At 39.1% G+C, this 50,820-nt stretch overlaps 1 protein-coding gene across 2 annotated transcripts; it reads left to right on the forward strand.

Moving 5' to 3' along the window:
- The first annotated feature begins 18,051 nt into the window (after window positions 1-18,051).
- On the forward strand, window positions 18,052-19,871 carry LOC104086713 (transcription factor MYB7-like). Of its 2 annotated transcripts, none has more exons than XM_009591034.3 (2): window positions 18,052-18,345; window positions 18,900-19,871. In XM_009591034.3, exons 1-2 carry the CDS (start codon window positions 18,216-18,218, stop codon window positions 19,814-19,816), a joined length of 1,047 nt encoding a protein of 348 aa, XP_009589329.1. In that variant the 5' UTR covers window positions 18,052-18,215; the 3' UTR covers window positions 19,817-19,871. The 2 variants fall into 2 exon arrangements, with proteins under 2 accessions (XP_009589329.1, XP_009589330.1); XM_009591035.4 differs by lacking the exon at window positions 18,052-18,345 and adding an exon at window positions 18,354-18,637.
- Window positions 19,872-50,820: the final 30,949 nt, after the last annotated feature.

Genomic DNA, 50,820 nt, shown 5'->3' on the forward strand with positions numbered 1-50,820 from the left:
TAAAGCTAGGCCGACAAGGCCGTCATAGCTACTACAGCTGACAAACCACCAATTTATACAAACCCAACATAATGCACTAACCAACAGGATATGCCTACAAGCCTCTACTGATAGATGTACTGTGATCGGAACAGGGCCCCGACCTACCCATAACATATATACAGATATACATAAGATGTACACAAAACTCTAGTCCTGGCAACTCCGAAAGACGTGGAGCTTACCAATCAGGCGGAACTCGGAAAACACCTACTGAGGAGGTCTACCCGTCTGTCTGTCTGAACCTGCACGCATGAAATGCAGCGCCCCCAAAAAGGGACGTCAGTACGAAATAATGTACCGAGTATGTAAGGCAATAAAATAACTGAAATCTGAAACTGAACTGATAATATGATAACTGAAATTAACTGGGAGTCAAAGATGATCTGGAGATATACTTACCTGCTGATACTGACTCAACTCCTTCAATATAGTAAGTAAAATAATTGTACGGCCTTATAAGGCTCGGTATATATAACTGCTCTGCCATAGTAGGCTCGCTTATAGGCGCTCGGCCATACTAGGCTATGTATCTCGACCATGCTGGGCTCGCTCATAGGTGCTCGGCCACAGTAGGCTCGGTATATAACTTTCCATCTGATCAGAGGTTGCCCAATAGGGGCCTGCCCATCGATTATAGCTCGATGGTAATGAAAATATTGTAATACTGTATATATAGGCTTGCTGCTCTCTTGACTGAAAGAAGACAATACTAAAATTAAATATAGAGTCTCGATAAGGAATAATATTGTAACTTATGAGACTAGAATAGTGTGAATAAATTCATGAATATGAACTTCTCTTTTTGTCTCATTACTAACACATGTAGCTACGAGATCATGCCAAAATGAAGGAAGGCTTAGCCTTAACATACCTTATTACAATCTTTTCAATCACCAAGTTGAACTCACCTCTTCGCACCTTAATCTACAAGAATGATAATAATACTATCGTTAAGTTACGAAAGGTACAACTATCGCACAACGAACGACACACCTATTTTGTATTAAAACGGGCAGCATCTCCCCTATAATATGCCCTTCCTCCAACTTCAAGATAACACCAACAATACAAGGACAGAACAATAACAACATATATACATCATTTTCCAGCCCTATATACACCATCAAATACTACAAAACAGCCCAACACACCCCAATCTCTTCGTACACAAAACGACCACCGTAGTAGTGTCAAACGACCCGAAAATGTTATGACGAACGACCAGCCAACCACCCTACATTTATATGGTGTTTATAAACCCCCTTCCTCCTTCAAAACTCCACAAAATAGTAATAAAACACGCAGCCCAACAGCAACACAAAACAGTCCACAAAACAGTCCGCTACAAGTGAATAACTCGAACTCACGGCTTCCGATCACCATCCCGTGAGTTCTTACAAGTATAGAACGACTTACCATGAATTTACAGAAGAAACAATGGATGAAAGAGAGCAGTAAACTCACCTTATTTGTTGGATAACTCAGCTCCTATCTTGGTTCTTCAAACTCTAAGTTTTACCTCCAATTGGAACTTGAAAGGGAGAGAAAATCAATTAGGGTTTGTGGAAAATTTTTGGGAGGATTCTTTGCAGAGCTTATGTCTGGTTATTATGCTCTATTTTAAGTCTAATATATGAAGAAAATAGGCCCTTAAAAGGCCTCTTTGGACGACCCGAAATGGCCCATTTTTGGGCTTTCATTTAAGCAAGTAGGTGACACACCTACTTGTCACCTAGCAGCTTGCGCAGTATCGCAAAAATACACATATCTCTCTACTCCGATGTCGTATTGACAAATGGTTTAATGCGTTGGAAAATAGACTCATAGATCTTTAATTTGATGTGTGGAACACACCATAACTCTAAGTATATTGGGAGAAAATTGCAGTTACATTTGACCCAAAGTTTCAGTAAAACTTATGAATGTAACTTGTGATGACTTTCATCGACTTTTGTTCCACAACTCGCTTGACTTAAAAACATAACACACGGATGTAATACGACTAATATAAATCATAACATAATCTCTTTATCATGTTAATCACCCTAGTCTCACCCCAAAGGTACATGTTATAACATTCCCAACTTGTCGACTTTCGATGAAACATTGTTTTATTTAATTGCTTTAGCTTCTGAACTGTCCAACCCTCTTTGTACTTGTTGTTCATGATCTTTAATATTTGTAACCTCAGAGGTAACATGATTAACTTACTTTATATACTTTTAAATATTATCTCATTTTTTTGTCCTACATTAGTTTGCTTACGACGCATTTTTACATACGAAAATATAGGGTGTAACAACAAGACTATACAAAGCATTATGGATATGTACATTATCTGCATATCACCATTTTGTATTAAAAAAAGAGTATTCACAAGCTATTGCTTATCTCATAGAGCCGTTTCACCTTATAATGCGTCCTTCTTTCCCCCGGCATCCTCGTTATCTTCACTCTGGAATAGGTAAGGGTATTTAGACTTCATCTCCTCTTCTGCTTCCCATGTCATTTCTTCTATATTCTTGTTCCTCCATAATACTTTCACGGAAGCTACATCCTTTGTTCTCAGCTTGCGGACTTGTCGATCTAATATAGCCACTGGCACTTCATCATATGATAGATCCTTTGTAACTTGTACATCTTTGATAGGGACGACCCGAGAAGGGTCTCCAATACATTTCCTCAACATAGATACATGGAATACCGGGTGGACAAATTCCAATTCAGATGGCAATTCTAACTCGTAAGCAACCTGTCCAATTCGTCGAAGAATTTTGTACGGCCCAATATACCGCGGACTCAACTTACCCTTCTTCCCAAAACGCATAACACCCTTCATCGGCGAGATCTTCAGGAAAACCCAATCACCAACCTCAAATTCCAGATCACGACGTCGGACGTCGGAATAAGACTTTTGCCTGCTTTGTGCCGTCCTCAGTCTCGCTCTTGTATCACTTTCACCTTCTCAATGGCTTGGTGAATCAAATCTGGCCCATATAATTCTGTCTCACCGACTTCGAACCATCCAACTGGTGATCTACATCTCCTCCCGTACAGTGCCTCATACGGGGCCATTTTAATACTGGAATGGTAGCTATTATTGTAGGCAAATTCTATAAGTGCCAGATGGTCATCCCAATTCCCCTTAAAATCTAGAACACATGCTCGTAGCATATCTTCCAGCGTCTGGATGGTACGTTCAGCCTGTCCGTCAGTCTGCGGATGGAATGCAGTGCTGAGATTTACTTGTGTGCCTAAACCCTTCTGAAAAGACCTCCAAAAGTTAGCCGTAAATTGAGCTCCTCGGTCTGATATAATAGATACCGGCACACCATGAAGCCTAACAATCTCCTTGATATACAACTTCGCATAATCTTCAGCCGTGTAAGTTGTCTTAACTGGTAGAAAATGGGCAGATTTTGTAAGTCGATCAACTATCACCCAAATGGAGTCAAACTTATGATAAGAGCGAGGTAATCCAATAATGAAGTCCATATTAATCACCTCCCATTTCCAGGTCGGAATCTCTATATTCTGAATCAATCCACTGGGTTTCTGATGCTCGATCTTTACTTGTTGACAATTAGGACACTGGGCTACAAATTCTGCAATAGACTTCTTCATGTTATCCCACCAATACTGCTCCTTAACGTCATGATACATCTTTGTCGAGCCAGGATGGATAGAATATCGGGACTGGTGAATCTCAATCATAATCTTCTCTCGCAACCCTGCCACACTAGGTACACATAATCGGCCCTGGTATCTCAGTGTCCCATCTCCTCCGATCTTGAAAGCTGTAATCTTACACTGCTGAATTCCCTCTCTCAATCTTACTAAGGTAGGATCTTCATATTGCCGTGCTTTTACCTCGGCTACCAAAGATGATTCTGCTGTATTCTGTACAGTAACACCTCCGTCATCAGAGTCCAACAATCTGATTCTCATATTGGCCAGCTGGTGAAGCTCTTTGGTCAACCCTTGTCTACCTGCCTCAATATGTATTAAGCTTCCCATTGACTTACGGCTGAGAGCGTCTGCCACAACATTGGCTTTACCAGGATGGTACAATATCTCGACGTCATAGTCTTTCAGTAATTCAAGACACCTACGCTGCCTCAAATTCAACTCCTTCTGCTTGAAGATGTATTGTAAACTCTTGTGATCTGTGTAGATGTCAACATGGACGCCGTATAAGTAGTGTCATCATATCTTCAAAGCATATATTACTGCAGCCAATTCCAAATCATGAGTCGGGTAATTCTTTTCATGCTTCTTTAATTGTCTTGATGCATAAGCAATCACCTTCCCACGTTGCATCAATACGCACCCCAAACCTATACCTGAGGCATCACAATATACCACATAACCTTCTGTTCCTTCTGGGAGAGTGAGCATTGGCGCGGATGTCAATCGATTCTTTAGCTCCTGAAAACTATGTTCACAAGCATCAGACCACTGGAACTTGGTAGTTTTCTATGTTAACTTAGTCAATGGTGCTGATATAGAGGAAAACCCTTCTACAAACCGCCTATAATATCCTGTTAGCCCCAGGAAGCTGCGGACTTCTGACGGTGTTGTAGGTCTCGGCCAATTCTTCACTGCATCGATCTTCTGAGTGTCGACACTAATACCCTCATCAGATATCACATGGCCAAGGAATGCTACTGAGTTCAGCAAGAATTCACATTTAGAGAGCTTAGCATATAACTTATGATCCTGAAGGGTCTGGGCATAAGCCTGAATACGGGAAATATCCATGCCCTCTACCAAGGAGGCTGTTGTGCACTCATTTATCAGATGTGGTCACCCTATCACTCATCTCGGCCACCATATGGGGAGTATACCTTGATAAAGAATCAAACTATATACTATACTCTCATGCACTCATATTACCCTGTCGAAGGTTCAAGAACTTATCAGCTCTAGCTCATCGTATCTCAGCTGGTAAGTAGTGATGAAGAAAGGCCTCAGAAAATTCCTTCCACACGGCTGGAGGAGCGTTCGGACCCCTAGATCTCTCCCAACTATCATACCAGAAAACCGCTAAATCCCGTAACCGATAAGAAGCCAACTCTACTGCCTCCGTATCACTAGCATGCATAACCCGCAATGTACGATGAACCTGATCAATAAATGTTTGCGGGTCCTCCTTGGGGTTTGATCCGGTAAACACTGGAGGGTCTAGATTAATAAAATCACGAACTCCTGCACTAACCGGTTTATCAGCAGCACCGGTATTCTGCCTCTGAGCCTGAGCAGCTACTAAGCTACTCAACAACTGCACTGCACTGCGCATATCGTGGTCTGTAGTGCCAGACGGAGGAACTGGATGAACTGGGTGCCTCCTAATATCCTCTGGAGGAGACAGAGAGGTATGAGACGGCATCTCACTCTGAGGCTCACTTTGGCCTGCTATGGCTGGAGGTACCTGAATGTTACCCTCTCCTACAGCTGTATCAAGCCGTTTACTAATCGCTTGCTTCCTAGTCGAAGGCATCGCTAAAAGAAAACAAGGTGAATATTAGATATGAACACTTACGACTCAACTCTACGCACGATCTAGATTCAGGAAGAAGGTAACAACCCTAGATGTCACGTAGCCTCCTGATTATAAATGTGGCGCGCTACACATCCATAATCAAAACTCTACTAGACACGGCTCATAGACAACCCCTAGGACAGACTTGCTCTGATACCAAGTTTGTCACGACCCAACTGGAGGGTCATGACTAGCACCCGGGCCATACTTGCCGAGCACCAACGTACATTTTATCTAACCTTCCTTATTATCTTTAAGGGCCGACAAGATCAATATAAATGGTAGACATGGATCATGAACATCCAACAATGAAAGATAATGTCATGAACATACATAACATGGGACGACAAGACTGTCAAGAAACTATATATAAGGTACGAGCTACCATGAGTCGACACCTGTCTATGAGCCTCTAAAAGAACATAAGTGCTACAACATTGCCGGAACAGGGCCCCGACATACCCATAATGTCTATAACAAAAATGCATACCAAGACCACGGCAAGTCCGGAGAAAGGATCTTGCCAATAACGCTGAACCGGATAGCCTACTGTGATGGGGGAGCGACGTCTACCTGTCTATCAGGACCTGCAGCACGACATGCAGCGTCCACAAATAAAAAGGACGTCAGTACGAATAAAGTACTGAGTATGTAAGGCAGAATAGCATAAGTAAGAACAATAATGTAAACAGTGATAAGGAATATACAACCTGTGACATCTGGGTACCTCTGAGGGCTACTGACATGAAATACATGATACATACATATATATATACATAAACGTTTAAAACATATGCCTTTGTGGGCATCATCATCATCATATCGTACCCGGCCATAATAGGCTCGGTAAAACGTACCCGGCCATCATAGGGCTCGGTAGAATCGTACCCGGCCACGTGGAGCTCGGTAAAACCCAACTGATCAGTGGTTGCACAATAGGTGCCGTACCCGGCCGACTATAGCGCGGCTCGGTAGAGTAAAATAGATACATATATATGATGCATGCTGGACTCGTTGGAATCATATTTTGAACCTTTCGGAGTGACGTAAGGTCGGTATCCTTCGTACACGTTATTAGGATTAACTCTTCATCAAGAAACTTATAAGAATCAGGAACTACCAACAACATTGATAATATAAGAATAAGAGAAGTAACATCAATACCAATCGTTTCATAAGAAGGGCAGCAATGTAAGTACTGCTAGCTTCTAAGAGTAGAGTATCTTTGGGAGCTCGTTCATTACATTATGTACAATTGGAGTCGTGCAAAAGAATGAAGGGGATAGCCTCACATACCTTGTATATACTGCCCAACCTCAAGCTATGCAAATATCACGACTCCTTAGTCTACAATAAGATAAATGACACTATCATTATCGTTTAAGCGTCGTAACTATTATGTATCGACCACAACCTATTTTACGATGAAACGGACAGCACCTCCCCTATTTATATGACTTCCCACAAGTCAATACAATCACCAAACAGCCCAAACAACATCATTAATAATCATATTGAGCCTCCAAAACAGTCCACCAACCAACAACATTACTACCAAGCTTTTCGATATATATTTCACAAGTTCTAGCTTCAACGACTTAGCTGCAACTTGGATAATCTTAAATATATATAGAGTAAGAGGTTCATTACCTTTAAACAGAAAGAACAACTCCAATTTGACCTTAATTTTCCACGAAATATCCCTTCAATTCTGCCACAAGAACAAGGAAGCGAAACTAGCAATTAATTCGGGTTTTTCGGCACTAGAATTACTTTAGAAGACTTGAAATCACCTAGGGTTGATATTAAAAACTTGAAGGTGTATTTACAGAACATAAAGCACTTAAAACAACCTCCCACACGAGCTGGAACAACACAAAAATCAGCAACAACAAGAAAAACAAGAAACTTACTAGCACCACGGGATTCCCGACATTTGATTTGTGTTGTTTGCCCTTTGTTTGGGTCTTGGATCATGAGAGAACCTTGAGAGAATATTTTTAGGGTTATAAGGTCTGAATATACTGAAAAATAATGACTTAAAACGGGGTTGAGTTATCTTATATATGTCCAAATGTCTTAAACCGCCTTTGTGGGCCCCATAGAGAGCAGCTTGGCGCACTCTCGCGAAAATGCGAATATCTCTCTATTCCGAGATCGTATCGACGAACGGTTTAATGCGTTGGAAACTAGACTCATAGATCTTCAATTTGATAGGTAGATCACCCCATAATTCCAAGCACATTGGGAGTAAAATGCAGTAACATTTGACCTAAAGTTTAAGTAAAATTATAAACCTAAGTTGCGACAACTTTTATCGACTTTTATTTCATAACTCGCTTGACTTCAAAACTTATGATACGGATATTATATGATTCAAATACATTAAAACAAGACCTCTTGGGACAATTAATCACCTCTAGTGTTATCCGAAAATACGGGTTACAACATCCTTGATTAGCTTAACTTCAAATACTTGTTAACCACTCTTATACACCCTTGTATCGTTTAAGACCAATAGGATTAACTTATTATCATCTCAAAGATAATCTCTTCTTGGATTTACGTCGACTACCTTACGGCGTGATCTATGATATGCGAATTTGGGTTGTAACACTCTTCATCATGTCAATGAACTTTTTGAATTGATTCTCACCATTTTTTCTTAGCGAGCCTTTGAGGATATGGAAGAGGTGGCTTAGGCAATGGTGCCTTATCCTTTTGCACTACCGATTCTGGTATGTCAATAACATGATCCCTAGATGGGTTCACTTCCTCTTGAGTCTCTTCCACAGTGTCATTAATATCAATCTGCACTTCATCATTTGCTTGCACCACATTGTTCGGGATCTCCTCTTCTTCGACCACTTGCTCATCATCCACAAGTTGCCTCTGACTTGAGGTGGGTGTATTTCCACCTCTTCCACTTATTGTAGTAACGGCCACGGCATGCCCCATATTGTTCCCACCCTTTGGGTTCACCACTGTGTCACTTGGTAGTGCCCCCTTTAAGACAAGAATTTAAAGCTTGAGAGATTTGCCCCATTTGCACTTCTAAGTTGCGGATCGATGTGTTGTGTGAAGCAAGTTGGGCATCGGAATCGGCATTCTTCTCCATCATTTGCTTGAACATGTTCTCAATATGGCCTATATCATTGTTGGAAGAGCTAGGACCATGGGAAGGGTAAGGAGAGGGTTGCTCGGTTGTTGATACATCAGGGGCCTTTGAAAACCCGACCCACAATTTCCTTGATTGTTATTCCACCCGCCTTGATTGTTTGCTCCGCAATTGCCTTGGTTATTATTGTTATGCCAATTCCCTTAATTATTGTTTCCACTCCAATTGCCTTGGCTGTTGTTGTTATTCCAATTGCCTTGATTATTTTGAGGTCTCCATTGTTGCTAGCTAGGGCCTTGGTAGTTGTTTCTTTGCCCTTGAAAGTTGTTCACATATTGGACCTCCTCTTCTTGGTCATTGTAAGATTCATATTGATCAAATCCACTATCATCTTACACAAAATTATCCACACTTTATTGCACTTGTGGACTTCTTGTTCTTCGCTTGTTCACCATCATACCTACTCCCTCCATTGCATTGACTTGCCTCTCGTTTTGCACTTGTTGAAGTTGAGCCTTTGCCAATTGGTTCATGGTGGTAGTCAACTCGGCTATGTCTTGTCCATGATCATGCAACTCTTTGTGAAGGAGAATCACATTGGGGTCACCTTGTGGAATATTAGCCCGAGATTGCCACGTCGAAGAAGTATTCGCCATCTCATCCAAGATATCACACGCCTCCACATAAGGCGTAGTCATGAAGTTCTCACCGGCAAGTTGATTCACTACACATTGGTTGGTAATATTGATCCCCCGATAAAAAGTCTGTTGAATCATGTTTTCCGTCATATCATTATTGGGGCACTCTTTCACCATTGTTATATACCTCTCCCATATCTCATGTAGTGGTTCATTGGGCTCTTGCTTGAATGCTAGAATTTTATCCCGAAGAATAGCCATGTGCCCGGGAGAGAAGTACTTAGAAATAAATTTCTCCGCTAATTCATCCCAAGTATGAATGGAATGATTTGGAAAATATTCCAACCAATCTAAAGCTTTCCCCCATAGAGAGAAGGGAAATATCCTTAGTCTCAAATCATCCTCGAAGACATTTGTTTGTTTACTCCCCCAACACGTATCTACGAACCCCTTCAAGTGTTTGTATGCATTTTGACCCAGTGCACTAGTGAAGAACCCTCGTTGCTCGAGAAAAGTGAGCATCACATTGCGTATTTAAAAGTTACTCGTCCTAATACGGGGAGGGACTATAGCACTTGCATACCCTTCATTCGGCAACACCCAGTGTGGAGCCGCTCGTGGTGGAGGTTGGGGAGGAGCGGGTACATTGTCATGAGGCGCTCGGCCTTGTCTATTGGCTTGAGGTACAATAGGGACCTCATCCATTTGATCATCCTCAATGTCCACATCCCCCAAAGGTAAGTTTCCAAGCTCATTGTTTGCCATGATTGCACCTACAATTTCTCGACACGTTAGTAACAAGGAAGGAAAAGAAGATATTCCCAAAAACACACCTAAATATATAACTAACACCATTTTTAGCTGCCCGGAAACGGCGCCAAAAATTGATCTCGTCCAATTTCACACCTCAATTCAAGGTTATGAAATGGTCGAATAAAATGATAGTACCGAACAAGAGTCGGGGTCGATTTTCGCAGGGAGCTATATATGGGATTTAGGAGTATATATTGTAGTATGTGAATTTGACTATCTCAATTTACACTTTCACAAATTGGAGTTGTTTTTAAGTCTAATTTAAAACTAAGAGTGCAAGTTGAGAAATAAAACTAAGAAATTGTTTTTATTGTTTTTCAAGTTTTGTAAAAAACCTAGGGTTATGACCATCGCCTAGGTGTTTGCCTAATGGGATATAAACCTTAATGCTTTTTTTATTGATCGGGGTATATTATAGCTATCAACACTCAATTACCCACTCAATACCTCTCGGTCAGAGAGTGATTTTGCCCAATTTGGTTTTCCCAAGTTCAAATGGGTATTGCACAAAACGGTTGATAAAATCTCAAGTCGGGTTATTACTATCTCTAGGTTGAACCCTTTAATTGGGATAATCAATTTCTCGATTGACCCAATTTCTTGTTAGCCAAGTTTTTCTAGACTAAGTATCTCTTTCTCAAATAGAGACCAAGTCAAATAGGCATGAACTAATGTTTGCAACAATTAATTTCACAAATTAAAGCATGAACAAGGCTAAATAATAAACACCCAACCATAAAGCAGCATTAAATTAAACACCCATAAGGTTTACACACTACGGTTGGGTCACAACTCAAGTGAAAACCTCATGCTTGAAGTTGAAGAAAAAGAAGAAGAAATGATAATTAAACTCATATTGCAAGATTAAAATGATAAAATCTATGTTAAAATAGCTCAAAATATGAAAACCTACTAAAAGAAGTAAAGAGAAACAGCTACTTTATCCGTTGATGTCAAAACAAATTGACCTAAAATTGTGAATCTCGTCTTTTTATACAAGGCTGGAAATTTCGGACAAAAATACCCTTCGGGAGGTTCTGTGGCCGCACAATTCCATGTGCGGTCCGTAGATTTCTTCAACTTGTAGGAGCTGGAGATCTGCGGCCACATAATTCTGATATGCGTCCGCGAGGCCTTCTTTCTGCGGTCCGCAGAATTGTAACTGAGGTCGCATCTTGCTCTTCTGTGGTCCGCACAATTACATTTGTGGTCGCATAGCACTTTTTATGCGGTCACACAATTCTTGTGCGGACCTCACTTCTAGGAGATTTGGAATGCACATTCTCTGAACTTTTGTTCCTAGCCATCTTCTGTGGCCGCACAATTCATGTGCGGGCCTCACTTTGCACAAAGATTCGCTGCCCTTTTCTTGATCATCTGCGGCCGCAGATGATATTCTGCGGTCTGCACTTCTGAGCTTTTGTGTATTTTATGGCCTTGAGTTTAGATTACTCCTTTTTGAGTTGAATTTTATCTCGGGAGTCCATCTTCCAATATTCCTGCAATTTAACAAATTTTATTAGTTTTCGGGAACACAATTAAATGCTTTTGGACTAAAATAAAAGCTAAAAGGCGCTAATAAGTAGTCAAAATCTCCACTTATCGCATACTCGATGATAACATAGAATATTCCAAGTTTTTTTCGTAATCCACTGTGAAAACATGATCCTTAACCACACAACGGTCCCAAAATCCTTAGACACTGCCCTTTAATTCTTGAACCCACTAGGACCGTGGTTGAGAGTCACCCACTCTGACATGGTCCCGAATATAACCAAACTCCAACACTCTGCTAGCACATGAACACCCTCTCAAAGAAGCAGCCGGCTGAATTATTTTCCTTGTACGTCACATCCACAAGAAGTTGAACCCTGAGGCTTCCCAAAAACCTGAACATGAATCGATAAAGCCAAATATAGCACATATCCATCAAGTTCTTTTCCCGAATTACCCCTAATTTTTTTATTTTCTTAGTCATAATAACCCCACTAATGCACCGATAACCAGAAACCGCACCAGCAGACAACCACGCGATCCAATTGTAGACGGTGGGGCTCCCCCACTTAGATTTAAGCTACAATTATATAAACCTAAAACCCACAAAGATTTCTCTTTCTCAATTACCATGATCCCGCACCGTCAACCCGCCAAATGTCTTGTAGTTTCTTATTAAACTTTTCATGAACATTGTGAATTATCAGCCATAATCGTATACTTGACTTTCCGATTTGTAGTAAGTAGAACTCTTCATAGAAACTTCATCAAAATTACACAACCGCTGACTTGTCCGCAAGAGATAGCCCACCTGCGAAATTCCATACCGACATCTCCCAACGACGTTGCACTGGGTACAACTACCACGAAATCAGTAAACCCTCCTGAGCTCGTGCTCATCCACCAGTTGAACAAGTCCGTTCATTTCCCATTGACATCAACTGAAAGTCCTACAATACATTCCAAACTCGAAGTCATGTTGCATCCCAATGATAATCAAGTTTTCACACCCCTATTCATTTCAAGCAAACTCCTTTCTACCATATTCAATGTTCCTCAGTATAGTAACCACCATCCCAAATAAAATCCGTATACCTAGTCACTTTTTGCACCATGATTCCCAAACGACTCTAAACTTTCTCAAGGCACGCGGCTATCCTACCAAAGAATTCATATGTAATCGGCCACTCTTAGTTTGGTTAAACCATCTCCTTTAAGCAACTTCTCGACCTCTGTTTTTCATACTTGACCTGCTTGTAATTCAACCACTGCGAGACACCTCCCGCCTTGCCCTTCCTCATACTTCACTGCCCAAATGTTGCCCCATATCAAATCCATACCTGTAGCACCTGAACTAATGAATTGCTACCAACTCTAAACCTCCTAGAAGATCATGTTTCTTGAGCCATCAGCTTTCGAAGCACCAGTTCGATGCCGAAATCGCTACACATCGCCATCTCTGACAACTGCTTCTTAGACACTATTTCACCACACTCTGCCCTAAGGCAAATCGAAGAAGACCATAACATTGGCGAACCTTAATACGTTCAAACAAGGATGACGACACCAAATCACAAATGAGAATTCCACCACGCTCGAACATCTCAAGTCTCGTTACTTCATCAACCAAGGCCTGAACATCCATAGTCCGATTGTCTTTCCTCCGCTGGAATTAAATACCGACCCCTAAACCATGTGCTAAAAAATCCCCCTTTCGGGTCATTCACTGCCTCGACACATAGACAAACACCCTATCATTACACCAACACTACGCGATAACAATGCATGAACCTCATAGCAATCTGTGCGTAGCCTCAAAACCATAGGCAATACTGATACAGGGCATGGAATGACATAACCCCCTTTCACAAGACGACGATAATAACTCTCTCGAGTACGTAGGGGAAAATATCATGCACCACATCTGCAGTACCATTACAAGTCATATTAATGACCAATTAATAACAAGTGCCCCCACGTCGCATAAGGTTGAGTAGGAAGGAAATAAAGGCATAAGCCTCAAAGGAATCAAATCGCACGATGAGGAATCAAGAAGGGAAGTGCTCCTAACAACCCTGTAGCCTCTCAAAGATAAGTACAGACATTTCCGTACTGATCCGCAAGACTCTACTAGAATTGCTCATGAGTCGTGAGATCTAAGTGAACCTAAGGCTCTGATACCAAGCTATCACGAACCAAAATCTACTATACGTCGTGATGGCGCCTAACGCCGCCATCAGGCAAGCCAACGGTGATTTACCAATTTGATTACTCATTTTATTACTTTCGAAATCACAATTTTAATAAGAAAGGAGATTTACACTTCTAAATCCATAGGAACATACAACCTTTGTAGTTTATAAAAGAAATGAAAGGCGATAATAATATACAAAACCATAAGCATCAACTAGTATAACCACAAGACCCGGTATCACAAGTGCATGAGTATTTCTAATGAGTACAATAATAATACAACATCGGGCTCGCAGATGCAGAAATATCCTCGCATCTGCGGCCATCTCAGCTCAGTCCAAATGTCGCTTCTGCGACCACAAGGCCGCACCTACATGCTCGCACCTGCGTCCCTTTCCACGCATGTGCGATTGCACTAGCTGCCTCATAACTTCTCCCAAACCCAAACTCGATCCGTTTTCTATCCTATCCGCACTCGGGGCCATCGGGACCCCGTCCAAACATACCAACACATCCCAAAATACGGCACGGACTTAGTCGAAGTCTCAAACCACGTCAAACAATATCAAAATTATGAATCAATGATCGAAACCTTTCTTTAAACTTTCAAACTTCGTCGAACGCGTCCGAATCACTCTTAAACATTCCGGAATGACGCCAAACTTTACGCACAAATCATAAATCACAATACGAACCTATTTCAAGGCTCAGAATCTCAAACGGACATCGATAACACCAAAGCCTACTTCAAATCAAACTTGGAAAATCCTTAAACCTTTGAAATGCTAACCTTCCATAATAAGCGCTGAAATGCTCCCGGACCACCCGATACTCAATCTGAACATACATCCAAGTCCGAAATCATCATACGAACCTATTGAAACTTTCAAATCCCGATTCCGAGGTCGTTTACTCAAAAGTCAAACCTTATTCAATTCTTCCAACTTAAAGCTTCCGAAATTAGAATTTTCCATCCGAATTAACTCTGAACTTCACAAAATTCAATTCCGACCACACATACAAGTCCTAATACCTGAAGTGAAGCTACTCAAGGTCTCAAACCATCGAATGACATGCTAGAGCTCAAAATGACCGGTCATGTCGTTACATAGACTACATATAATGGTTTCTATTTTATTCTGTTTTATTTTGGCAAACAAAATTAGCAAATAAAAAAATTTAGATAGGGATTCAAACCCACTAACAATACCTCACTTTAAACACCCTAGACCGCTGAATTACCCCACTCAACTGTGTTAAGAGTATTCGAAATATAATATATATATATATATATATATATATATATATATATATATATATAGAGCCATATAAAGCAATATCTGACCTATATACACAGTATAATTATCCGGCAAAGGGTGTTCGCTTGACCACCCTTGACATAGTGTGGCTACTATATATATATATATATATATTGAACTTGGAGAGGGAAAAGCCAATTTCAGCATAAAAGAAACAGTGATCAATAAAGAAAAAACAAAGGTGTTTGAACTTTACAAATACTGCATGTGCCCTCTCATTCTAGCTTTGCTTTTTAACGTGATTTTCTCCACAGGAACAATACAGACAAGAATGGAAGAAAAAGAAGATGATGGAAACTCTGTGTGAAAATTGTTAAAAGAAAAAGAAACAAGGAAAGGGAAGGATGGGTGAAAAATCATGAAAGAAACAGACCAATCATCACCATTTTCGTTGACACCAAGAAATTGACTCTCCCAAGCAACGGTTAAGTGAAGAAAAGAAAACAAGTTTCACTCATTTTGTACATGTCGTGCTTCTTAATTAGCTCATGTTAATTCTCTTCATTTTTACTGTTCTCTTTCTTTTTTTACTGTGCTCATTTTTTCCCCATAGCACACAAGATCTCAGCTATGTGGATTTAAGCATCTAACGGTGTGGTCTAATAGTCAATAAAGTTGGTTGAGAATTATGAAGTCTTAAGTTCAAATCCCTGCTAATAAAGGCAAACACAATACATGTAAGTGATTTTGGAGACGGAGTTATCTGGCACCTGTGATACTGGCGCAATTAGCAGGTAGCAGGTCCCAGTAAAATTAGTCGACATGCACACAAGCTAATTCGAACACCATAATTAAAAACAATTATATACACTAACAATATACAGTTTCTAAGTATCAATACAATTTAAGCAATGCCAGTTATGCCTCTATTTTTAAAGTTACCGTGTAAAACTTGTTATTAAAAGTTACCTGTTACATATATATATGTAAACGTATATTATAGCATAAAAAACTTATACACTTTCAGTGCACAGTCTTGAATATTTTTTAGTTCTTTCCCTCTCTATTTAGTTCATTTTTCTTTAGTCTTGGGAGAGAGAAGATGCCAGAAACACAAAGTGATTTTTTTCCATATGTTCAAACTTTGAATGATAGAATTATTCGATACTTATGCTGATGGAAGATAATAATTAATACCATGTAAAATTAATCGATATACGTACAAGTTGATCCGAACATCATTATTTAATTAAATGAAAAAAGAGAGATACTTAAAGAAGATTCTTGTTTGTGTTGAAATTGGATGCTAAGAAATATATGATGAGGTCGATCTTATTCAAAATCATTAGGTCTTCCCCTAAATGGACATACTATCACTCATTCCCCAACAATAATGACTTGTCTTTTGTTCAACAGGGTAATAACTGTTGTATAATGATCTAAAGTAAGAATATCATACCATTACATAAAGTAAGATTTCTGTACACAGTTTCGTTAAATAACATCATAACTTGTCATTTTTTTAAGAATTATTTGGACGCATTTTCAAAAAAATAACATCATAACACTAGAAATCTGACATTATAGTATACATTGTCGTGTCCGTCGGCAGGCTTTAATTGGTAAATTTGTTGCCTATGTTAAAAACATGTCTAAAATAAAAAGTCAATCTCATCAATGGCACATTAAAAGTGAAATTGTGTCTTTACATATTTGACTCATAATTGTACTCTTCTTTTCTTTATTTGTTTTCCTATTACGCAATTATTTAAGTATACATGTAACACTTATGACTAAGCCAGCTGCGTTAGTTATTTGAGACAAATACATAAATATAAGTGTTTGGGAAAAGCCGTTGATGTAGGTCGAAAATAATTGTATCATTAAAAATGTGGTTTTCATTAGTCGTTTATTATATATTTCCTTTCACCTTTTAAATGGTAATTAAGACCTTTCTTGTATTAGGGTTCATATTTTTCAACGTCATTTTGCCCTTTAGGAGTATATACATGCTTTATTGGTCCACAAAAGCAAAACAAATTAACAAACTATTTTTGCATAAGGAATTAACTTATGTACAAAAGGTTCCCACTATTAGTGTAATTTAACATGTCCTTGGTTACTTTATTTAATTTCAATGTTACTAACTGCTGTTATTATTTTAAATTATATTAGTTACTCCTATCTTTTAAGTGATCCAATAATATAATTTTTTTGAATATTATTAGTTTATATAAGTTAGTTAACTCTTTGCAAAATACTTTTCGTTTTGTTCCCTTAAAAGGGGAAGCTAATAGAAAATTTATACGATTTTCTACGTGTCGGTAAATATATCAAAATATTATTTTTAAACTATAAAAAGTACCATCTTATTTCGGATTTCACTTTAGAAATTGTTAAATTGATACAGATTGATGAAAGAAAATACAATATCAATCATTTCACTTAGAAATTATATTGTTAAATTGATACAGAAAGATGAAAGAAAATATAATATTGAAAATGAGATTAACAAATCTATTCTTGTATGAGAGACGATCTCCCAATATAAAATAATAGTACTACTATTAAGAAATGCTAAAACATATTGTAGAAGCTATTGACCTAATGTTTTTATCATATATACACGAGTATATACTAACTACTAGTGCAAAAACATATATCGAATTTTGAGTAAATTAGGAAGAGTGAAAATCAAGTTAAAAGAAATAAAATGTCTAAAAGACAAGGTTTAGAGAAGCTGCTAAATCACTCAATATGAGTACCTAAGGTGGTCCTCTCACGAGTACACTCCAAGTTAAAGTCTCTCTCTCTCTCTCTCTCTCTCTCTCTCTCTCTCTCTCTCTCTCTCTCTCTATATATATATATATATATATATATATTATGGACATTGAGAAGATGTCTACTTCATCTTTGTCTCACACGTATAGCAATTGCAAATTTTTGGAGAAAGAAAACACCACTCTCTCTGGGTATAGTGTAGTGAAGAAAGACAATAGTATATTATACCATTTTTCATTAGAGAAATTATGAAATAAAATTCTGAGCAGCCACCATATATATAGACATAGAGATAAAGACTTGTGCAGTTAGGGTGAGAAGGACAAATTAAAGGCATGGGCCATCACTGCTGCAGCAAACAGAAAGTAAAAAGAGGTCTTTGGTCTCCAGAAGAAGATGAAAAACTCATCAGACATATTACCTCTCATGGCCATGGCTGCTGGAGTTCTGTTCCTAAATTAGCAGGTCTATATATATTATATACATCTCCCTTTTTGTTCTTTATTGGAAAATTCTTTTTTCTTATTGTTATTTTGTGTTGAATTGTGTGACCATCTCATTCAAAATATTAAGCACATATTTTTATTTACTAAATTATGTCTTCAATAATACGTGTCTCACGTGCAGTCTATTCTTTTTTCATAAATCACGGAGATGTAATTTTTTCTATTACACTATGGTGAAATTACTGAAAATGAGAGAGATGTGAGTGTCAATCATTCTATCAGCATGCTCAAAGAGTACTCTCCAGAACATGGTAAGGAGAGAATGCACTTACCACTTCTCTTTCATACCTGAAAAACTTACTCATCCTTTCTATGATAATAAGGTAGCTTTAAGCTATACAAGTGTCGATAGATTTTTTTCTTGTAACGGTTGGCGGTGAGACTTGAATCCAGAACCGTTTCTTGATATGATACCTACCATCTTGAATAGTATGACTATCTTATCTAAATGTTTAAGTTGTTTAAAAGAGTACATTTTTATTTACTTAATTATCGGTTTCTAACATTTTGTAGGGTTACAAAGGTGTGGAAAGAGTTGTAGATTGAGATGGATAAATTACTTGAGGCCAGATGTAAGAAGGGGTTCTTTTACTGAGCAGGAAGAAAGAACCATCATTGATGTTCATAGAATCTTGGGAAATAGATGGGCACAAATAGCCAAACATTTACCTGGTAGGACTGATAATGAAGTGAAGAATTTCTGGAATTCTTGCATTAAAAAAAAGCTTATAGCACAAGGGTTAGATCCAAATACTCACAATCTCCTGAAGAACAAAACCAACAATTCAACCAAAGCCAAAACTAATTATCATCAAGATTCCACCTCAGTTTTCACCATTGATACTTCAACAAATAAAGAAGTAATTTCAATGGACATAAAAGCAGCTCTTGCATCCTTCTCTCCTTTCCCTCATGGTAGTAATACTACTACTTGTAATACATACAATTACACTCCTATTGTTCCCAACATTGAATACCAAAACCCTACTTTCACATGGAGTGGTCAAAGAAACCAGACTGCAACAACTACGTCTCAGTCCCAATCAAGTGACAGAAATCACATCATTACTCAAAATTCCATGTTGGATTTCGCGAGCTCTTCTTTAATGGAAAGCTCTACGAATATACGACAAGGAGAAACGGAGTATATAAATGAGAATAGCATGTGGCATGGAACTGGAATTGAACCAACAACCTTAAATCCTGCCAACGGACCTGAAGAATTAATGCAAGTACAACAAGGGGAACAATTTCCAATTCAGACAAAATTTTGTGATCAAGAGGATGTTTACAAGGTTAACCATGATCAAACGGTGGAGAATACGTTTGATAGCTCTAACTTTGATTTTGATTTTGTGGATTCTACATTAATGCCTTGTGGATTGTATACTAATGTCAATTCTATGGATCAACTTTCATGGGATTGTTAGTTAAGTTTTACAGAATTTAATTTCTAGCTGTCAGTATATATTTCTTGCATGCTAATTCTGTTGCATTACGTTGTTGGAACAGCTAGCTAGGTATGCAAACCAGCAAACAGAAAATGGTACTTGTCATATTTGGGCACTATCAATTTGTCGAAACATGATTAATTGAGAAGATTTTTTAACTTGTGAAAATAAAAATGTGCTATATGTCAAAAAGCATGATTAATTGAAAAGATTGATTAACTTGTGGGGAATAAAAAATTGCAATTTGTCTATTGTAACTATCGTCATGATTCCTCCTACTAGTGGTGATGTCCATTCGAAGCATTCACAAATTCTAGAAGCTGCTTATATACTAGACATTGACTTAGTCTAGCTTATCATTTACTTTCGTTTTTATATACTAATGATATTATGAATCGACGTCAAGACCACCCATGAAGTAGAAATATAGCGAAATGTTTTATTTTCCTACCTAGAGAAATGAGAGGTATTTTCCTTCTTTTATTTCTGCATATTTATCTTTGTTTCTCTTTGGGGCGTTGGTCAATTTTCTTACATTTTGCTTTCCCTCTTAAAGATCATGAACGGACACGACAAACTAGTAAAAACTTGACGTGGTTTGGGGGGAGAGGAGATAAAAATAAAAGTGCACTACTTTAATTATAGTTGTTAGGTTAGAAGCTTGTTAGCTATGGCGGAATTGAAAGAAAAAAATTCTAGAAGGGTTGAGAGAAGAAGAGAGAGACGAGTGAGTCGGTCTAATGTAATTGACCAAAACTGATTTTATTATTGTGTAAAACTATTTATATTTACAAGGGTAAAGGAGAAAAATAATTGTAAAAATATTTACATTACTAAACTACCACATATGTTATAAAAGGGCCTTCCGCTTCCCTTTATCCGGTTAAGCATGTGTCAACTGGGCCTGAGATGTAGCTGGGCTAACACCGCCCCCTCCCCCCCCCCCCCAGGTTTGAGAGTGAGAACACACCAAGCTTGCAAAGTAATTCTTGATGAACCTGACCAGGAAGAGCCTTGGTCATGATGTCTGCCAACTGGTTGGTGCTGGAGATAAAATGCAAAGAAATCAGACCAGTCTGTAAGCAAGTGCACACATAATGACAGTCAATCTCAGTATGTTTGGTGCGCTCGTGAAAAACTGGGTCCTTGGCTGCCTGGTTGTCACAATAGATTGGAACTGGACTGGAGATAGACAAACCAAGGTCATGCAGCAGCCTGAGTAGCCAAGAAACTTCAGCTGAAACTTTGCGAAGTGCTCTGTATTCAGCTTCAGCTGAAGACAAGGAGATAGTGGGCTGCCTTTTGCTTTTCCAAAAAATGGGGCTGCCACCATATGTAATATAATAGCTAGTGACAGATTTGCGAGAAATGGTACATGCAGCCCAATCAGAGTCGGAGTAAGCTGTGAGGGACAAATCAGATAAGTTGGAGAGGAGCACCCCTTTAGCTGGATCGTTAAGCAAATACCTAAGAACATGTAAGGCTAGAAACATGTGGGGCACTTGAGGTTTTGGAAGAAACTGACTTAAATATTGAACTGAGAAAGAGATATCAGGCCTAGTATGTTGCAAAAATTTGAGCTTCACAATCAATCTCCTATACAAGCTAGGATCTGAAACAAGCTCCCCCATGTCTAAAACCAGTTTCACAGAAGGGTCCAAAGGGGTCATGACAAGAGAGAAATGTTGACAGTTAAATTCAGACAAGAGGTCAGAAGTGTACTTGTATTGGCTCATCACATAACCTTGAGGAAGAAGAGATATCTCTAAATCCAGAAAGTAGTGAACTAAGCTCAGGTCCTTGATTTTAAATTGAGCATCCAAGAAGGACTTCAAAGAGTTCATCTCAAGAACATCATTACCAGTAAGCAGTATGTCATCAACATACACAGCCAATACAATGAGAGAAGCAGAAGAGACCTTGGTGAATAAAGAATAATCATTCATGTTGGAAATATAGCCTCTAGATTGCAAAGCTTCAGACAGTTTTGAAAACCACTGTCTAGAAGCTTGCCTAAGGCCATAGAGTGACTTTTTGAGTCTGCAAACTAGGGGAGAAGAAGAACAGGGGGCAGACACATCAAGACCAGGTGGAACCTTCATATAAACCTCTTCATGGAGATCCCCATGACGGAAGGCATTGTTCACATCAAGTTAAAAAATAGTCCAGCCCCACTTGGCAGCTAAAGTGAGCAAGCACTTGATGGTGGTTAACTTGACAACAGGGAAAAAAGTTTCAGTGAAATCAATGCCCTCCTTTTGAGTGTCACCCCTAATAACTAACCTGGCCTTATACCTTTCAATAGAACCATCAGCTCTTTGTTTGATTTTGTAAACCTACTTACAAGGAATAAATTTATTGTGAGGAGGTAGAGGGATAATATCTCAAGTCTGGTTTGCCTCAAGGACTTGGAATTCCTTTAGCATGGCCTCCTGCCAAGCAGGATGTGAGGCTGCCTACTGGTAGAACTGGGGCTCATACATGTGTATGTCAACAGAAGATACCTTGGAAGAGTTAGGAAGAGAATTAGAGGAAAAGACAGAAAAACATACATAGTCTTTGAGATAGGAAGGTTGTTGGACTATTCTGGTAGATTTCCTTAAAGGTGGAGGAGAAGGGATGACAGAAGGAGACACAGATAGAGGGGTAGGAGAAGCAAATGAGGGAACGAGAGAGTCTTGGGATGCAGAAACAGCAGGAGTAGGAGAAGGGGAAGAAAATGAGGTTGCAAAATCTACAAAATCTGATGTGGAATAAGAGGGAAAAACAAAAGGATGATCAGATCTATAGGGAAAGATATGTTCATGGAAAACCATATCCTAGAAAATAAAATGGAATGAGTAGTGAGATTAAGAAGTTTGTAATATTTTTTGTCAAAGGGGTACCCCAAGAAAATAGAAGGAATTGCTCTTGCCTGAAATTTGTCTCTGCCAAACTTAGGTGAAGTAGCAAAGCATAAACATCCAAAATATTTCAGGTGATCATAAAGTGGAGGGATGCCATGAAGTTTCTCATAAGGGGAAAGATTCTTCAAAACAACAGAAGGAAGTATATTTATAAGATAAGCGGCAGTTAGAACACAGTCACGCCAATATTAAAGGGGAAGGTTAGATTGAAAAAGAAGAGCCATAGATACTTCCAATAAATATTTGTGTTTCCTTTCAACCACCCAATTTTGTTGAGGAGTGTGTGGGATAGTGGTCTGATGTAGAATGCCTTGGCTTGAGAAGAACTTGGTGGCTTCAAAACTGCCACCAAGTTCAAAGGCATTGTCTGACCTAAAAGTTTGAACAGATGATTGAAAGTGAACTTTGACTATGACAGTAAAAGCTTTAAGGACAAAATGAGCATTGTTCTTGCAAGAAATAAGGTGAGTCCATGTGGCTCTAGTATAATCATCAACCAAAGTTAGAAAATATCTGAAGCCATTATAAGTTCTAGTGCTATAAGGACCCCAAATGTCAATATGTACTAATTGAAAAGGAGAAGAATAGTATATAACACTTTCAAGAAAAGGCAATCTATGTTGTCTTGCTAGTGGACAAACAGGGCACATAAAATTTTGCTTGGAAGATACTTTATCAGACAAGAATGGAATAGCTTTCATTTTATGATAAGGCATGTGTCCTAAACTTTGATGCTAAAACAAGTCCAATTTATTAAGGCAATGTGACTGATTACAAGATTGAGTATCATTAACATGTGTAACAACATGGTTGGACTTATCAGATACAATTGAAACAGAATTTAGTAAAGTACTAGAAGAAGAAACATTCATAGAACTAGATTGAACAGGGAAGAGGTCAGCATCTAGATGGAGATAGTACAGCCTGTCTGTAGCTTAACCAATTTCTAATGGCCTCTTCAGAGAAGAGCCCTGTAAAGAACAAATTATTTTGGTAGAAAGTGCTGAACAATCTAGCTGACAGATAAGCTGATGAACTGATATTAAATTGAAGTAAAAGGATGGCACAAGAAGAACATGAAGTAAAATTATACCATGTCTAAGATACAAAGATCCTGTTGATATAACTTTAGCTTTATATCCATTAGGTAAAGTGACAAGAAAAGGCTTGATTAATGGTTGAACATTTAAAAGAAGATGTTTGTGTGGAGTCATGTGATTAGTAGCACATGTATCTAAGATCCAAGTATTGACACCTAATTGAGAGGATGCACACACATGAGAACCCTCAGAATCTACAGCATAGTTACTGAACAAACATGCAAAGTGTGCAAAAGCAGAATGGTTCACATTGGAGGCATCAGGTGTGGAAGTATTAGACATCTGAGCTTGTTGGAACAAGGTCAACAAGTATTGATACTGCTCCTTAGTGAATCCATGGGCTGAGGTATCAGCATGCTGAGAAGTGGAAGTGACAGCAATAGTGGGTGGACTTTCAGTCTGGACACAAGAAGCATACTTCTTACTCCTCGTGAATTTGAAATCATCAGGGAACCCATGAAGTCTGTAGCATTTGTCTACAGTGTGGCCAGGCTTCTTGCAGTACTTGCAAGAGACATTTGGAGCAGTTTTACTGACCTCAAAATTTACCTTTTGACTGAAATTCCTATTTGTGGTAGAGGTACCAGGAGATACCAAGAAAGAGGTGGCATCACCAGAGAAGTTTGGAGCAGCAGAATGAGCTTCTCTTTGACTCTCATCTTGCTGTAGGAGGCTATAAGCTTTGCTGATTGGTAGAAGGGGATTCATCAACATAATGCCACTCTTAACAGTTGTACAGGACTCATTAAGACCATTAAGAAATTGAAACAACTGTTGATCATCTATGAACTTAGGCAGTGCACTACATGAACAAACAGGACCTACATATGATGAATTCAGCTCATCCCACAAACTCCTTATTTTGGGAAAGTAAGAAGTTATATCAGAGGAGCCTTGAGTAGTAGAGTTGATCTCCCTTTGTATTTGGATATAGTTAGATCTATTTGATTGACCAAACCTTTCATTTACATCTTTCCAGACTTCCTTAGTAGTTTTAAAACACATGACACTAGCAGTTATTTCTCTAGATACTGAATTAGTTATCCATGCTTTAACCATATCATTGCACCTTTCCCAATATGGATAATAAGGGGAGTCAGGAGTAGGTTGGTTGACTCTGTCATCTAATAAACTGAGCTTGTTCTTTGCAGAGAGGGAAGTAAGCATATTGTTAAACCATAACACAAACCTACAGCCACTGAGTAGTACAAATACTAGTTGACTCCCAGGATTATCCGAGAGATGAATATAAATGGGATGTGAGGGATCCAAGGAAAACGAAGCAAATCCGTTGGAAGGTGAAGTAGAGTTAACATCACCTATAACACTACCCATTTTCAGCAGTAACTAAAGCTAACACTAAGAAACTATAGCAGTATGCTGAGTAATCAAAGATGGATCCAAATCAAGTACATGCAATGAACATCAAACAATGAAAAATATCAAGGCTTGTGATTAGAAGTAACAACAATATTGTCCTTCTTCTGAACACCCGAAGAAGTAAGGTCTTGTTCAGCCATGAACCCTAGGTAGAGAAATCCAGCAGAAACTCTCGAGCAACTTGAAGATTAATGAAGATCCAAGCACGGAAAGTCGATTAAACTCGAAGATTAAAAATATTCCCAAATTTCACGAACATAATCCGAACGTCGATTATCAGAATCATACTCTGACGATTTCAAACAAGGTTACCCTCGAAAGAAAGCTTGCGACAAGAGGAATCTATATTCCTGCTCTGATAGCATATTAGGTTAGAAGCTTGTTAGCTATGGCAGAATTGAAAGAAGAAAACCCTAGAAGGGTTGAGAGAAGAAGAGAGAGACGAGTGAGTCGGTCAAATGTAATTGACCAAAATTCATTTTATTATTGTATAAAAACTATTTATATTTACAAGTGTAAAGGAGAAGAATAATTGTAAAAATATTTACATTACTAAACTACAACAGATGTTATTAAAGGGCCTTCTGCTTCCCTACACGAGGTGGGCCTGTGTCAACTGGGCCTGAGACATAGCCGGGCTAACAATAGTTAAATGAAAATGCAATCTTGTCCTACATGAAGTGGGGTGAAAGGGTTCGGTGTTCGAGGGTCGGGGAGGTCAGGGGTCAGGGAGAGTGGATCCAGGTTTGAGTTCGAGATTCGGGGTCAGAGTTTGGAACTCGGGATTCTGGCACAGAGGTTTGAGGGAAGGTTTGGCTGACCAGGATCGGGGTCAGGGTCGAGGTCCAAGTCCCAGATTCGGAGTCGAGGGTCGGAATTAAGGGTCAATGTTGAGATTAGGGTTCGTGTTAGTGGATCACGATTGGAGAATGGGGCCTGCAAGCGGTAGGAGGGAGGGGTGGCAGGATTTAGTGGGTCCGAGTTGGAGAGTCGGGCATGGGGGAGGTAGATCGGGCGGCAGGGGGTGCCGGGGTGAGGGGAGATTGGGCCGATGTGTGGGAGTGTTAATGACAATAGATGCAGGGTCACGGAACGGCCTGAGGGATGGAGGCAATAGGGCCTGTGTAGGTAGAGGTGAAGGGTTGCCAGGTGGATTAGGGGGTGGAGTGGGAGTAAGAGTGGTGTGGGGAGTGTTGAAAGAGCATTTAGGAAGAAAAAAACTCCTTCCGAGAAAAAATGAATTCATAAGAAAAATATTTTTCAAACATTAAATTCAACTAAATATGAAAAAATTATAAAACATTAAAATATGCTCCTCCATAAAAAACACACCCTTTAGGGGTCATTTGGTTGGTAGGAATAGAGATAATAATCTCGGGATTAGATGTGTGATTATCTTATCCCGCGTTTGGATAAGTTTTTGAATCCTAGATTAATTTATATCACAATTGGAGTATTATTCTATCCCACATTGAAAGTGAAATAATAATTCCGAGATTAACGGAATAATGATCATGGGATTACTTAATCCCGGGATAAAATACTACAATGACAAAGTTACCCTTTTCAAAGGCTCTTCCTCCAAAGTCATTTGAAAAATTCAAGGTTAAACATTGAAATAAAGTTTATTCCAACTTATCTAGTTTACACCAAATATATGTTTTATATTATATCACGTATAATCCTTTTTTGTCCAATTGGAAATTAACCAAACGTCTCCAAATAAAAATATATTCACTAAACTCGTTGCTATTTAATTCATGTATTATAATCTCTTCAATATAATTACGGGATATATTATTTCTCAACTAAACGACCCCGGGAGAATAAACATTTAGGTAGAAAAACTTCAAAGCAGCCACTATATCATTCTCGATAAGAACTAAAAGAGATCTTCCCTTTTTCACTGAGTTAATGCATATATGCACTTTGAATTAACTTAATAATATCATTTGAATTACCTTAATAATATCATTTACTTATGATTGGTACAATGTTTTTCTTTTTTTTTGGGGGACGGGGGAGGGGTAATTATGATTGGTACTATTTGTAAGGTGTGATAATTTTTGCTATTAAGAAATGTAGTTCAAAATAACAATATAAAATGAGAAGTAGGAATAAAAAATGAGGCGATGCATGCGGGTATGGGGCAGTGCGGGTTTAAGCTTACGCGGGGGCGGGTTGGGTTTAAGCCTCCGCGGTGCAGGGCGGGTTCAAGAATGTTTTAAAATTTGCGGGGCAGTTGCGGGGTATTGCGGGTTAAGCAGTATTGACTTTTGAGTAATACATGTATTGTACATTACTTCTCTTCGTCAAAAAACAAATCAATTGTTTTGTACTTTTATGTTCAAGTAAATTTCTGATAAGACTTTCTTAGTTGGTATTTAGCATTTATAATTTTTCCCTTGCTTATCTTTAACATTTTTTAAGAAAGAATTTGTTAGTTCATTTGTCTCCTCTTTTTCTTGCTCCTTAAAGCTTAAATTTGCAGGTCATATTCTAGCTATGCTCTGAACGTAGATATTACAAATCATTCAAGCTCTTTTTCTTCTTTTTTATTTTCTTTAAATTTCTTTAATTGTTCTATAAGGACCCATAGCATGACCAACACTTTTTGACAAGCTTATCTTTGTGCAAACTTCATAGTTCTCAAAAAAAAGATATTTATGAGATTTAGTGTCTTATTATTCATCATAAGAATATCGATGCCAGCTTCTAGCAGGTAGGAGTGTTAGCAGTTTTAAAAAGATATATTTTAAAAATTACTACTTTCATGGAGTATTATGCTAAAAAATATTTTCTAACAATATAATTAGTAGTAGACCATGATCCAGCAGCACAACAGGAACGGCCAAGAAAAAGAGAAAAGAAGCTCTAGGCCATTGGTAATTTTTTCTTTTTTAAAAAAATGAAAAAGGGAAACTTTTGCTTCGCGGGGCGGGGTGGGTTTATGCGGGTTGGCGCGGGGCGGGTTGGAAACAGAAAACTTATGTGGGGCGAGTTGAAGTCTTTGTGGGTTAAGGCTAAACCTGCACCGCAATCGCCCCGCCCCATTGCCATCTCTATAAGGAGATAAGTAATAGAATAAGAGAAGTGATAACTTTCTTATTTTATCAAAGTGTTCAAGTGTGTCCCATATCACATTTCATGCATCTATTTATTCTATTACATAGAAGGTTACAAAATAATTGTCTTAAACATGACATTGACAATTGAGATCATGGGGGAAGATCATGGGGAGGGGTTATGGAGGTGTGAGAGTTACAATTATAATAGTGATGAGTAGTGGGAGGTTATTTACATGGGTAAAAGTAGTGGGAGTAGGGGACATCCACTTTTACTAATAGTTTTACAACACTCTCCCTTAGATGTCCAAAAATAGAAAATATGCCTCGTTAAAACCTTATTAATAAAAAACCTTGTGGGAAAAAATCTTAGTGAAGGAAAAAGAGTACACATATCTGTAATACACTTTATTTGCTACCTCGTTAAAAACCTTATCAGGAAAATTCAGTGGGACGAAACCTAGGCTAAGGGAAAAAGAGTACAGCACGTATCTTACTCCCCTTCATGTCACGATCCAAAATCATAACCTGTCGTGATGGCGCCTATCTCGATACTAGGCAAGCCGACAACCTCAATAAATCACAATTTCGTTTTTAAGTTTGAAAATATAATATTTAAATACAATCCACAAATCTCGCAAATACCGATACAAACACTGCCAAAAACCTAGTGTCACTGAGTACATGATCATCTATACATTACAAGTCTGGAAAACATGGTCTATAATAATCTGAGACCAAATACAATAAACAAAAGGATAGGGAAGGAGAGATAAGGTTAGCGAAACATGGCAGCTACATCTGAATCTCCGAAAAATTGACTATATGAAAGAATCAACACCTTCTGTGTCCGGAATCACCTGGATCTGCACATGAAGTGCAGGGTGTAGTATGAGTACAACCAACTCAGTAAGTAACAATAATAAATAAAGAACTGAAAGTAGTGACGATCTTCTCAGCTAAGTCCAAATGCAGTACTTTCCAATATAAAAAGGTAGGCATGCTTTCACATTTAACATTTGAAACTCCACAGCAATTTTATAACAACTTCGAATGAAAAAGAACATGATGTCTTTTAGAAATTTTCCAAAACAGTGATATATGACAGCTAAAATGCAGCAAAAATGAAATCAGTGCATCCTCTTAGAGAAACAGTCACTCAGTCCTCCCATTCACTCCAACCTTACAGTCATTTTTTCCTCACAGTCACTCTTTCCTCACAGTCACTCATTCCTCACAGTCACTCAATACTCGGTACTCAGCACTCGCACTCAGTAGGTACCTGCGCTCACTGGGGGAGGGTGTACAGACTCCGGAGGGGCTCCTTCAGCCCAAGCGCTATATCAAGCCAATCATGGCATATAACAATGAAACATGTTGTGGCGCGCAGCTTGATCCCATAAATATCCTCACAATTAGGCCTTCGGCCTCACTCAGTCATCAACCTCTCCAGTCTCTCGGGCTCAAGATGTCATGAAAATCAGCCCAAAAATGATAATATGATGTATCAATAAATAGCAACAGAGACTGAGATATGATACTAAATGAATGAACATGACTGAGTATGAAATTACAATTTGAGCAAATAATTCAACCACATAAATGACCCCAGTTGGTACCAATTATAACAGCATATGTCAAAGCATGATTTATAATACGAGTCTCAACTCAGTTTTCTCTAACACATAGAGAATGTACTAGTATCAACAGATTATACAACTATACAGTTCCATGGAATTTGACCAAGTCATAATTCCTACAGTGCACACCCACACGCCCGTCACCTAGCATGTGCGTCACCTCAAAACTAATCACATAACACATAACACATAATCCGAGGTTTCATACCCTCAGGACCAAATTTAGAACTGTTACTTACCTCAAGCCGTGAAATTCTTTATTCCGCTAGGTCTTTGCCTCGTGAATTGGCCTCCAAATACCTCGAATCTAGCCACAAATAATTCGATTCACTCAATAAAATTTATTGGAATTAATTCCATAAGAAAATACTAATTTCCCATAAATATCCGAAATTTAGCTCAAAATTCGCTCGTGGGGCCCACAACTCAGAACCCGAAAGTTACAAAATTCGAAAGCTCATTCAACCACGAGTCTAACCATACCAATTTTATCAAAATCCGACCTCAACTCGACCTCCAAATCTTCAAATCTTATTTTCAAATCCCTAAGTTCAATCCCCGATTTACACCTCAAAAACATGTAATCAAATCAGATTATTCAATGATAATTCAATATTATGGAGTAGAAATGATCATAAGGGACTTACCTCAAGTTTTCCCGTGAAAACCTCGCTCAAACATTGCCCAACCCGAGCTTGAAATTCCCAAAAATGGCAAAAGCTCGGAACCCCTCTGTTTTTGTATTGTCCAGGGGTTTTCGCACCTGCGGCAACTTGGTCGCTTCTTCGGTCTCGCAGGTGCGCCTCCCATAGCCCGCTTCTGCGCCAAAATCCGCACTTGCACCCCTTTGAGCGCTTCTGCAAAAGCCGCACCTGCGCCCCTATGTGCGCTTCTGCGCAGCTGCATCTGCGCACACATTTGCGCTTCTGCGCATCCCGCATCTGCGGTCCCTTACCTCGCTTCTGCGAGCTCGCATCTGTGGTCCCCAATCCGCAGATGCGAATACACGAGCAGTTGCAAACCTTCAGCAATTCTTCAACTTCGAACCTTGATCCGTTAACCACCCGAGACCTCAACCAACCATACCAACAAGTTCTAAAACATCATATGAACTTAGTCGAGTCTTCAAATCACATCCAACAACACTAAAAATACGAATCACACATAGATTCAAGCCTAATGAACTTTGAAACTTCCAATTTCTACAAGCGACGCCGGAACCTATCAAATCACGTCTGATTGACCTCAAATTTTGCACACAAGTCATAAATGACATAACGGAGGTATTTTAATTTTCAGAATCGGATTCCGATACCGATATCAAAAAGTCAACCCTCCGGTCAAACTTTCCAAAAATTCGACTTTCGCCATTTCAAGCCTAATTCCACTACGGACCTCCGAATAATTTTTCGGACACGCTCCTAAGTCCAAAATCACCATACGGAGCTATTGGAATCATTAGAATTTGAATCTGAGATCGTTTACACATAAGTCAATATCTGGTCAACTTTTCCAACTTAAGTTTTCAATTATGAGACTAAGTGTCTCATTTCACTCCGAAATCCTTCCGGACCTGAACCAACTAACCGGGTAAGTCATAAAATAACTGTAAGGAATAACTTGATTAGTAAATAGGGGAACGGGGTTATATTACTCAAAATGACCGGTCGAGTCGTTACATTCTCCCCCTCTTAAATAAAAGTTCATCCTCGAACAGGTTTAGAATCATACCTGGAGTCTCAAATAGGTGTGGATATTTGCTCCGCATCTCCTGCTCAATATCCCAAGTAGCTTCTCCGACTGGCTCGCCTCTCCATTGTACCTTCACTGATGTTATGTTCTTTGACCTTATCTTTCAAACCTGCCGGTCTAAAATGGCCACCGGCTCCACATCATACGTCAAATTACCGTCCAGCTACACTGTACTGAAATCTAGAATATGAGACGGATCCCCGACATACTTTCGGAGCATGGATACATGGAACACTGGATGAACACCTGATAGACTAGGTGGAAATGCAAGTTCATAGACCACCTCTCCAATCTTCTTAAGTATCTCAAAAGGCTTAATATATTGAGCTCTCAACTTGCCCTCCTTCCCGAACCTCAACACACCCTTCATAGGTGAAATATTGAGCAGAACCTTCTCCCCAACCATGTAAGCAACATCACGGACCTTTCGGTCAGCATAACTCTTCTATCTAGAATACGTTGTGTGAAGCCGCTCGTGAATCAATTTAACCTTCTCCAAAGCATCCTGAACCAAATCAGTACCCAATAGTCTAGTCTCACTCGGCTCAAACCAACCCATCGGAGACCGACACCGTCTCACATATAAAGCCTCATACGGAGCCATCTGAATGCTTGATTGGTAGTTGTTATTGTAAGAAAACTCTGTCAGTGGCAGAAATTGATCCCAAGAACCCCCAAAATCAATGACACAAGCGCATAACATGTCCTCCAATATCTGAATAGTGCGCTCAAACTTTCCTTCCGTCTGAGGGTGAAATGTTGTAGTCAACTGAACCTGTGTGCCCAATTCCCGCTGCACTGCTCTCCAAAACTGTGATGTAAACTGTGTGCCCCATTCTGATATGATGGACACTGGCACACCGTGTAGGCGAACAATCTCGCGGATATAAATCTCAGCCAACCGCTCCGAAGAATAATTAGTACCAACTGGAATAAAATACGCGGACTTAGTCAACCAAAATACAATCACCCAAACCGCATCAAACTTCCTCAATGTCCGTGGAAGCCCAACTACGAAGTCCATGGTAATACGCTCCCATTTCCACTCCGGAATTTCAAGTCTCTGCAGTAATCCTCTCGGTCTCTGATGCTCGTACTTTGCCTGTTGACAATTTAAACACCGAGCTACAAACTCAACTATATCTTTCTTCATTCGCCTCCACCAATAGTGTTGCCTCAAATCCTGATACATCTTCGCGGTACCTGGTTGAATGGAGCATCGCGAACTGTGAGCTTCCTGGAGAATCAACTCACGCAAACCATCTACATTAGGAACACATAGCCTGCCCTGGATCTGTAATACACCGTCATCTCCAATAGTGACTTCCTTGGCATCACCGTTCTGAACTGTGTCCTTAAGGACAAGCAGATGAGGATCATCATATTGGTACTCTCTGATGCGATCATATAAAGAAAACCGAGAAACCACACAAGCCAAAACTCGATTCGGCTTGGAAACATCCAATCTAACAAACTGGTTGGCCAAGGCCTCTCTGCTACCAGTAAGTATGCTAAGCTGCCCAAACTCTCCGCCTTACGACTCAAGGCATCGGCCACCACATTGGCCTTTCTAGGATGATAGAGAATGGTGATGTCATAATCCTTAAGCAACTCCAACCACCTCTGCTACCGCAAATTAAGATCCTTCTGTTTAAACAGATATTGTAGACTCCGGTGATCGGTATAAACCTCACAATGGACATCGTACAAATAATGCCGCCAAATCTTCAAGGCATGAATAATAGCTGCTAACTCAAGGTTGTGGACCAGATAATTCTTCTCATGTACCTTTAACTGTCCGGACGCATAGGCAATCACCCTATCGTCTTGCATCAGCACTGCGTCGTATGATGCATTACAATACACAGTATAAGACTCTGAACTTGTAGGCAACACCAATACTGGAGCTGTAGTCCAAGCTGTCTTGAGCTTCTGAAAGCTCTCTTGACACTCATCCGACCACCTGAACGAAGCACCTTTCTGGGTCAATTTAGTCATAGGCGATGCAATAGACGAGAAACCCTCCACGAAGCGACGATAATAACCGGCCAAATGGAGAAAACTCTGAATCTCAGTAACTGAAGATGGCCTGGGCCAACTCTGAACTGCCTATATTTTCTTCGGATACACCTTAATCCCTTTATTGGACACTATGTCTCCCAAGAATGCCATCGAACTAAGCCATAATTCACATTTAGAGAATTTGGCATATAGTTTATCCTCTCTCAGCCTCTGCAATACAATACCTAAGTGATGTGCATGCTCCTCCTGGCTACGTGAGTACACCAGGATATCATCAATAAATACCACGACAAATAAGTCAAGATACGGCTGGAATACGTTATTCATCAGGTGCATAAATGTTGCTGGGGCATAGGTTAGCCCAAATGACATCACAAGAAATTCATAGTGACCATAACGAGTCCTGAATGATGTCTTTAGAATATCTGAATCCCAAATTTTCAACTTGTGATACACAGATCTCGAATCAATTTTGGAGAATACCCTCGCTCCCTGAAGTTGGTCAAATAAATCATCAATGTGCGGCAAAGGATACTTATTCTTGATTGTAACTTTGTTCAACTGCCTGTAATCGATACACATCCGCATAGTACCATCTTTATTTTTCACAAACAGAACCGGTGCACCCCAAGGCGACACACTAGGCCTAATAAACCTCTTATCAAGAAGTTCTTGAAGCTGCTCTTTCAATTATTCTAACTCAGCTGGTGCCATACGATATGGAGGAATAGAAATAGGTTGACTACCCTGCACCAAGTTAATACCGAAACCAATATCCCTGTCTAGCGGCATACCCGGCAGGTCTGCAGAAAATACATAGGAAAGTCTCTCACGACCGATACTGAATCAATAGTAGGAGTATCTGCATCAACATCTCTCACAAAGGCCAAATATGACAAACACCCATTCCCAACCATACGTTGGGCTTTCAAATAAGAAACTACCCTACTGGGAACATCATCTAGAGAACCTCTCCATTCGACCTTCGGCAACCCCGGTATTGCCAACATCACGATTTTTGCATGACAGTCCAGAATAGCATGACATGGAGACAGCCAATCCATACCCAGGATTACATCGAAATCAACCATACTGAGCAATAAGAGATCAACTCTAGTCTCTAGTCCCCCAATGGTTACCACACAAGATCGATATACATGGTCCACAATAATAGTATCACCCACTGGCATAGATACACGAACAGGTGAAACTAAGGACTCTTGGGGCATATCCAGATAATGAGTAAAGTACGATGATACATACGAATAAGTAGAACCAGCGTAAAATAATATAGAAGCTTCCATGTGGCATACTGAGACAATACATGTGATCACTGCATCTGAGGTAACAGCATCTGGCCTGGCAGGAAAAGCATAGAATCGGGCCTGACCGCCACCTGATCGGCCTCCCCCTCTTGGGCGACCCCTAGGTGACTGGCCCATACCCCGTGCTGGCTGGGCGAGTGATGAAGTAACTGGTGATGAAGTCGTAGTCTGACTCCTCTGCTGCACTGGACCTCCCGAGTGACGAGGACATTGTCTCCACATATGCCCAAATTCCTCGCACTCAAAGCAGCTCCCCGGTACTGGTGGTGGTGCGGACTGAATTGGGCCCCGAGAACCAGAATAGCTGTTATAAGCACCCGGTGCAAATGAACCCTGAATAGAAGGGGCACGGGACAAACTCTAAGATGGTAGGGCACTAAGAGATGACTGTCCCTGATGAGAACTATATGAACCATGGCCGGATGACGCACCACGATGAACTGGATGACCCGTCTGAGCGTGTCTGTAAGAACGACCCCTGCCGTAGTAAAACTGACCCCTTGAAGGAACACCGCTGAAATCACCTGGTCCACGAGGCCTCTTAGCCTCCCTCTCTCCATGCTCTTGGCTACGGGCCATCTCTATCTGCCGAGAAATGTCAACTACCTCATCAAAAGTAGCACCAGATACTCTCTCCCGAGTCATAAGTAACCGTAGCTGATATGTGAGGCCATCAATGAACCTCCTAATCCTCTCCTTATTAGTGAAAACCAACCAAACTGCATGACGAGCCAACTCAGAAAATCTCATCTTGTACTGCGTCACAGACATGCCATCCTGACGTAACTGCTCAAACTGTTTGCGCAACTCCTCTCTGCGAGACTGTGGCACGAACTTCTCCAAAAAGAGAACAGAGAACTCCTGCCATATAAGTGGTACTGCACCAACTGGCTTGCGTCTCTCATAAGCCTCCCACCATCTGAAAGCAGCTCCAAAAAACTGAAAAGTAGTGAACGAGATCCCATTGGTCTCCAGAATACCTGTTGTCTGAAGCATCCACTAGCACTTATCCAGAAATCCCTGAGCATCCTCTGACTCAGCACTGTTAAATGATGGAGGTCGAAGCCTCCCAAATCTCTCAAGTCTCCTCTGCTCATCATCTGCCATAACAGGGACTACCGGGGTATGAGCAGTCGCAACTGGCTAGGCTTATAATGCCCACGGTATCTGAAATCCCAGTACTACCTGATTTGTAGTATGGGCAACAGGGATATGAGTACCTCCCCCGGCCTGAGAAGTGGCAGGTGCGGCCTGAGCCGAAACCACCTGAGCAAGGCCAGTGCAAACTGTCAATATCTGGGCCAAAGTCTCCTGAAGGCCTGGAATCTCAATGGGCACAGCTGGTGCCTGAGCTGGTCCTGTTGACTAAGCTATATCTAGAATCTGCTCCTGAGCTGGAGCAACTGGTGGTACTACAGGTGCTAGTCCAAATGTGGTACGTGCTACACCTCGACCTCTACCTCGGCCCCGGCCTCTACCACGGCCCCGGCTCTCGCAGCCCTAACTGGTGGAAGTGGTGGCTGACAGTCCAATCCGGTTGTAGGTGTTCTCACCATCTGTGAGAGAATAGAATAACATAATTTTATTTTTTCCAGAATCAACAAGTTCACACGATAGAATACAAGAAAATGATTTTTTTCCTAAGGGTTCGGCAGCCTCTCGAAGATAAGTACAGACGTCTCTGTACCGATCCACAAGACTATACTAAACCTGCTCATGACTCGTGACACCTATGTAACCTAGGATTTGATACCAACTTCTCACGACCCAAAATCTTAACCTGTTGTAATGGCGCTTATCTCGATACTAGGCAAGCCGACAACCTCAATAAACCACAATTGTTTTTAAGTTTGAAAATATAATATTTAAATACAATCCACAAATCTCGCAAATACCAATACAAATACTTCCAAAACCAGGTATCACTGAGTACATGATCATTTATACATTACAAGTCTGGAAAACACGGTCTATAATAATCTGAGACCAAATACAATAAACAAAATGATAGGGAAGGAGAGACAAGGTCTGCGAAACATGGCAGCTACCTCTGAATCTCCGAAAATATCGACTGTGTGAAAGAATCAACACCCTTTGTGTCCGGGATCACCTGGATCTGCACTGTGCAGGGTGTAGTATGAGTACAATCAACTCAGTAAGTAATAATAATAAATAAAGAACTGGAAGTAGTGACGAGCTTCTTAGCTAAGTCCAAATACAGTACTTTCCAACATAAAAAGGTAGGCATGCTTTCACATTTAACATTTAAAACTCCACATCAATTTTATAATAACTTCGAATGAAACATAAGAGGATGTCTTTTAGAAATTTTCCAAAACAGTGATACATGACATCTAAAATGCAGCAAAAATGAAATCAATGCATCCTCTCAGAGTAACAGTCACTCAGTCCTCCCATTCACTCCAACCTTACAGTCACTCTTTCCTCACAATCACTCTTTCCTCACAGTCACTCATTCCTCACAGTCACTCATCACTCAGCACTCGCACTAAGTAGGTACATGCGATTACTGTGGGTGTGTACAGACTCCGGAGGGGCTCCTTCCGCCCAAGTGCTATATCAAGCCAATCATGGCATATAACAATGAAACATGTTGTAGAGCACAACTCGATCCCATAAATATCCGAACAATTAGGCCCTCGGCCTCACTCAGTCATCAACTTCTCCAGTCTCTCGAGCTCAAGATGTCAAAAACATCAGCCCAAAAATAATAATATGATGTATTAATAAATAGCAACAGACACTGAGATATGATATGAAATGAATGAACATGACTGAGTGTGAAATTACAATTTGAGCAAATAATTCAACCACATAAATGACCCCATTGGGTACCAATAATAACAGCATATGTCTAAGCATGATTTATAATACGAGTCTCAACTCAATTTTCTCTAACACATAGAGAATGTACTGGTATCAACAGATTATACAACTATACAGTTCCATGGAATTTGACCAAGTCACAATTCCTACGGTGCACGCCCAAATGCCCGTCACCTAGCATGTGTGTCACCTCAAAACTAATCACATAACACATAATCGGGGTTTTCATATCCTCAGGACCAAATTTAGAACTGTTACTTACCTCAAGCTGTGAAATTCTTTATTCCGCTAGGTCTTTGTCTCGTGAATTGGCCTCCAAACGCCTCGAATCTAGCCACAAATAATTTGATTCGGTCAATAAAATTTATTGGAATTAATTCTATAAGAAAATACTAATTTCCCATAAAAATCCAAAATTTAGCTCAAAATCACACGTGGGGCACACATCTCGGAACCCGATAAAAGTTACAAAATCCGAAATACCACTCAACCGCGAGCCTAACCATACCAATTTTACCTAAATCCGACCTCAACTCGACCTCCAAATCTTCAAATCCTAAGTTCAAATCCTCGATTTACACCTCAAAAACATGTAATCTAGTCAGATTATTCAATGATAATTTAATATTATGGAGCAGAAATGATCACAAGGGACTTACATCAAGTTTTCCCGTGAAAACCTCGCTCAAAACTTGCCCAACCCGAGCTTGAAATGTCCAAAAATGGCAAAAGCTCGGAACCCCTCTATTTTTGTACTGCCCGGGGGTTTTCGCTCCTTCGGCAACTTGGCCGCTTCTGCGGTCTCGCAGGTGCGCCCCCCACAGCCCGCTTCTTCGCCAAAATTTGCACATGCGCCCCTTTGAGCGCTTCTGCGAAAGCCGCACCTGCGGCCCTATGTGCGCTTCTGCGTGTGTCGCACCTGTGCCCTATGTGCGCTTCTGCGCAACCGCATCTGCGCACATATCTGCGCGTCTGCACATGCCACATCAGCGGTCCCTTACCTCGCTTCTGCGATCTCTCATCTACGGTCCCCAATCCGCAGATGCGATTACACCAGCAGTTGCAAACCTTTAGCAATTCTTCAACTTCGAACCTTGATCCATTAACCACCAGAAATCAACCCGAGACCTCAACCAAACATACAAACAAGTCCTAAAATATCATATGATCTTAGTCGAGTCTTCAAATTACATCCAACAACACTAAGAACATGAATCACTTATAGATTCAAGCCTAATGAACTTTGAAACTTTCAATTTCTACAAGCAACGTCGGAACCTATTAAATCACGTCTGATTTACCTCAAATTTTTCACACAAGTCATAAATGACATAACGGAGGTATTCCAATTTTCAGAATCGGATTCCGATCTCGATATCAAAAAGTCAACCCTCCGGTCAAACATCCCAAAAATTTGACTTTCGCCATTTCAAGCTTAATTTCACTACGGACCTCCAAATAATTTCTAGACACGCTCCTAAATCCAAAATTACCATACGGAGCTATTGGAATCATCAGAATTCAAATCCGAGGTCGTTTACACATAAGTCAATATCTTGTCAACTTTTCTAACTTAAGTTTTTAGTCATGAGACTAAGCTAGCATTTGGCCAGAGATTCCCAAATTTATTCTGAAAAATCTGATTTGGATGAAGTTTGGTTTGGAGATTAAAATGTGTTTGGAAATCTGTTTTGGGTGAAGTTTGGTTTGGAAAAATATGAAACATGGCTTATACCCACAAGTTCTAAAAACTATCACAAATACCCAACAATATCATTATCAATAGCATTTATTATATTATCGCAAACCATAGTCCTGAACATAAATAATTTGATACAAAATTATCATTTTTATAATGAACTACATGATACACTATCACATAACCGAGAAGACGAAATAACATCGTTACAAAATAATAAATGGTGGGCTCTTTTACAAAATACAAAAGTTTGGGACAATTTTTAAAAAATATAATAGTGATATTTTGGCCTAGCTGGTTTTGGGATTTGGGACTTGGGATTTGGCCAAAATGTAGGCAAAATCTATGGCCAAACATATATTTTTCAAATAAAGCCCAAGTTTATTTTGGCAAATTTATGGCCAAACAGGTCCTAATTGCCTCATTTCACTCTGAAATCCTTCCGGACCCGAACTAACTAACCCGGTAAGTCATAAAATAACTGTAAAGAATAACTTGAGTAGTAAATTGGGGAACAGGATTATATTACTCAAAACGGTCGGTCGGGTCATTACACTTCATGAAAATATCACTTTATTTCTCGAAGACGACGCATTCCAATCTTCTGTCTCAACTTCTCAAATGTTGAAGTTGGTATGCCTTAGCGAACAGATCAGCCAAATTTTAACATGAACGAATCTGTTGAACACTAATTTCACCATTTTGTAAAATATCATGTGTGAAAAAAAACTTTGGTGAAACGTGCTTTGTTCTGTCTCCTTTGATGTATCCTCCTTTCAATTGAGCAATGCAAGCAATATTGTCTTCATATAGTGTGGTTGGATTATCTTTTTTCATAAGAGAACCACATATTTCCTGAATATGATGAGTCATTGATCTCAACAAAATACATTCCCGACTAGCTTCATGAATGGCTATTATCTCAGCATGATTTGAAGATGTGGCACCTATTGTTTGTTTCATTGAACGCCAAGATGTAATTTTACCTCCATATGTAAACAAATAGCCTATTTGATATCGAGCTTTATGTGTATCAGACAAATAACCTGCATCGGCATAACCAATCATTTCTGACTTGAATTCATTAGAATAAGGCAATCTCATATCTATAGTTCCCCGAAGATATCTAAATATATACTTAACACCATTCCAATGTCTTTTTGTTGGGGAGGAGTTGAATCTTGCTAATAAGCTTACTGCAAAAGCAATGTCTAGTCGGGTATTGTTGGCAAGATACAATAGTGCCCCAATTGCACTAAGAAATGGAGTTTCATCATCAACAAAATCTTCATCATTTTATTGAGGTCGAAATAAATCTTTATTTATGTCAAGCGATCTCACAATCATTGGGGTACTCAATGGATGTGCATTATCCATGTAAAATCACTTTAAAACCTTTTCAGTGTATGATGATTTATGGACAAAAATTAAATTTGTTACATGCTCAATTTGTAGGCCAAGACAAAATTTTGTCTTACCAAGATCTTTTATTTCAAATTCTTTCTTCAAACACTCTACATCTTTTGGGAACTCTTTAGAAGTGCCAATGATATTCAAGTCATCAACATACACGGCTATGATGACAAATTCAGATCCAAACCACTAAATAAAGACACAAGGGCAAATAAGATCATTTTTGTACCCTTCCTTTAGCAAATACTCGCTAAGTAGATTGTACCACATCCTCCCTGATTGCTTCAATCCGTATAAGGATTTTTGAAGCTTTATTGAACAAGTTTCTCTTGAACTTTTATGTGCTTCAGGAACTTTAAATCCTTCAGAGATTTTCATAAAAATATCATTGTCCAATGAACCATACAAGTAGGTTATGACAATATCCATCAACCGCATATCAAGTTTTTTATGGACTGCCAGATTTATAAGATACCTGAAGATAATTGCATCTACCACAGGAGAATATGTCTCCATATAATCAATGCAGGCCTTTGCGAAAACCTTTGTGCCACAAATCGTGCTTTATATCTTACGACACCACCTTTCTCATTTTATTTTCGCACAAAAACTCATTTGTACCCCACTGGCTTGACACCTTCAGGCGTTCGAACTATTGGTCTGAAAACTTCATGTTTCTCGAGTGAAGGAAATTCTGCTTGAATTGAATTTTTCTTTTTTGGCCAGTTATTTCTCTATCTACATTCATTGATAGATTTTGGCTCAAGATCCTCATTGTGATAACTCAAAAGGTCATCTTTAACTTTAATAATTATTTTTGTATTCTGAGATATCAAATAGCACTATTCATTATTTCTTGACTTGCGTGCGTAGTCTGTATAATTTTTCGGAAAGTTTTTATGTGAAATAGATCTTTAAAACTCAACTGAGTTGACTTTGGTCAATATTTTGAGAAAACAAACTCGTATCAGTGTTTAGACAGTTTCGATAGGTCCGTATAATGATTTGAGACTTGGGCATATGCCCAGAATTGAATTCGGAGGTCCCTAGCACAAATTATCGCCATTTAACGAAAACTAGAAATTTAAAGGCTAAAGATTTTTAAAGTTCGACCGCGGTGTTGACTTTATTGATATCAGACTCGGATTGAGATTCTGAAAATTGGAATAGCTCTGTTATGTCATTTATGACTTTTGTGCCAAATATAAAGTCATTCCGGATTCATTTAACATGTTTCGGCACAAGTTTTGTAAATTGAAAAGTTTGAAATTCATAAGTCTGAATCGAGGTGTGAATGGTAATTTTGATGTTATTTGATGTGATTTGAGACCCGGAGTAAGTCCGTATTATGTTATAGGACTGGTTGGTATAATTGGATGAGGTCTCGAATGGCTCGGGTGAGTTTCGGACGTGTTTCGGATCATTTTTGTAAACTTTTGCAGGTTTGGTTCTGGTGTTTCGCACCTGCGACTTTTGGAGCGCAGGTGCGGCCCCGCTTCTTCGGAGAGCCTCTTCACTTCTGTGATTTGGAACCTGGGCAGCCTACTCGCTTCTGCGAGAAAATGGTCGCAGATGCGACCACCGCTTCTGCGGCTCGGCGATCGCAAATGCGGAAGGTACCGCTTTTGCAGCTCCTTCATGCACTTCTGCGCAATCGCAAATGCGGCTCAAGTTCCGCAGATGCGGACACACGCTGGGAAAGACCATTTTGCAGATGCGAGATTTTTCTCGCAGATGCGGAAATTCGTCCGCAGATGCGAAAATGCTGGACATAATACATAAAATCGGGAGGTAGCCATTTTTACTCATTTTTGAGTTTTGAGTCTCGGATTTGGGCGAGTTCAAAGGGGGTTTTCACGATTTCGAACTAGGTAAGTGTTCTTTATCATATAGTGATTATATTTTATATATCAGTATCTATATTCATCATTTATTCCAGATTTAGATAGAAAAAATTGGGATTTTTATAAAATCTTCCAAAAATGTAAAATTAAGATTTGAAGGTCAATCTGATGTCGGAATTCGATAATTTTTGTATGATTGAACTCGTATCGGAACGGGTGTTCGGATTTCGTGAATTTTTTGGGATTCGAGATGTGGGTCCCACTGTCGATTTTTAAAATAAATTTTGGATTTTAATCCGGAAAATTAGTAATTTCATATAGAATGATTTGTATTGAGTATATTGAATTGTTTATGACTAGATTTGAGAATTTCGGACATGAATTCGCGAGGCAAAGGTTTATTGAAATTTTGAATTTGGTTGCAAATCGAGGTAAGTGTCGTGGTTAACCTTGACTTAAGGGAATAGAATCCTTAAATTATTTGTTAAGTGAATTTCATGTGTAATGATATATAGGCGAGGTGACGAGTGCCTATATGTCGTCAAATTAATTATTTGCATAATTATTTGAAATAATAAATTGTTTTAAGACATGAATTAATTGTTATAATAATTGTTTCTCTCATATTCCTTGTCAAATATTAATTCTTGAATTCATGCAATAATTGTTACACGCTTATTTGATTTATGTGTCTTAATTGCAACTTGACATTTAGCATATTAGATATGAAATTGCCTATTTTCTCCCTGATTTTCATAATTTATTTGCTACTTGTCGTTACTTGTTTCCTAAATAATTTATAAATATTGTGTGCCTTGTTGCCTAATAATTTCTTACTGAATGTGGTATTTATGGGACTAGTTTTATTATATTTAAGAGTTATTAAATTATATTGTTGGAGCGGGTTGTACGCCGCAAAGGAAATGAAAAGGAATATAGTGGGGGATCGGGTTGCATGCCGCAACGGATTATATTTTAAGTTTATATTATTGGAGCGGGTTGCACGCTGCAACAGAAATTGATTGAAATAATAATTGGTTATGACTGCCGAGTTGGCTTCAACTATTGAAATGAGTTACCTGTTTTATTTCTATTATTGTTGTTATTATTATTATTGCGTACAGGTTAATGTAAGTGACCTTCCTTAGCCTCGTCACCACTTCATCGAGATTAGGCTCGGCACTTACAGAGTACATGGGGTCGGTTGTACTCATACTACACTCTGCACTTCTTGTGCAGATTTTGGAGTTGGTCACAGCGGCGTACCATAGACTTGCTTGAATTTCAGCTACCCAGAGGAGACTTGAGGTATAAATGCACAGCGTCCGCAGTTCTGAAGTCCCCTTATACTTTATTTTAGTTGTGTGTTTTCTTTCAGGCAGCTTTATTTTTACTCAAACCCTTATCTGTATTATTCTAGAAGCTCGTGCACTTGTGACTCCAATTTTGGGATGGTATTTAGACATCGCTATTATTATAGATTATTTACTTTATTTTAGACTTTATTTCCGCATTTGTTTCTTTGTTATGAATTAATTTAAAATTATGTTAAAAGGGCTAATTATATTCTAACGTTGACATGCCTAGCAAGTGAAATGTTAGGCGCCATCATGGTTCTGAAGGTGGTAATTTCAGGTCGTGACACTCATCTTGTTGCATTACTTCAACTGCAACATAATATACAAAATTGTTGTCAACAACAACATTATTTTGGTTCCACCTTTTTCCCGTAGAAACATAACTTATTAAGATCTCTTCATTTTCATCATTTCCAGGTACTAGAACCTCCTGTGAGTTCTTATCAATTGTTATGTCTTTATGCTCCTCGTGAGCAATTGCCTCCACGTTATGATCAACTTCATCGTTTGCTCCTTTTCTTTTTCGGTGATTCTTATCCTTGGAACCGATTGGTCTACCATGTTTAAGGCGTGGCCTAGACTCATTTGCATTATCATACTGTCCAACTGGGACATCAACTCGAATTGGAGCATTTACTACTGGAATATGCGATTTAGTAACCCGTGGAAGGTTAGTAAATGCATCTGGCAGTTGATTTGCAACATTTTGCATATAAATGATCTTTTGAAGTTCTTGTTCACATCGATTTGTACGATGATCCAATTGAGATAGAGATAATACATTTCAATCTATCTCTTTTTAGAGCTATTTATTTTCTCCCCCTAATGTTGGAAAACTGATTCATCAAAATGACAATCGGCGAATCTGGCTGTAAACAAATCTCCTATCATAGGCTCCAGATATTTAATAATAGAAGGAGATTCATAACCAACATATAATCCCAACCTTCTTTAGGGACTCATCTATGTGCGTTGTGCTGGAGCAATTGGAACATATACTGCACATCCAAAAATTCTTAGATAGGAAATATTTGGCTCCTGGCCAAAAGCCAATTGTAATGGGGAGACTTCATGATAATTGGTTGGCCTTATGCGCACAAGTGCTTCTATATACAAAATGGCATGTCCCGATACTGAAAGGGAAAGTTTTGTCCTCATTAGCAATGGTCTAGCTATTAATTGGAGACGTTTAATCAACGATTCTGCTAGAACATTTTGAGTATGAATATAAGCAACTGGATGCTCAACTTTTATTCCAGTGGCCATACAATAATCAGTAAAAGCCTGAGATGTAAATTCACCAGCATTATCAAGACAAATTTTCTTAATTGCATAATCTGAAAATTATGCTCTTAACATTATTATTTGGGCCAATAATCTCGCAAATGCCATATTGTGAGTTGACAATAAGTACATATGTAGCCATCTTGTAGATGCATCTATCAAGACCATAAAATACTTGACTGGACCACATGGAGGGTGTATAGGACCACATATATCACCATGTATACGTTTCATAAATGCAGGGGATTCAATCCCAACTTTAGTTGATGATGGTTTAATAACCAATTTTGCTTGAGAACAAGCAGCACAAGAGGATTCCTTAAATTGAAAATTTTCATGTTCTTCAATGTGTGCCCATTTGAATTCTCTATTATTATGCGCACATGTTAGAACCGGGATGGACCAATCGGTCATGCCAAATGATAAAATTATTATAAGTAGTAAACATTTTGTTTACTACGGCATGTCATTCAACCACACCAATATTTGTGTGGTACAACCCAGAAGAAAATGCAGGTAATTTTTCATTCACACATCTTTTTCCCGTTTTATTGTAGTAGTATAAAGGTATTCAACCTTTCCTTCGCTAGAGGTTTCAACATGGTAGCCATTTTAGTGAATAATTTTGAAACTCAATAAGTTTCTTTGAGACTGACTACAATACAATGCATTATTAGTAGTCAATATTGTTTCTCCAGGTAGTAATAAGGTCGCTCTTTCAGAGCCCTCAATTAATTTTCTACTATAATATTATATTAACATAGGCCTTTTTCATAACCAAATAAGAGAAAAAGTTCTTTTCTCTTAATATTGTGTGAGTTGTAGCACTATCCAAAAGGTATAAATCTTCATTACTCATCTTGGATCCAATTGAAAATTGGGAAATTTTATTCTCTTCATAAAAAATAAAAGTACACCATGAGAAATACGGAAAAACTAACAACACCAACAACAACATAAGACAACTTAAGTACTATTTAAAAATAAAAATAACTTTAGAACGAGACAAAATAAACACTAAAAATAAAAATAACAACATAATTTATGTCACGACCCCAAATTCCCTCCGTAGGAGGTCGTGATGGCACCTAGTCTCTAAGACTAAGTAAGCCTATCAATGCGGAATAATCATGAATATCTGAAATAAATAAACTACAATTCAAATAATTACAACTCCCAAAACCCGGTAGAAATAAGTCACAAGCTTCTAAGAATTTATTCTCAATGTCTCTATATATCTAGATCTAAAGAAAAATAAGGAAGCAACATAAAAATGATAGAAGGGGACTCCAGAGTCTGCGGACGCTGACAGATATACCTCAAAGTCTCCGTGCGCAGGTAACTCACTAACGTCTAGGCTAGTAAGATGTACCTAAATCTGCCCAAAAAGATGTGCAGAAGCGTAGTATTAGTATACCACAGCGGTACCCAGTAAGTGCCAATCCTAACTTCGGTAGAGTAGTGACGAGGTCAGGTGAGGCCCTAATGTAATATAATAATGGCATGGTAAAATATTTAACAATGTAGTAAAATAAGATGACATTGGAAATGAATCAAGTAGTGTGTCACCATTTAATTAAGCAAAATAATGGCAAATAATATCTCGTGAAAACAAAACCGAATTTTCTTTCAACTTTAAGAAAATCACAACAAATAATCAGGGCAACTGCGGCCATATATCAATATCAATAAGGCACTCTCGAGGTACCGCCTCGTAGTCCCAAATCATAAAAAAATTCACAATATCTCAATTCCTTATCTCACCGCGGGAGCCTTCACAATTTATTTGAAAGAAAATATTTTTTTCGAAATAGCATCCCGCGTTTTAGCCATCCTTATCACACCGCATGACTTCTAGTAGTTCCGCCTACTAGCCACGCGTATCAAGTCACCCTTATCTCACCGCATGCGTTTCAATACCCAGACTTTATACTACCGCATGTGTATCAATATCACAATTTGTACCTCAAGTGCTCAAATAATATAACTTGCCCAAATAATTCAACAACACTATTTTTCCACAATAAAGAGCTCACAGCTCATGCCAAAATAAATCATCAATAATATTTTTCTACAACCCCATCACAATGAGTACAAAAATCTTACAAAATATTCAAGAATAAATAATTCAGGAAAATAATATTTCAAAATCTTTAATACGTTGCTTAAATATTAAATTTAAAATGTCAATACTTCATATTAATAATGTTTAATTTAAAGAAAATCACCCTTAAGAATAAAAGAAACCAAGTTTCAACTAAACAGGTATAACAATTAGCAGAAAAAGGTCAAATATATTCAAGGTATATATCTCAAATCAATGATGAAGAACATAACAAGATAAAATAATTTAATAAATGCGCAACAATGATCTACACAATTTAAAAATATAATCTTTCACATTTAGCCTGTGTACACACTCGTCACCTCGTGTACACGACTTTCAACACATTTCAATAATCATATTAATATCAATTCTAGGGGAAATTTCTCCCACACAAGGTTAGACAAGTCACTTACCTCGACTTGCTCCAATTTAACCTAATATGCGTTTTTCTCGATTTTCCGATTCTGGTCGACTCGTATCTAGTCATAATTAATTCGATATAGTTAACAAAAATTATAGAATTGATTCTATAAGAAAATACTATATTTTTTAATAAAAATCTGAAATTAACTCAAAAATGGCCCGTGAGGCCCATGTCTCGGAATCCGACGAAAGTTACGAAATATGAACGTCCATTCAACCACGAGTCTAACCATACCAAAATGACTAAATTCCAATAACAATTCGACCCTCAAATCCTCAAATCTATCCAAGAGGATTTTCAAATTTTTCCAACTTAAATCATCAATTAAATGTTAAAAACAGTGATAGATTCAGGTAATCTAACAAAGATTGAGTTAAGAACACTTACCCCAACGTTTTCTCTGAAAATCTCTCAAAACTCGCCTCAATCCGAGCTCCAATTTGTTAAAAATGAAAAATGGGACGAAGTCCCATTTTCAGAACTTAAACATTCTGCCCAGGCTTTTACTCATCGCGATCGCGAACATCCACACGCGATCGCGTATATCCTCACGCGGTCGCAGAGCACAAAATTCACAGCTCTACGCGATCGCAGTCCTCTTCACACGTTCGCGATTCACAAGATCTCAAAGCCACGCGATCACATCCCGCTTCACGCGATCGCAAAGTATAAAACTTAGCAGCCCTCAATTAACCTTACACGATCTCAAACAATGCCACGCGATCGCGATGCACAGCTTGCCAAACCTATGCGATCACGGTTGACCTCACGCGATCGCGAAGAACAAAATTAACACTGCCTCAACTAAGCCTACGCGATCGCATCCCAATCTTCGCGATCACGAAGAAGGTTTAAAATATCAAAAATCAGCAGCTACCAGCAATGCCAAAATGAAGGAAAATACTCTAAATACCATCCGAAACACGCCCGAGCCCCTCGGGACCTCAACCAAATATACCAACAAGTCTTAAAATACCATACGGACTTAGTTGAGTCTTCAAATTACATCCAACAACACTAAATACAAGAATCACTCATAGATTCAAGCCTAACGAACTTTGAAACTTCTAATTTCTACAAACAACACCGGAACCTATCAAATCAAGCCTGATTGACCTCAAATTTTGTACTCAAGTCATAAATGACATAACGGAGCTATGAAAAATTTCAAAAATAGATTCCGACCCCAATATCAAAAAGTCAACTCCCTGGTCAAACTTCCAAACTTAAATTCCTATTTTAGCCATTTCAAGCCTAATTTCACTACGGACTTCCAATGAAAATTTCGATCACGCTCATAAGTCCAAAATCACCATACATAGCTGTTGGAATCATCAAAATTCTATTCTGGGGTCGTTTGCACATAATTCGACATCCGATCACTATTTGAATTTAAACTTTTAATTTTTCTTCAAAATTCCATATCTCGGGCTAGGGACCTCGGAATTTGATTTCGGGCATACGCCCAAGTCCCAAATCACGATACGGACCTACTAAAACTATCAAAATACTGATTCGAGTCTGCTTTCTAAAAATGTTGACAAGGTCAACTATGTTGAGTTTTAAAGCTCTAATTCATATTTTAATTCATTTTTTTTGCATAAAAACTTTCCGAAAAATTTTATGGACTACGCACGCAAATCGAGTAATGATAAATAGTGCTTTTTGAGGTCTTAGAACATAGAATTAATTATTAAATTTAAAGATGACATTTTGGGTCATCACATTCTCCACCTCTAAAACAAACGTTCGTCCTCGAACGGAGTTAGAAGAAATATCTGAGCTGGTGAATAAGTGTGGATAAGAGTTGCATATATCATGATCGGTCTCCCAAGTTGCCTCTTTGACCGGATGACCCCTCCACTGAACCTTCACGGAAGTAATTTTCTTTGACCTCAGCTTTCGAACCTGCCTATCCAAAATAGCCACTGGTTCCTCAACATAAGATAGATCATTGTCCAACTGAACCGAACTGAAGTCTAACACATGAGACGGATCACTGTGATATTTCCGAAGCGTGGAAACATGGAATACTGGATGAACCGCAGAGAGACTAGGTGGTAGTGCAAGTTTGTAAGCCACCTCTCCAACTCTCTCAAGAATCTCAAAAGGACCAATATACCTAGGGCTCAACTTGTCATTCTTCCCGAACCTCATCACATCCTTCATAGGCGAAACCCGGAGCAATACCCGCTCACCAACCATGAATGCAACATCAAGAACCTTCTGATCCGCATAACTCTTCTGTCTAGATTGGGTTGTACGAAGTCGATCCTGAATCAACTTAACCTTTTCCAAGGCATCCCGAACCAAGTCTATACACAATAGTCTAGCCTCGCCTAGTTAGAACCAACCCATTAGAAATCGGCACCGCCTACCATACAAGGCCTCATACGGAGCCATCTGAATGCTTGACTGGTAACTGTTGTTATAAGCAAACTCCACAAGTGGTAAGAACTGATCCCAAGCACCCCCAAAATCTATCACACATGCACGAAGCATATCCTCTAGTATCTGAATAGTGCGTTCGGACTGCCCATCCGTCTGAGGGTGAAATATTGTACTCAACTCTACCCGAGTACCCAACTCACACTGTACTGCCCTCCAAAACTGTGAGGTAAACTGTGTACCCCGGTTAGAGATGATAGATACCGGTACACCGTGAAGTCTAACAATCTCGGGAATATATACCTGAGCCAGCTGCTCTGAAGAGTAAGTAGTAATCACAGGAATGAAATGAGCTGATTTGGTCAGCCTATCCACAATCACCCAAACTGCATCAAACTTCCGCTGAGTCCGTGGGAGCCCAACAACGAA

Source organism: Nicotiana tomentosiformis, chromosome 8 (assembly GCF_000390325.3).
Source record: "Nicotiana tomentosiformis chromosome 8, ASM39032v3, whole genome shotgun sequence".
Taxonomy (NCBI): Eukaryota; Viridiplantae; Streptophyta; class Magnoliopsida; order Solanales; family Solanaceae; genus Nicotiana; species Nicotiana tomentosiformis.

Coding starts and splice junctions, on each gene's coding strand:
- LOC104086713 (XM_009591034.3), top strand. CDS start 18,216: ATGGGCCATCACTGCTGCAGCAAACAGAAAGTAAAAAGAGGTCTTTGG. Junction 18,346..18,899: donor TTCTGTTCCTAAATTAGCAG/GTCTATATATAT, acceptor AACATTTTGTAG/GGTTACAAAGGTGTGGAAAG.